Here is a 72,089-nt window from a genome sequence, read left to right on the forward strand (position 1 = left end):
CATATGTCCCACAGGCTTTACAGTTGGTTGGTGTTAATGGTGGTTTTTAGTTCAGGGATAAATTTGTAAAACCTTGCATTTAAATGTGTCGTCACTCTACAAAGAAACGGAGCCATGTAAAAGTAATGAGTGTTCAACCTCTTCACTGGAGTATTTATCGAGAAACTCAATATTTTCTTATGAAATTTACTCAGAATGATGCATGTAGCAACAATCCCAGATATTCTATAAATTTTGGCACCTTACCTGTATTATTCAGTTAATATAAGTTTCTTTGAATACCTTTTGTGCTATGTTCCCCGGATGAACCCTTAATGATCATATGGCATGAAAATTTGTGTTCACTCGCAGCAGAGTAGCACGAATTTCCAAGTATCAAGGATAAGGTCTTTGCATAAAGTATTCAATCAGAAAGCATACTGCTCTCTGGCAATGAACTTAAGGAACTTTGTGTCAACACATAAAATTCAATCAATTTTGTGATAATTCACAAGATTCGGATATTACCCTGACTAATTTGCAAAAATTAGGGTTTTGCGCCTTGCGCAGTATATCATACCTTGCCTGTCGAAATTAAGCCTAGGAAAATTAGGTAATTGATCTTCCATGGATTAATAGGTGCAAAATCTTGCCCAGAATCGGAAAACAAGAAATAAAGGAGTCGGGGAATAGGAACATCAACAAAGGGAGGCGTGGCCATGCCTTAGGCCAGCCGGCGCCATTTTCCGTTGGCCACGCCCCATGTTGCCTAACCGGCCCTATTTCCCTCGACCAATCAGGTTGCCTTAAACCCGACACACGCACATAAGTTGTGGCTGGGCCCATACTTTTTTTTCGAATAAGAAAGGTTATATTAAGAGAAAAATCCAAAGGCAGTACAAACCCAGACTGAACCAAAACATCTACAAGCAAACTAACTAAACAAAACAAAACAAAAATTACATATGAATTGAGAGCTCCCAGTTATGGATAACTTGGCTGCTGTCAATGAACTTGAAAGTTTCTGTATCGCAGATCCAAAGGCCCAAAATTTGCTTAATAAGAGTTATAATTTCATAAGAATCTTTCGGCCTGCCACCAAAGACTCTACAGTTCCTTTCCTTCCAAACATTCCAAACGATTGAGTAATGCAAAATATTCTAAATATGTTTGCATCTTCCATGCGAAACATTCAAAGTCCAAGCTTCAAACAATTGCTCTATACCACCGGGTAAAGGCCACGAAACTCGCATAGATTTTATGAAGTAGTCCCAAAGTTTGAAAGTGAAACTACAATGAATCAGTAGGTGGTCCGCAGTCTCCAAAGTTTCACTGCAAAGAGGGAAAGAGAGGTTCGGCAGTTGAACTCCTCTGTGATGCAGCATAGATCGAGTGGGAAGAGATTTATGAAAAATAGCCCACAGTAGGAAACTGACCTTAGGAGGAATGTAGTTTTTCCATAAGAATTTAGTGAAAGAACAGTCCAGTACATTACCCGTCAACAGGTCATAGAAAGTCTTGCTGCTAAAATTGGCAGGGAATTCCACCTCGTCCACACCATCAATCAGAGATGGGACATTGCCTAAGTATTGTCGTAGTAGATCCCACTCCATTTGTTCATTGGAGGGGCACAAACTTGCCGGCCATATTTCCCATCGACCAATCAGGTCGCTTTAAACTTGACACACACACACCATAAGTGTAGCCACTCCCGCGTTTGGCGGCAATCTCTTTTTCGACAAATCAGGTTGCTCTAAACCTGCCGCAGTATTAAAAAAGAGAGGCAAAATTACGCCAATACCGATATTGGCTTTCCAAAGTTGCGTCAATGCGCTAACTGACATACCAAACTTGCATGCCCAACGTGTCGGACATGCCATTTTGCCACAGAAGCATGCCGAACGTGACAACATACCATAAATAGTGCACTTACGTGCCAACCCATCTTCTGTTCGTGGCCAACGTCATAACAGACTTCAATGTGGTTATCCTAACCAGAAACACGAACCTTGCATGGTCTAAACCCTAATTTCCAGTTGTGGGACAAATTATGCCACTTCAGGCCCCACAACATGCCACGAGCCGTGCGGGACCCAGGAAAACCTAATAAAGACGCCATATCATAGCCACCCGTGGAAATCCTTACTCATGTGGTCGTTTCCACATGATGGCCTGGCTATGGTTCCTTTGGCGTGGCTATGACACCATTTGCACAAAACGTCGATGCGTCACGGCCACATGCCGCATGTTGTATGCACTAATTAGGGTTTTGGCACGCCAAACCCTAATTTAGGCAAAGTTTCTACGCCAATCAAGCCAAGTAACGTTTCTCAGAGTGTTGGGATTGATGTGGAAACATGACCAATGTTGCCACGCCACATCTGGGTCTAACACCAATGTGCCAAGATCTAGCGGCCATGGCTATGCCAGGCGCTACTTGCACCATCGTGCCACTGGCATGCGCTAACTATGTCAGCCACGCCACCGTGTCGCACGTGCTAATAAGGGTTTCGATACGACAAACCCCAATTTAGCTAAAGTCACCATGCCAACTAGGTCAAGTGATTCTCCTAAGGCCTTTAGTTTAATTTAACAACAGGGCCAATGTTGCCGGAGCCATATGGGTCTAACACCAATATGCCAAAACAGCTTCCACTGCTATACCACTGGAATGCCGCTATAACATGGCTACGCCAGGCGCCACTATGCCAATGGCGCCACTTTGCTATACAACAGGATGTGGACATAATCAATGTCCATCCTTTCTCATAAGCTACAATCTCAGTCGTCCAAATTCGCCATGGAATTGACAGGCCTGTGGCAAGTTTTATGCGGCCATCCAAGGCAATCCTAATAGCATCACATGTTATTTTCCTATGGCAAGTCTCCTGACTTTGACTTGACACACGTAGCAATATGCTACACATTTTTTACGAAAACACTCGAGACATCAAACATGTCACAAACTGGGGGATGCTCATCAGGGTATTGGTCTGGCGGTTTACAGCATGCAGCGTGCAACACGTCCATCATAAGAAAGTGTCAAGAAAACATAGCAGTTAGTGGAGGAAAGAAGTAGTGGGTGTAAACAAACCCGCTTCCTTCATAGTGAAGGCGTGGTTTCTGGTAGTTACACATTACTCCACTCTTACATCACTCATTCAATTATGACTTGTGTAAATAGGTTTTACCTATTTTCCATCAAAAAACAAGTTTTGGTGAGAACAACAACACAGTATCCAGAAAATACCAAAGAACTAATAACTTTCATTCCGCAAGCCAGTTCCAAATTCTGATACAAGTCATAAAATAGACACATCTTCAGAATTAACCATTCTGGTCTCAACACCTTCTTCGCTTCCCTCCCTAAGACCAACCCTTCTCCTTCACTTTGTGACCGAAGAAAGAGCGGAACGACCATTTCTTGGTTTAGGCCAAGATTGTACAGATTGATCTCTCGAATCTAAAGTACTCCCGTGCAGTGCATTTTTTTTAGGTTTAGACTTGTTTCTCATCCACACACCAAAATTTACCAAAACCAGCAGAAACAGTTTTCACCCATAAACAACTGGCGACCACAGTGGGAGATTAATCTCTCGGTTGCAATTCCCAATTTTAATTTGATTTTCCAATCCCAATTTGAAGATGGTAAAGCTCAGGTCCGGATCAGCAACAAACCATGAGGCCACCGGCGCTGAAAACTTCCTTGGTATCAACATTCCTTCCAGTGACATCAATGTACCACCTGTCAGCATGATCAACACCAGTGTAGTAGGAAATGTTCCTTCAGGCGTTACACCTCCGATCACAAGAACCATAGCCGCTGCCGCTCCCCTTGATAAAGGGCCAAAAGTAGTGCAGAGTCATGTATGATCCCATTTTTTAGCCTTTAGCTATCCATGATGCATATTTCTTCAAGCGTGACGCCCCCAGTTGTCACCAGAGCCGCCGCCACTCCACCATCGGGACGAGAGACTGGAGGAACCAGAGGAATCCAACCCCCTATCACCATTGCTGATTTGATGGAAAGACAGGAAGTTCTTGCTAAGGCTCAAACGTACATGGCTTCAACTTAGAAGGAGGTACTTACTTTCCTCAAGACACTAACGGAGCGGTTACCACAGGAACCACACCGACCGGAGCCAATGAGGAGCACTTTTAATACCCCTGGCGCCGGTACCTCAGTAGGGCGCACCATTTTAGGTGAAGAGGCCCGCCCATTGGAGAGGAATCGGCCATCCAATTTCATCACATGCGAAGATTTGGAACGACTTCTACGGAATCGAGACAGAGAAAACTCGGTGGACATGCACCAGTGTCAACCTTCGTATCCTCATGATGTGCAAAGAGTTCCTCTTCCGAGGGGATATTCTTCTCCCCAATTATCCCTTTATGACGGCACTGGTAATGCACGTGAACATATCTCTCGATTTTTAGAATCCTTGGGTGAGCACGAATACAATCATGTCATCCGCTTGAAAGAATTTTCAAAGTCATTTACTAGAAGAGCGTACACCTGGTACAACAACATTGCGCCAAACAACATATCCAACTGGTGTGAGATGGTTGCAGCTTTCTACAAGAAGTATTTCTTTGTGTCTAGGCAAATCACCTTTTCAGACTTAGGAAGGATGTTCCAACGAAACAATGAACATCAAAATGATTACATCAAAAGATTCAGAATTCAGGCACTAGATTGTCACGATCCAAACGTGACTGAGCAACAATTGGTGGGGTCATGCATTAATGACATGGTTCCCATTTACCACAGCTTATTGGAGAATCTACGCTTCCAGATATTCTTTGAACTTCATGAAGCCGCTAAGCGGTCGGCCACAACAACACCAGCATTGCTAGAAAGAACCAGGTTGACCAAGAGTGAAGACGCACGCGAAACTCTAGTAAACAGACGCCTCATCAAGAAGCAATATAACACCGGCCCCTCTGTAAGCGTGGTGGGTGAAGGAGGAAAAAGGAAAGCTCCAGCAGCAGAACAACCACCCAAGCGTGCAGCACTAGCATATCAGGCGGCTCCACCTCGAAAAGCCGCGATTAAAGCTTATGTGCAACAACAAGAAGCCGGAGAAGCTGCCCTAGATTTCCCTTTCCCAATAGAGGAGGTAATTGAACTCTTGGAAGCATGGATTCAAGATGATGCCATCAAGCTGCCTCCTATCAGGCGTCTTCCAACTGAAGAGGAAATGGAAAATCCCAAGTATTGTCGCTGCCACAGATTCGTCCATCACCCGACCAATGAATGCAATAGGTTGAAACGCATCTTCAAGGAGAAGGTGGAGGCGGGAAAACTTCAACTAGGAAATGAGGGAGTTCACAGAGATCCCCTTCCAGTCAGGAGTTGTATGCTTTCTGGGGACTCTGTCCACAAGACGGTGCAGTCCATGATGCAACATGTGTGTGAAATCCTCTATTTCTACAAAGCGCAGTGTCAAGATATATTTACAGCCCTGGACCGCGTCGTGTCGGGCAGGCGACTCTTTTCTGACGAAGAAACTACTCCCGAATCCCAACCTCTCTCGGGAAACACCGTTGGAAAGTGCAACTGGGGACTGCTCACCTGAAAGATGTCGAGTTCGATAGCGCACTAATCGACGCGGCCTCTGACTTCAACATTGTTATTGTCAATACTTTGATAGCTACGGGGGTTTCAAAGCAAGAGGCTACTCACTCCCCAATTGTCGTCAAGAACCCGGAAGGAGAAGCAATGAACGCTTACGGCTACATAAATCTCGAAATCAAGGTGGGGGATGCTTTAACACACGGTAAATTCCACATTGTCAAAGAATGCCAAAATTATGACATGATTCTGAGGCGCTCGTGGGTACATGGAAATAAAGCAAAATTATGAGTATCCCCTCTGCCGGTGTCAATACCCGAAAGAATTTCCAACAAGCCATCCAACCCTGAAGATTACATGTTTTCGTACCAACAACTTACTAATGTAACTCAATTACCTGGAAAGAGCCCGTCGACGTTCATCCGTAGATTCTGAACATAAGTAAGTCTTATTGAACAACCCTTTCTGCACCCAGTCAATTCTCCTCTCAGACAGGCATGGAGACTCGGTCCAGTTATCAACCCGGGCATCACTAAGGGATGTGAATGGGATGCTGGGCCTTTTAAGTGTTTTGACAAAAATTTGGAGGTTGTCTTAGTCGAGAATGATAAACCAAGAATCAAGTAGCCGCGCAACATCAAAACCCATTCCAAGTCGAAGATATGGTAGTAAAAGTTGCCGCTAAACCTCCTTCGTCCAACTCCACAGACGAACCATACCTAGTAGCAGAAGTTATTTTGGGAGGCTACTGCAAGCTCACCAACACGGACAAGTTAGAAGGCGTAGTAATACATGCCCGGTGGCTCAAACCCTTCAAAGTCTAAAAATTTACACCACCTTTTGCCTCAAAATTATTCTTAGTATTTCCTTCAGCAATTTTCCTTCTCATGCAATATTTGTAATTCCTATAAAATGATTGCACTGCTTGCATTCATAATTAGGGTTTCGATTTTAATTAAAAGTATTTTTCTTTCAAAAAAATAAGTTTTCCTGAATCTCAAAGGGAAAAGCACCAAGTAAATCTGAACCCTCACAAAGCCATTACCCATCAATTCGAAACCAGAAAAAATCAAACCCTACAAGAAATATCTTATTCAAAGGTATTAAAGAAGGGAATATGCGAGGAAGAAGATCAACAAGCGGCGGCATAAGAACATCTGGCTTCAACTTTCGCTTGACGAGATTTCTCCACTTCTCGCGACGGGTTTCCTAGCTTGTGGCAGCTCACACTTCTACATGCCCAGGCGGCATGTCACAGACATCCTGTGAAAATCCGATAAAAGGTTGGTCAAACCCTTAACTATTGCTTCTGTTTCTCCTATTTTGAGTTACGGTTGCCAACGGCATGCATAGGCGTTATTGTAGAAGTGACCAGACGGGATGTGACACACCAGCTAGCATTATTTTTGCGCTATTTATGTGTTTTGACTTTCCATCCGATGGATCACTCTGGAAAAGTGGAAGAACTTGTTTTTCGCAAAAGGGGATTTTGGAATTCTTTCAGAGATTTTATTCATTCATCCAATTAAAGATATGAAATTATCAAAGCGGCATGAATGAAAGAATATTACTCGGTGAAGCACGGCTCCAGTCACATGAACAAAAAAAATACTTTAGTATCAAAAACATCTACAGGCTACCAAACTACCAAAAAGATTGTTCTTCTATTAAAGGAAATGATGAATTGGGAAATATAGTTGTCAATGCCAATGTTAATATCAGCAGCGCCTCCACTAGAATTCTATCAAGCACTTGCTCCAGCACCCTCTCCAACAACAGGCATCCCCTCCAGAAGCCGCTTCAGCAGAAACTTTAACATCCTCTCTAGAAGCAATTTCAGCAGTAGCCTTAGCGCCATCTCCAAAGCCTGTTCCAGCGCCATGTCCAAAGCTTGTTCCAGCGCCATCTCCAAAACTTGCTTCAGTGGTCTCTCCAACGCTCCAAACACCAACGCCTAGTAGCCGAATCAGAAGTATGCCTACGCTCTGAGTCGCCAGCGCGGGGATCATACTCGTGCCTCTTGCCAAGGTCAGTCAGATTTTTCCCGGCCAACTCTTTATTTCATTCCTTTTCGATTTTATCCTTGTCTGTCACCATCTCATGCTTACCCCGAAACAATAACATTGTTACGTGATAAGCAGGGGACTTAATGTTGATGGTGGTTTTTAGTTCAGGGCTAAATTTGTAAAACCCTGCATTTAAATGTGTCGTCACTCTACAAAGAAACGGAGCCATGTAAAAGTGATGAGTGTTCAACCTCTTCACTAGGGAATTTATTTAACAACTCAATATTTCCTTATGAAATTTACCCAGAATGGTGCATGTAGCAACAATCCCAGATATTCTGTAAATTTTGGCATTCAATTAATATAAGTTTCTTTGAATACCTTCTGTGCTATGTTCCCCGGCTGAACCCTTAATGTTGATATGGCATGACAATTTGTGTTCACTCGCAACAGAGTAGCACGAATTTCCAAGTATCAAGGATAAGGTCTTTGCATATAGTATTCAATCAGAAAACATACTACTGTATGGCAATGAACTTAAAGAACTCAGTGTCAACACATAGAATTCAATCAATTTTGTGATAATTCACAAGATTCAGCTATTACCCTGACTAATTTTCAAAAGTTAAGGTTTTGCGCCTTGCGCAATATATCAGACCTTGCTTGTCGAAATTAAGCCTAGGAAAATTAGGTAATTAATCCGCCATGGATTAGTAGGTGCAAAATCTTGCCCAGAATCAGAAAACAAAAAATAAAGGAGCCGCATAATAGGAACAACTGCAAAGGGAGGCGTGGTCATGCCTTAGGCCAGCCGGTGCCATTTTTCATTGGTCACACCCCATGTTGCCTAACCGGCCCTATTTCCCTCGATAAATCAGGTCGCCTTAAACCCGCCACACGCACATAAGTTGTGGTTGGGACCATATTTGTCGGCCCTATTTTCCAACGACCAATCAGGTCGCTTTAAACTTTCCACACCCACACCAGAAGTGTGGCCACTCCCGCGTTTGGCCGACCATCTCTTTTTCGACCAATCAGGTTGCTCTAAACCTGTCGCAGTATTAAAAAATAGAGACAAAATTGCACCAATACCCATATTGGCTTTCCAAAGTTGCGTCAATGTGCTAACTGACATACCAAACGTGCATGCCCAACGTTCCGGACATGCCACTCTGCCACAGAAGCATGCCGAACGTGGCAACATACCATAAATAGTGCACTTACGTGCCAACCCATCTTCTGTTCGTGGCCAATGTCATAACAGACTTCAATGTGGTTATCCTAACCAGAAACACGAACCTTGCATGGTCGAAACCCTAATTTCCAGTCGTGGTACAAATTATGCCACTTCGGTCCCCACAACATGTCACGAGCCGTGCGGGACCCAGGAATCCCTAATAAAGACGCCATATCATAGCCACCCGCGTAAATCCTTACTCCATTGGTCGTTTCCACATGATGTCCTGACTATGGTTCCTTTGGCGTGGCTATGGCACCATTTGCACAAAACATCGATGCGCCACGGACACATGCCACATGCACCTTGCACTAATTAGGGTTTTGGCACGCCAAACCCTAATTTAGGCAAAGTTGCTACGCCAACCAAGCAAAGTAACGTTTCCTAGAGTATTGGGATTGATCTGGCAATAGGACCAATGTTGCCACGCCACATTTGGGTCTAACACCAATGTGCCAAAATCTAGCGGCCTTGGATACGCCAGGCACTACTTGCACCATCGTGCCACTGGCATGCGCTAACTATGTCAGCCACGCCACCGTGCCGCAGTGGACGTGCTAATAAGGTTCAGGTGGAAATGTTACAGTTGCAGTGAGGCCATTAGAGATTGCAATTGAAGCTAAAATGGAGTGTTCATGGTCATGTAGTTACCTGTAGCAGCATCAGATGCAGCTGAAGAATTGGTGGAATCTGTGAAGCAATAGAAGATGGCAGAGCTGATACTTAGGCTCATAGAAGTTGTAGCGGGTGTTGGTATTGAATGGCGCAGGGAAAGCTGGTCTGTAACTCTGTCATCTCTAAGTTTAATCACTCTTATGAGAATCTCGATGTAATCTTAGAGACATGTATACTATGTGACTCTAAATAACCACAAGTCGGAGTTTCTTATTCACTAATTTACACAAAAGTTGAAACTTTTTCAAAATTTACAATGCAAATGCTTAACCACTCCCCCACACTTAAACTTTACATTGTCCTCAATGTAAATTGAGTCATCCAAAGTAAGTCAAGGTGGGAAATCCTACATGATAATGTGACAAGAAATCAGAAAAAGTAAATGCAAGACAAGAAAAAATAAGAGATAAGAGATACAAAACCAATGGGTGGCCTCCCCTTCAGCGCTTGGTTTAAAGATGAATTCACAATACACCAATAATCTGAAAAGTTGAGGATCCTTCCATGTAACCTGTTTTGCAAACACTCGCTTCACACGAATATTAGTACGAGAAAATAGAAGCGAAGCTATCAACCGATAAAAGTTTCTCCCACACTTATTCTTGTCCACACTTGGAAGTGTATAAAGAATATAGGATTCAAGAACTTCCACGGTTTCTTGTTCCAAAACCTGCATAATTTGAGAATCAAAGGTTTATAATGGCGGATATCGAGAAACAAAGTCATCTAACAATATTCTCGAAACACACACATCCAAGCCAATAAGAGGTAAAGGATAAGGATTAATAGGAAGAGAGTTAGAAAAACCTTGCATCTCTTGTATTATAGTATCCTCTTCATCCTTATAAAATTCAAGTGAATTAGTTACCTCTTGCACATCGTGGTTCTCTATCGAAATTTCCAACAATTCTTCATTCGTTTCTCCCTTAACTAAAGTATCGACATCAACATCTTCATTACAATATTTTGCATGCTCAATTGGGTCTTCCACAATATTGGTCAAATCGGTTTCGTTCTCAACATAATCTACCTTGTTGTTCGGCACATACTCTTTTGCGGATGCAATTCTGTCCATAATGAACTTTTTTAGAACACTCATTGCATCATTCTCAAGCTCTACCTTTTGAATAGGTTCTTGATCATTATAAAGATCAAGGCTTGAGTAAGCTACATATGTGTCATCATATTCCTCTTCATCTTGATCCCAAAAAGATTCTGTAGTACACCTTTGGGTTATGTTATCATGAGTTGCTTCAAGCAATGTATCTTCACAATCATTATCACTTTCATAGTTAACATAAGATAGGTTGTCGCTGAATTTAATGTTGGTAGTCCCAAACTCATCCTTTTGAATAGGCGAATGATTATTATTAAGATCAAGAGTTGAGTTAGCTACACAATTATCAACAAAAGTCCCCAGAGGTTGGCCTTTTTCAACATTAGCATCAATCAAATATTCATTACAAACCACAGGCACATTAGAATAGTTAATGCTTTGAAAACAAAATTCTTCTTCATACCTTTCTTCCTTGTATTCATCAATGCTTCTTCGTAAGATAGACATACCTTCACGAAGTTCGTGGAGTTGCTCGTTTGTAGTCTCTTTATATTTTTGAAACTCTTGTCATACAAAGTCGGAAAATTTGTCTAACAAGTTAGAGACTTGTTGTTCACGAGCATAAGAATCCTCCAATCCTTGTGGTTGTACGCACACATACTCGTCATAAGGTTGTTGATATGTATAAGGACCACAATATTCCGTAGGATATTGATCATAACCAATGAATTGGTTTTGATTATATCCCTGGAATGATTGGTAATTTCCATATTGTTGAGGTTGGAAGCCGTATCGATCGTTCCAATATGCTCCATCCATGAGAAAATTGGTACCTGAAACAAGATTCTCAAAACAAGGTTAAAAACCCAAAATTAAAAACAAAAACAAAAATAAGAAACCAAAAACAAGTGACAATCGCTGCCTCCACGGTAGCGGCGCCAAATTTGATCGCTGTCGTATGCGTCAAAAATAAATTACACTTTATTACTACTCAAAATATATTATATAGCAAGGGCAAGAAAGGATCGTTCCCACAGAGAGGTCTTAGGTTTTCAAGATGTTTCGGTTTCCTATATAAAACAATGGGGGGATTTTCTGATTTTTATAAACTAAGTTATTCTAAAATAAAATAATCAAAGCAAACACTCAAATCAAGATATAAAGATATTGGTTAAGGATTTCGTTTTCATTCAATAACATGTTCTTGTCTTAATAACTAGAATTGATATTTAATCTCTCATTATCAAAAGCCCTAGAATACCTTGTCGAAAGGATATCCCGCTAATTTCCTCTTGTCATCAACAAACACATTAAAAGATGCGAATATGAATTCTACCAAAATAATAACCTAACGCCTTGCGCTAATCAAGTTCAATTCCCATGGAGAATTAAGATTCATGAAATAAGGCTAATCAATGCAACTGAAATACATTGCGCAAACAATTTAACAAAGGTCGCGATTCACATATGATTACTAGGATGCATCACTACAAGCAATAACCATATTTGTGCTACTTGTATTCAAGGATTTTCGCTTGATGAATAACCCTAAATTAGCTCTAGATATGAATATGAGTTCTACGAGTTTGCAACTTGACAAAACAAATACTCAATCATGTTATAATACATCAATCATATAACTATATTTCCAGAGAATCATGAATGATAAATATGAGACAAAACTAAAATATTGGATCAAAGAACCATGTTATGTGAAATCAACTTAATCATTAACCAATAATAAAACTCTAGCTCATGTTCATGGAGTTCATAACAAAAAGAAAAAGAAAATCTTTCATGTTTCTAAACCCTAAAACCAAAAAGTAGAGAAGAAGAGAAGATCTAGAATAACTGTGGGTTTCTCTCTTTTATTCCCCTAACTTGCCAAACTCGTGTAGGTATAATATGTACATCCAACACCTTCATGGGATAACATGTGAACACTAGAGCCCAGCCCAAGTCCACCCGAGTCAGCTACTGGATCAGCTGAGTCAGCTCGCTGAAACAGAATACCAGCCGAGTTACATCTGTTTCTGCTCCATTTCCGACCGATCCTAGCCATTCTCACTTTGGTCTTTCCCTGCAAAATTTCTTAATCATTCATCTAACACAAATTCAGCATTTCAGCTCCACACCAACATCTGCTCTTGTTTTGAGTTTCTAGATGCAACTTATCTCAAAACCAAGATCACCAATTTCAGTCCATCGCACTGTCTGTTCCCATCAAGGCTTCAAATGCTCATCACTAACTTACCAGCTGCAATTCATCTACATAGTTACGCTACTGCCTCGACAACCCCATTACGCTACTGCCTCGACAACTCTGTACACCAAACCATGAAAATCATCTGCAACAGCCTTAATATATCTTCCTCGACTCGAGCTCAGATTCAAACTCTCACCAAAACAACATTACCAGCTCTCAGTCGCATCTGCATTTCCATCTCCATACTCTTGACTAACTTTCCAGCAGCAGCCAAACCAACTTTCCTGTAATTCCGGTATACACAACATCACCTTTTCTTCTCAAAGTCAGCTCTGCACTTGCAATTTCATATCTCAGCATCCAAGTGCCAGCAATAACAGCAGCTTCATGTCATCAGTAACAGCTCATTTCCGTATCTGCGACAGCGTCAGCACCTGTAGCTTATGACTGCAGACAACCTAACCACCGGAAACCCATTTGCATTCTAGACTCAAACACCACCACAAAACTGTCACATTCACTCATTCCTTAACCAGTTCATGAGTTATTGCTTCTGTAACAGCGAGTCGACAAGCAATCCACATAAAGCTTCATTAGTAACCCACTGCTCTCCTCTGCGACTGCAGCTGCAACTTCATTTTGTTGCTTCAGTTTAACACCAATGTATTCAGCCAAACTCCACCTGCAACGCCGAGCTCAGACCATTCATACAACACTAATTCAACAAGGATTTCCTTTCTTGGGCCGGGCTCGTATGCTAAACCGACCCAGATTGGACGTTCCACCACCCAAATCAGCGGTGCCGCACCAATTTATGCTCGTCAGACAATGCTCTATCATCCTACTGGGATCATCATTCAAGCAATAACTCGCTCGTACGCGACATCATTTGAGAAAATCGAAAATCCGGTAACATTCTTTCTTACAACTAAGTTCAATTACTTATTTCTTCTGTAACTAGAAAAAATCACCATCCAGTGCTTACTGCGGAACATGACTGTCCCTCACTAAGCAGGGGACTTAATGTTGATGGTGAATTTTTAACGAAGGCCAAAATCGTCAAATCATAACTTCGCATATTTCTGAACAGCTTCAGACACGTGTGTGAAGTTTATATTTCAGAATTCGAGCATGAAATCTCATGCCACAATAATCTATGATTGAGTGTACTGCCTCTCATAGCATATATGAATACGCGATTATTTAAGTCTCTCAACTGAACTTTCGTGTACTTCATCAGTGCTAAGCAATTTCAGTAATCACTTATGTATATAATCGAAATTATTGGACGGCTCCTAGATGTATTAACCACTAGTATAGAGCAATAACTTATTCAGGATGTCGCAATGTTCCCTGACTTTACAGAACAAACATTCAGAACGCGTATGACGCTTCAACTAGCTCATACCTCGGGTTTCGATTAATTATAATGCTCCTAGAAAACTTTCCTGCTAGTATAGAGCCATCAATTAATTATTTCCAGTCGCAAGATTCATCAATTGAATTCGTTACTCCAATTCATGGCTTTTCCCAGCTGAATTCCATGGATTAGTAATAAATATTCAACGTACGGGCATCTGGGCCACCATCGAGTAAGCTCCGAGAAAATGGTGTGAGTGTACTTAGAAATAATGCACGAACGAGCATTCAAAAATATGGACGAACGAGCAAACCTATGCAAAATAGGGGAGAAAAATAATAAAGAGACACCTAGAGAACCGGGCCCACTGGCCGGACGGTCATGCCATCGTGTCCGTTCCAACGCCTCTCCCTTTTATTTTATCTTATTTTATTGTTTTTCTCAATCTCATGAAAACTCCTTCATTCGAGCAAACTCCCTCGTTCGAGCAAAACTCTTAGTTTCTCCATATTTCCTCACACGATGAAAAATAATATTAAATAGGGGAAAGTGTCACGGGACTGGGCCTACTAGACGTCCGGCCATGCCTAGCCGTGACCGGTCCCACACTTATCTAATTTCTTAGTTTATTATTATTTCTTCCCTCATCTCATGAAATTCTCTCGTTTGAGCAAAAAACCTAATTTTTCCTATATTTCTCTAGTTTTGCTCAAACGTCCAAAATGCCAAAAATTCAAATGGTCACACAACCGTCCGGACTCCTCACGGTAAATATTAAAATATCATTATTTTAATATTCCCAAAATATTGATCGCACGGACAAAGTACTACTTGCTCATTCAAGAAAATTGAGAGTTTCAGTCAAGATCAATCTCTTCTGAAAATCCAAAATATTGCTCGAACGTGCATTAGAAATATCAAAACTCTCAGAATTGAGCCACGAGCAACATGGTGACACGGGCATGCTACCTTGACCGACCAAGGCCGACCCTTTGGCTTGCAAGGAGCCGGTCCCACACATCATCATAATTTTTACCTAATTAATCTTCTACAATTTATATTAGGTTCAAACTCATTCCAAATAACTTGGAATTTGATCTAACGATCATCAGTTGGTCCCACGACCATCAAGAGACAGTTTCATACCCCTTGGTCGGTCTCTCATCTTTCCATAATTAGGTTTTATTACCTAATGCCCAGACGAACACTATTTTAATAAATGATTAAACCATCATTTAATCATCCTTTCACCAACCGGTTTGCAAAGGACTTTGATTTTGCTCATTCGAGCATCTGAGCGCTACATGGTCGGCCATCATCCCATGTAGCCGGTCCCCCTCACTCATTGATTGATTTTTAGTAAATCAGCAATCAAAATAGGGTTTCGAACCAAATGCTCTGCAAAGCATAATTCTGAACAGGTTTAATCACCAATATTTTATATTGATCCAGCAATCAACATTTTAATTAATTATATTCGGCCCAGCTAACAATATTTTAAATTAATATTCTATTTGGTCGTGCTACCAATAATCATTAAACGAGCAATATTTGCTCAAACTAGCAATATTGATTCAACTATCAATATTTCATCGGTCGAGCAATATTTGCTCAAACTAACAATATTAATTTAACGTGGGAAATTATTTGTAGCCCAACTTTGGTTTTTCTTATATCTAAACCACCATTAAAATTCTTTGTATTAACAACCCATAATTAGTTGAAAACTGATTCAATTTACAAGAATAACTTTCACCTAAATTTTTGGTTCTTTCTATTTTAAAAAACGGTTGGCAAAGTGATAAAGTCTCTCCCATAAATATCTGCCTAGATTATCTCATTCAAAGTCTTCCTAAAATAACTCCCTACATTAATCCTAAAAAACCTCACTAAAATAATTCATCTTTATCCAATGGAATGTATGTGAAGATAAATGTCTAAGTCCATATAGGATAGACATTTTTTTTCCCTAAAAATATTCTCCAACCCAACTTTTTAAATCAATGTGAAGATGACATGGCTTAATTTTTGTTAGACACTGTCAAGGTGAATGTCAAGTTTTAGACATTCAACTTACAATGTCAAGCTATCCAAGTAAGCTTTTGCTTCCTAAAATTAATTCCAATATATTAAATAGCTCTCTTTAGGTGTAATAAAATCTAAAATTTACTAAAAATAAAAAATGCATTTAATTCATAAGAAATCACCAACAACATCGTTGGAGATGAAATGTTTTCTCCCCCTAAATTTAAGGAAAAATTGGAATGAGGATGTCTTGTTTGGGTTGCCACCTAGGAAACACACACAACCACCATTGGAGAAGCTCTTATCTCCATGTCATTTACCGTGAAAAATAACAATTCTAATAAGTCTCCCTAAAATAATTCTATTCCATGCCGTTGACTTTGGAAATTTTAATTTTCTTATTTTAGTGAAAATTGCAATATTCACGTGTTGCAATTTTGTGAAAATCGTAATTATCACATCTCATTGAAAACTCTGTTTTTCACAATAGTGATACTCTCGATTTTTTACTAGTTATATCAGTTATATTTTGAGAAATGAAAACGTTGTTTCTCACAATAGTAATATTCTCGACTTTTTACTAGTTATATCAGTTATATTTTGAGAAAATTGTATCTTTCACAGTTTCATTTAATTACAATTTTTATGCCATGCCTGCCTTATTATTAGGGTTGTTCATGGTCGGTTTCGGCTCGGTTTTTAGCAAAACCAAACCAATACCATTACTCTCGGTTTCTAATTTTTTTTTTACCAAAACCAAACCATTAACCATCGGCTCAGTTTCTACTGGTTTCAATCGGTGTCGGTTTTTTCCAGTGGGTTATGGAAAACCGATTACTCAGTTCCTTTTTTTTTTTAAATAATTTTATTCAATTCCAACAATCAATAGATTGGGAGCTTTTTACACATAGTTCATTCATCTAAAAAGTTATCCCAACAATAGTAATAACTCATTGAGAACATGGAAAAAAATTTGATTTGAATTCTAAAACCCTAACTTCATCTCCTCCCAGATCTATCATTACGAATTCTTTGTGAAGCTTTTTCTTTCCCTTAAACCAAAAATCAGTTTTAATCAATAGAAGAACTGAGACATTAATCAATAGAATGAAACCGGAGAATACCTCAATAAAATAAACACACATGCATTAACATCTCAGTAAAAAAAATCAAATTCAGAAATCAATCAAGTTTTCATTACCTTTTCTAGTAAGTTCTGATGAAGAAAACCCGGTAGAAGTAACCAATAAAAATACAAATTGATCTAACGGTAAACTAGTTAGTCGTATTTGTGAAAGATTTCTCAACATCCACCATCTTCTTCTTTGTCACAGTACTAACAATCAAAAACCAGGCTCAGATTCAACCAAAACCAAAAAAAAAAAAAAAATCAAAACCCAAATTCGTATCTTACACTCATGAATGACATCCTCTTATGAGATGAATACAGATCAAGAAAAAAGAAAAAAGAGAAGGTGGTGGAGCATAGCAGCAGTTAGCAGCCGCTGGAGGAGAAGCGAGAGGAAGAAATGAAGTTTTAGGGTTACTCATAAGTGATAAGGATTTTTATACTTCTAATCAATGGTTAGGATCTATTCTTAATGGATCTAGGGTTAAAACTTAAGGTTAGAATGGAGGGTGTAGATTATATTAGGGATATTACATCAGCGGCCTATAATAAACGGTTTTCCATTGGTTATTGGTTTGGTTTTATATCAAACCAAAACCGAACCATTAATATCGGTTTACATCTTTTCTAAACCAAAACCAACTATTAACAAATGGTTCGGTTCAGTTTTTTCCTAATTGACTCGGTTCGGTCTGGTTCTTGCGGATAAACGGAACCATGTTCACCCTTACTTATTATCGAAAAAATTGAAGGTGAAAGCACAATTTTTCATCGAAAATAGAAGTGAAAAATGGGTTGTTCACGAGAAAAATAAGGTGAAATCACAAATTTTCTCTCAAAAGAAAAATGAAATTTTCACATGTTTATAATTTCAAAATATGTGATGCATGAAAATTATTATTTTCACTTGTAATAAATATCAGCCGTGATTGGTGATAATCATGATTTTCCCATCTAAGAAAATCTCGATTTTCACTCAAATATTAATATTTCTTCTCGCTTAATCGCGTTTTCTATCAATATGTACTTCCAAATTTAATATTTCAGCTGTCGAACTTTCCCATCCACCGTGTGTTAATATTATGTTGTTGTATGACATTCAACATCATAAATAATATATATATATATATAAAAGTATGCATCCACATTTGGGGAGGATAGTGAAAATTGGGCAACGCAATAATGAACTAATAGTCCAGCTGACTCACCACTGTTACACTACAACCATTTTCGTTTGCAATTATCAGACAGAATAATCAAAAATTCTGAAATACCAAAAACACAAGATCAGTATGAACCGAATGCAAGAACGACCTTTTCTCGGTGATGAGTGTTTTCATCAACATATATATTTTTCCGTAGAACGTTTGTGATAGCTAACCAGATGCAGCAGTGACCTCTATGTATCTAAATCCAAACAATAGATCAAAAACAAGAAATCTTATTATCTGTTAGTTGTGGAAAAAAAAAGTACTCCCTCTGTTTTTTTTAATAGGCTGGTTTTGTTTTTAGAGAAATTTAAGGAAATTAAGAGAATTAATCATTGAAAGTGGTCCTCATGACACTTGTCAATAAAAAAAGTGAAGTGAAATGGTCTCCATGACACTTGTCAGCAAAAGAAGTAAAGTAAAATGGTCCACATGGTACTTGTCATCAAAAGAAGTTAAGAGAAAAGTGGTCCCAGAAAATTAAAGTAACATTTGACTTTTCCAATTAGAAAACCGGTATATTTTTTTGAAACATTTATTTATAGAAACCAGCCTATTAAAAAAGAAAGGAAAGAGTACATATTTTCACTACTTTATATCACGATTGAAGTTTGCTGAAAGTGGCCATGGGATTAATTAAGCGCGTGATTATGATTCAAAAAACATAAAAAAAATCACGGAAGTGGAGAAATTGATAGCCATTCGGTGGTGCAAGTCCTAGTAATCAACGAGAAACCTTAAAGTGCCTGTGATATGTTGCTGTCAATAAAAATCAAGATGTATTATTTTTTGGAGATGGAAATTTTCATTAATGCAGTTTAAAAAAAAAAATCTGTATGAAAGAAGAAGAGAAGAGAAACGACCGTGTTTTTCTTCTTAGATCTAAAATAAAATAAGCTTTTTACTAGGAAGTTTTTTTCTTCCCAGTAATCAGCCCCCTCCCGCTTCGGTTTCTTTGGCTAAGTTATCCATGAGGCTCGCTGGTAGGTTAGCACGACAACCTGTTCAATTAATGTAGTAGTATGTCGTTGGAGCTTAGCTTGTTAGACTTCCAACTAGTTTCATGTAATAACCCCTATCCGCAATGAATGTCGGAAAATATTTTTTATGAGAAGATATTTCCGGAGATATTTCTGGCCATCAACAAATTAACAGTAAAAGTTGGATTAGTTTCTTAACTAAATTAGTTTAGTCAAATTGAATCAAAAGGTTAATTCAGTCCTACAAGAAAAGTGGAAATTTGAATTCAACCAAAACCTACTAATCTTAACCGTAGATCTTGTATTTTAGGCTACAAATATATACCATCTTAATGATGGATTTCTGGAAGAGAGAGGAACCAAACTTGGGCTCCTCAGAAATTTCCACCTATCAATATTTCATCAGACGAGCAATATTTGCTCAAACTAGCAATATTGATTCAACTATCAATATTTAATTCTTTTAACGAGTAATATTTACTCAAATGAGCAATATTTGCTCAGACCATCAATATTGATTCAACTATCAATATTCAGTAATCCATCAAATGAGCAATATTTTCTCATACGAGACTATATTGATTCAACTATCAATATTTAATAATTCATCAAATGAACAATATTTGCTCAGACTATCAATATTCATCATGTTGATTCAACCATCAACATTATACATATGTCTCAACAGACATGCCCAATCCATAAATCATAGAGCATTCGTCAATCATGCTCGACTCAGCAATACTAAGACTCATCGCCTAATCAAGTCAACAACTGACTAATTAAATACACGTCTTCCTTGCAGACTCCACAATCATGAGACATCAATCATGTGGCATGGGGGATATTTACTAAGGTTTTGGTCTGGCGGCCTACGACACGTGTGTTCATCCATAATGAGAAATGTGAGCAAGTCGTGCAAGCGGTTGAGGAAGTTAGAAAAGTAGTGGGTGGACGATCAACCAAGTCTCCGCACGACATGAAACTAGTTTAACCACGATTTCCCACTTTTCCACTCTTTCACTTGAGAAACCGTCACGCTTACTGGAGATTATGTTTCAACATTCTTGCAATATAAATAAGTCTCTCAATTCATGATTGAACGGACAATCTCAAATAAATGGGAATTATCACAAGAATTCTCATATGAAAAATCACTCTCAACAGAGCATAATTCAAACTTATTTGAACTCAACAGTTCATCAATTTGCATAAACCCACAACACATTCAATCCTTTGATCATCATTGATCCCGCACATCACTTCTCAGCTTCCCTCCTACAGATCAACATTCATCCCTTCTTTGTGACCGAATTGACTCTGCAACGGCCATTTTCTTGGTTTAGACCTAAAAAAGCGGGGGTCTAACAACCTCACCCAATATTTCGCTTAGCAATCTGTATGGACTAACTCCAATATACTTTCAAGAGAATCAACTAGAAAGTGATACTCAATCTTAAGAAAAAGTATATCAAAGAGTTCTATCTCAATTTCTCAATTCAATCCGCAATCAAGCAAATAGGAATTTACAATCCTGATTGAATATAAGAGAAATAACTTGAACTGTACCAAAGACAAGTGTTCAGGGATCAATCAATTTCAATCAACAACCAAAGGTTGGATTTACCAATTGAGATTCAACGCACATCCTGTGATATTTCAATTATATAACAAAATATAATGCGGAAAATAAATAACACAGACACCAGAAGTTTTGTTAACGAGGATACTGCAAATGCAGAAAAACCCCGAGACCTAGTTCAGATTTGAACCACATTGTATTAAGCCGCTACAAACACTAGCCTACTACCAATGAACTTCAGATTGGAATGTAGTTGAACCCTAATCAATCTCACACTAATTCAAGGTACAGTCGTGCTCCTTACGTCTCTGATCCCAGCAGGATACTATGCACTTGTTTCCCTTAGATGATCTCACCCACAACTAAGAGTTCTTATGACCCACAGTCGAAGACTTGATAAACAAATCTGTATCACACAGAAAAGTCTATTGAATAGATAATCTGTCTCCCACAGATAAACCTACGAGTTTTGTTCCGTCTTTTGATAAATCAAGGTGAACATGAACCAATTGATAAACCAGACTTATATTCCCAAAGAACAGCCTAGTATTATCAGTCACCTTACAATAATCTTAATCGATTAATGAAACAAGATATTGTGGAATCACAAATGATGAGACAAAGGTGTTTGTGACTACTTTTCAATCTTGCCTATCGGAGATAAAATCTCAAGCAAATCTTAAAGAAGATACTACTCAATCACGATAGAAAACAACAAGATCAGAACACGCAACTACAGAGAAAATAGTTGGGTCTGGCTTCACAATCCCAATGAAGTCTTCAAGTCGTTAACCTATAGGGTTTAGTGAAAAACCTAAGGTTAAAGGAGAATCAAATCTAGCATATGCAACTAGTATCACACAGGAGGTGTGGGGATTAGGTTTCCCAGTTGCTAGAGTTATCCTTTATAGTTACCTTGGTAACAAAGCATTCAACATTGACCGTTAGATTAAAACCTGATTAGATTCAAGCTAATATCTTTCAACCGTTAGATCGAACTTAGCTTGTTATACACAAATGAAACGTAACTTCATTTATGTTTGGGTAACCGTACCTAAACGTGTACACTTAGTCGGTTCAACAATAGTTAACCAATAGTTAGCCATATGAGCACTTTCATATCAACCTTATTCATCTTCACCATAGCTAGTTCAAATGACTCAAATGAACTAGTTAGAGAGTTGTTCAATTGCTTAGATCTTATATAAGTATACAAGACACAATTGAAGCAAAATCGATTTTGATTCACTGGAATCAATTCATGAGCATCATAGCCAGGGTTTGCAAAAGATTGCATTCCTTATTATATAAATGTTTTAGTTCATGACAAACCGATTTTAGAAAGTAACCTACTTAAGTATGCTAATGGGTACGCATACCTACGTAGCCGGACCGAGTTTGGTTATGCCAGTATGCGTACGTGTACGCATACCAATTCACATTCCAAACTCCGGCAGAAATTCACGGAACCCAAACTTCCGCCAGTACGCGTACAGGTACGCATACCTAGATTCCAAACTTCCAACAACCAATCAGTACACGTACGGGTACGCATACTTAGGTTCCCGGTTTTGGATTTTTACACAAATGCGAATACACACTATACTTATATCCAAACATGGTTACTTGTTTTATCTCTCATTTCAATCATTTTTCTTAGAGGATGGCAATAGTTGTTATCCACAAACTATTAGCATCAAAGCGATTTTCAAGTTATTCAAATAATCAATATGACTTTCGTCAAGGGTAAAGATGAACTTGGTTAAAGCGAAAGCTTACCAACACATATTTAGAGAAATAGATAAGTGAACTAAACTCAGCTCTAAATAGCAAATGTGTATAATTGAAGTCTATATAGCAATACGACTTTTGTCTCAAAATATGAGATAAAATGGATAGACTTTTGAGTGATAGATAAGTTCAAGTCTCCACATATATTTTGTTGATGAAGTTCTACAAATTCCCTTGAGTAGTTCTTCGTCTTCATTCGATGAACACCGTGGAATCTAAATCTCAACTATACTTACTATCCTAATCCGAGACATAGCTATAAATAGACTAGAAATCAAGACTTATAGTTTTGGAAACTAAACTTGACAAACAAGCTTGAGATAGCAACGCTTGCGAGTTCGACCGAGCAATGCTCTAACAATGCCGGAGTCCTACAGATTTATCTCTCGAACTCAAAGCACTCCCGTGCAGTGCATTTGTTTGCAAAAAGTTAAGGCAATTTGCTCGTTTGAGGAACCGACCCTCGTCTCACCACTTTTCCTCAAAAACCAGTAAATCGTTTTCTCCCATCAACACAAGGGAACCCTTTAGGGACTTTACTTTTCTCACTGACCTTGCATCCTCTCATTCTAAAGATATCTCAACAGTGTCAACTTGATTGGCGGGCATGGTATTTAGATGATGGTACCATTACATGTGATACCATGTAGGTTTCTAAGGATTTTCATATTATTAAGAATAAAGGTGTAGCTGTACGCTTCATCTCAATATTCGAAAAACAAAATTGTTTTGGCCCTCAATGGACGTAAGAGTCTACAAGATGGTATTTTTTTTTCCTGTTAGTATAGGTAGATCTTCTATAGGAGTTAAATTACTTGTTGGTCCTGTGAGTTTGAATGCTAATCTTTGCAGCCAATCGGTTCTTGACAGGGTAGATAAGACCATTCAGTTGATGACGCCAGTACGCAGACTTGAAGATCCCCAAAGTGAGTTGCTACTTCTTTAAAACTGTACATGTGTTTCTAAACTCTACTTTAAAGTGCGTACTACTGCTCCTAATCATGTGAAATAAGCACAAGTAATATTCAATAGTTATCTTAATAAATATATGAGGGAACTAGTGACTGGTGATGGACCAGGTTTTGGCTTAATACAACAGAGGCTAGTGTCTTTACCCATCAGAGATAGTGGTCTTGATATCTATTCTATGTTTGATACCGTGCAGTATTGTTTTTTGGTTTCTTATTCTCAAACCCTACATGTATAGGGATTCTCTTACACAATATATCATATGACTCTACATGTTTAGGCAATCCAGTTGAGGGTCCAACATATCATCATGCTTCGGGTGTGATGAAAGCTATGCCTTCACTTTTCAATATGTCACGGCGTGACTCAGTACTTTGGCAATATGTAATAGAATCAAGCATGCTCAATTATTTACTTGCTATTCCTACTGACGGGCTTGGAAAAAAATTGGATCAAGTCAGTTTTTGTAGTTCTTTGTTATAGATTGGGCATTCCCCTCTATGCAGAAAATAGTAAATATTTGTATTGTAACACGCCTTCTATTTTGCAAATGAAGTTGGGCTCAATTTTCAACATGATCTTGTTCGTGACACCTTTGCGGATATTCGTTATAGGACAGGTGTACACACTAAAGTTGAAGCGACTTTGGGTTTCTTATCTCGCAATGGTAGTGATTCCAGACCAGCAGACATCCTTGTCTACAAATGGGAGGAAGGTCGTGATACTTGTTTGGATGTGACTGGGATTTCTCCGTTTGTCGGGGGGTGGTGTAGAAGATGTAGAGCGTAAAAGGGGTAAATACCTTGATATATATAGAGCCAATGGTTATAGTTTTGGTTCTTTGGCTTTTACTACCTTGGGTGAGCTTGGTAATGAAACTATTGAATTTGTGTTAAGATTGAAAAATACATCGCTAGGCATGATGCTTATATTAAGGTTCGAGGTGACTAGAAGGGCGCGGGAACCTACATTTATAGTTCTATCGCGAGCTGAGGCACTCTTCATCCACAACTTATTTGCGGACTATTACATACTGCCAATATTAGATGACTTCTCATTGAGTACAGACGGAGATATGCATCTTTCATGTTTACTAAATTTTTACCTTTGTTTAGACTGAAACTTGTTTGAGTACCATTTTATTTTCGTACTTTCGCGTTGTACTCTTTCTTTCATCAAGATTTTGTCCCTATGGGTTTTCCTCATCAAGACTTTAACGAGGCAACACATGAGTGTCCAACACTGAATCACTTTAGGAATCTCGGTGGTTTCTATCTTTTGTTTTTGTTTTTGTTTTTGTTTTTGTTTTTGTTTTTGTTTTTGTTTTTGTTTTTGTTTGTTTTCTTCATTTTCTTGTAATAACTCTTAAATGTTAATCAAAATTTTCGTATCAAAAAATAAAAAATTCATTTTTCATTAGATTAGGTTTAGTTATTCAAAAAGGTGTTGGACCACAGCATGTTACTAGTTTTCCAACTAGGAATGGTTATATTAAAAGAAAAAATTATTTACAAGCCAGGAATTACAATATTTACATGTGAAATATTTCCTCCCAATGAAATAAAAATTGATTTACAGAATAACCCCTAAACACATCCTATCAAAAAAACCAAAGATGTGCAAGTAAATCCAACTATAGTTTCTTGTAAGCTTTTTTCTTTCTTCTAAAAATAAATAAAGTTTTTCTTTAAAAAAAAAAAAGAAAAGAAAAAAAAAAACTTATCAAAACTAATTATGGCGTGGACAGACCTTTGATAAATAATCCTATTAGCAGATGGGTTTTGTTTTGGATAGTCTCCCTTAGTGACGAAAAATAAAGAAGAAACGTAACATTTGACTGAAAAATCAAGAAAAGAAAGAAGTGAAAGAGAAGATCAATCGAAAACCCGGAATATCCATCTGGATTAAGATGATGGAGGAGGTGATAATGATGTCAATGATATCTCCTTCAGCATCAAATTCGACTTCACCACCTGGTGGTGGTGGTGGTGGTGGAGCAAAGGAACAACAAGCAGCTGGAGTAGGAATACTATTGCAGATAATGATGCTTGTTTTATCATTCGTATTAGGTCATCTTCTTCGTCGTCATAAATTTTATTTTGTTCCCGAAGCTAGTGCTTCGCTTTTGATCGGTTCGTTCCTACTTTACTCTCTTTTATCTTAAATTTTCACAATTCATCAACCTAGGGTTTCACTTAATATTATTATCAGTAATTATGCTTGTTGTTTTTAGGTTTGATTGTTGGTGGACTTGCTAACGTTTCAAATACAGAAGCAAGCATCAGGTACGTTTTCTCTTCTTTTTTTTTCATTTTCATTTTCGCTTTTGTTTTGTTTTCCAGGGTTATTGAGTCATTGACTCATTGATTTATTGATTTCATTATTGTTCATTTGGCAGGCCTTGGTTCAATTTTCACGAGGAATTCTTCTTTTTGTTCTTGTTGCCGCCAATTATATTATATCCTCCCAACCCAATTATTTTTGTTAATATTACTTTTAGTTGTTGATTTTCAAAGAATATATTGTGAATAATTGTTTCTCTTGACCTATAATTTCCGATTACTCAGTCAGGATTCAGTTTAGCACCAGTAAGTGGATTCTCAAAATTCCAATATTATTTTGTTGACTTTGCTCATTTTAGCATTTATGCCAACAATTGCTTGTCTAACGTAATTCAATGTTATTCAATAAAATTTGGTCATATGCGGTTGCTCATCCGAGTAATTCTAATTCTCACGCTGTGTCTTTTTGCAGAAACCATTCTTTTCTAACTTTGGAGCCATTGTTACATTTGCAATTCTGGGAACATTTATTTCATCTATCGTTACTGGAGTTCTAGTGTAAGTAACTTGTTTCTCTCTTTATTATGCACAATCATCTTCTGCTACATCTTTCTGCCTCGGATTTTTGACTAAGGATGAATTGTATATTCTTTTGCTTCACTGAATTTCAATGTGGATTTCTTGTTTGTTTGAGTCACAGATATCTTGGTGGTGTGTTGCTGCTCATGTATAAACTTCCTTTTGTTGAATGCTTAATGTTTGGTGCACTTATCTCCGCAACAGATCCTGTCACCGTGTTATCCATCTTCCAGGTTTCATATCTTCATCATTATTTATACCCATCTTATTATGCTCTTCTCTAAAATATATTTGATGATTGACTTGGATTGGAGTATCAGTAATACATTAGGGAGCTAGTAACAAAATCACCAGATATGGGGTGAGGTTGAGGGTTCTTAGGCGAACTAGTTCAAGAAAGGAACCATGTCTGCAAATTTTTTACACCACATTGATATGCATCAGAAAAAACTTAAGACTTTGTTAAATGGGGTAGGGAGCTGGTAACAAATTCATCAGATGTGTGATGAGGTTGAGGGTTCTTAGGCGAACTAGTTCAAGAAATGAATCATGTCCATGATGCATCAGTCAAAACTTAAGACTCCGTTTAATAGGTTATGAAGTAGGGAAGGGTGTTATGGCTTTTGCAGTTTTCCACAGTGTTACTATGGCTATCAAACCTAAGATGAGGGTATCTTAATTCCTACACAAAATGACAGACTAATGCAGCATGTCGACAGAACCTGAAGAGGCATTAGAAGAAAAAATTAGGAAAAAAAGAAAAGGAAAGGAAAGGATAAGAAAATTCGAAATGAGTGTAGAAGTTGATAGAAACAGAGGACAAACCGGAGTAAATTCTGGGTAGAAAAAAGAAGAACATGAGAGGGGAGGAAAATAAGGTGAGATATAGTGAACCCAAAATTGCTGTACACTCAACTTATGACCCTTGAAAATATTAGTTTATTTCCTAATTCCTCTACAGTTGCTCTTACTAACTTTAAAAGGATCTTAATTTTTCTTGTTAAAATCAAATAATAGACTCAAGATTCTTGTTATTATCAAGCTGCATTAACATGCTCAAAATCATTGATTAATTCTTTTTGCACTTTCTTTATATTGAGAATTCTACTGCATACTTCGATAAATGTGTATTATGTAACCTTCTTTTGATGTGGCCTCTAACTGCAGGAACTTGGGACTGACATGAACCTATACGCCCTGGTGTTTGGCGAATCTGTTCTGAACGATGCAGTATGAGATTTTAACTTCTTGCTATTTATTGTGGTTACTGTTTTCTAGTAGGTTTGTTCTGGTACCAACTGATTCTGTGCATATATTTATGTCTTTTGCCTGTTTGTTGCATGTTGGACATTTTCAAGATGGCCATTTCCTTGTACAGGTCAGTTTGAGGAGCTACTCACTAATACGGGAGCAAATTAGTCTTAAACTCTGTACCGTGTTCAAACCTTTCTAAGCCAAATGCTGCCATTTTTGCAGGACTATGTCATCAGTTAGAAGCCAAGCATCATCTGGGCTGAACTTCTTTCTTGTCATCCTAAGATTTCTCGAGACCTTTGTTGGCTCAATGTCTGCAGGTAACTTCCTGTATCCATGTTACCTTTGTGTATTGAGATCTATTTTGTATACGAGCTCTCCCTTCGGCTAGCCTTTACTTACTTATTTTATAATTATCTATCATGATTTTATTTGCCGAACGCCTTTGCTGGATGACCTCTTTCACTTTAATCAAGTGTCTTTCTTATTTCTTACTCTAAATGGCAAATTTAATTTTTATGGAAATTATGCTATTGCAGTCTTCTCTTTGTCTAGGTAATCAATTAAGTTCACGATTTAAAAGTAGTTGCACAGCTTTACCTTTTAGTGTGTCTTATGTGTAATGCACCATTTAGTCAAGTGACTTGATATCGAGTTTAACTATTTGTTGATGGCTCTTTAGTAATCGACTGACTTCTCTTTGCCTAGGAAATTCACGAATAGTTACACAAGTCTACCTTGCATATAGTGTGGTTAACGTGGAATGCTTCTCCTGTAGTCAAGTGACTTGATATCGATATTACTATTTGTTGATGCGTCTTTAGCAATCGGGTGACTTAATATTGAATTTGGTATTGTTCGAGCTGCCAAGTGGTCAACTTGTTTCAGGTTTTGTCTGTTAACTCCTGTTATAACCTTCAATTCTCCTGACATATATCTCCTCTGCAGGGGTTGGAGTTGGATTTACGTCTGCCTTGATATCCTTCATTTATTAGGTTTTGTTTTGTTTTTTTTTTTTTTTTTGACATGCTTCAACGATTCGTCCTTAGTATCTGCTTCATAAATTACAACATGATTACATGAGACCTTAACCACTGAGCACCTTTTTAAGTATGCAGGCTTGGATGTTGACAAGTGAGTACTGCTGCATTTCTTTCTACCTCCTACTCAACTTCTATGGTTCACTGCTAATAAGGAACTGTATTGACAATGTTTTTGTGTTCTGCTCTCTTCAGTCTTCAGAACTTAGAGTGCTGTCTGTTTGTGCTTTTCCCTTATTTCTCGTAAGCAACATCCTCTAATTCATTATTTTTTTAACTGTAAAGACCTTTTCACTTCCGATGGATCCATCGTTCTGCTTACTGCAATACAATATTATGATCCACTTTCTAGATACATGCTGGCCGAAGGTCTTGGCCTTTCTGGAATTGTCTCAATATTGTTCACGGGAATTGTGAGTATACATCTTGCAGACTATAACTATATAAATCTCACTGAGGAAGTACTAACACACTATTAACGGTGTTGGTATTTGTTTCCAGGTTATGAAGCATTATACATTCTCAAATTTGTCAGAGAACTCTCAGAGATTTGTTGCTGCTTTTTTCCATCTGATATCATCATTGGCAGAAACATTTGTGTGAGCGACACACTGACCTTCAACAGTTTCTCCAGTTCTACGATTTGCTTGTAACTTGTCAATCTATCTTGATTAATTTGTTCTCTTGCAGCTTCATATACATGGGCTTTGATATAGCTATGGAAAAGCATAGCTGGTCGCATGTTGGATTCATTTTTTTCTCAATTGTATCCTTTTTGGCTGGCATTCAGAGAGTTTTTTAATCTTAGAAATTGCTCTGAATTGGCTTCTGTTGTTCCTTAACTTTCTTCTTTCATGATCATCCAGCTGTTTATTGTTATTGCAAGGTGCGTATAAAAACATCATAATCCCTCGATTTCAGCTATGACTAGGGTTATTTTGTTTTTGGTACTCAAGTTTTGACCAACTTTGCTGTTTGGTCTAACATTTGTCCAGCTTGGTGTTTGGTACTTGGAAATGACGTTGACCCGCGTGGACTCGGTTTGACCAGCACCGTCGAGTAAAAAAAATACTAAACAGACTTTAAGGTCAAACCAAGTCCACGCGGGTCAACGTCATTTCCAAGTACCAAACACCAAGCTGGACAAATGTTAGACCAAACAGCAAAGCTGGACAAAACTTGAGTACCAAAACAAAATAACCCCTATGACTATCCATCTTTACTATTCTAATTTTGATCAATATCTTATTGTAAGTGTGACCTTGCTGTTTCATGTCTTTCCTTTTCTGTCCCCATTTGGTTAAAATTGTGTGCGCTCTTTTTAAAAAGTTGGTCATTGCTTGACATATGCATTTTGTCACGTCATTCAGTTTGAAAAGGTAGAAATAAGAAATTGTATAAAGCTAAGCTTTACCTAATAATAAAATTACTGTTTTCTTTTAAAAAGAGTCTTAATGCTGGAGACTGCACTTATTGCTAAGCCTCTGCTGCTACTCCGGCACGGGTGATGAAAGAAAATTTACTGCGGTTTGTCACCTGGCTTTTAGTCTATATTATTTGAATATATGATCAGCCCTTTAATGATTAAACCAGGCCTATACATTTCTGGTGATCTTAATCATCTGCGTCTAGTTAACATGTGTGGTATTGCTATTTCAATGGAGTTGCAGTCCTGTGTCCCCTGTCAATGGAAACTTTATGCAATGTGGACTATTGTGCTGTTCTATTAGATCTTCATTTAAGTAGAAGTCTGTGTCGGCAGCATAATCCAGTTCCAAAGCTTGGTTCAATTAAAGTAATAAAATAATACATATCTAGCTTATTAGTCTAGTTGCTGAATTTGAATTAGTGAAATATGTGCTGCTACATGCATAGGCTCTATGAGTGAATATACCGCTCATGAACCCTATGTAAGAAGGTGGAATCCTACATTGCTTCTCAGGTACTCATCTTTTTTATGTCCATCTTGTACACCACAGATACGTCTTTGGTAGGCAATATGGTTACCCGCTCTTCCATCCTTAACTACTATTTGTTTCGTTACTCATGGTTCTAATATGCTATGTGATGTATCACTTACCTCATTGAGTTGGTCTGCAAGGTGATCTCAGGTTTTCACAGTTTGGGTGAAAACCTAGATACCCAGACTGAAACGTTTGGGTACATTCCACAGTTTGGTTCCAACTATAGTAACTGTTGGAATATATTAAACATTTGAACTTCTCCAATGTGTTGCTAGTAATTCGTCGTTCTATCCTTTTTATCCATGCCCTGTTTGAGGGTTTTTTGCCCCTTGATTCTTTAATTTTTAGTGTAAGAACTTAATTACTTTCTAAACGTGTTCTAATTTTTATCTGAAGGGCGGTGAATGTATTTTCTTGTGGATACTTAGTCAACATGGTTCGACCTGCAAACAGACAAATACCTTCCAATCACCAGAAGGCACTTTGGTATAGTGGTAAGAAGCTGTTGCTTTGGAATTATCTCGGCCTCTTCTTTTATATTATCAGCTTCATGCATTATTTACCTTTTCAACCCCATGGTTTTATATACCATCGTTTATATGGATGATCAGGACTTCGAGGGGCGATGGCCTTCGCCCTTGCTCTACAATCAGTTCACGATCTCCCCGAGGGACATGGCCAGACAATATTTACAGCAACCACTGCGATTGTTGTTTTGACGGTAATTTTGTGTGGTTTTCATTTTTATTTCAATATTTGACGTCCATAGTCTGTTGAACACCAAACTCTTTCGGTGAATAGACTGCGGCGTTAGAGTGTATATTCATAGACCAACCTGATTTACAAAATTAGCGATCAAACTTCTCAAAGGTGAAAAGAGTTCTCCACCTGCTTCGTGTAGACAATATGTCTACTTGGTTCAGTTTATACATGGGTGAAGAATTTTGTATTACAGCAAGTGAACTAGAGTGTCATCTCTGCATATGAAACTGCAATTGGGCTCCATATTGTTGCCATCAATTTTCTGGAAAAGATTCCCTATACAATAATGAGAACTTTCGTACGGCACGAAAGTTTTGCTTCACCTGCAGATATGAGCGCTTTAGAGAAAAATATGGTCAAAATAAATGCGCATGCGGTACCAGGACATTTCAGCACCGTGTTAATATCATATTAAAACAACTGATTTCCTAGTCCTTTTATCATCAGGAAACACATAAATGATGTACCATTTATATATGCATAATATCACATAAACTGCATGCATGTGATGATGGGGAGACTTAATACCCACTATTTGTCGATAATACAAAAATAATATAGAGATTAAAAGCTTGAGCACTAGATTTGCGTTTCCTGTACTGTACTACAGATTTACTGGTACATTGTTTCCTATCCTTGGCCTCTATTCTTATCCATATTAGGGATTATGATTGTCATGGGTGTTACATGCTTGTGGAGCTAAGCATGTTTCTGCACAAAGCCTCTCTTGCCCAGAAGTTAGTTCCTTCAAAATCGATATGTTTTAAGCTAATCATAGGATACTCTATATGATATTGATCAAGCTTCGACACAAGTGCAGTATGTATACATACCTAGACCTTTCGTCTTTCTTACATATTTTTGTAGTGCATTGAGACTCGCAGATGTTCTATTCCACAATTTCCTTTTTTTCTCTATCCTCTTTGTGCTTACTTGTCATTGTTACCATGTCTTATGATTATGTGTATACGAAATGTTTCCAGATTTTTGCTTGTTCTTATCTTAGCATATTTTGGGAATTCTTTAGGTGTTATTGATTGGAGGATCAACTGGAACTATGTTGGGAGCCTTACATGTTGTAGGTGATGGTCATGATGATGGACCCTTGGGTGAAGTAAGTTATTACGTACAAAATTTGTAAGTTGCATATTGTTTATACCTAAATAGGTGGTTACCAGGGTCTCTAGTGGGCATTGGAGGAACTGGGGAAAGAAGTTAGTAAGACAGTTATCAATTGCATATTCTTTATATCTTATCTGATACTGAATCCACATAACCTATGCCGGAAAAGGAACAGTCAGATATGTGTAGGACAAATATTCTCGTGCAGAGTTATGCGTTTGGTTCCGTTTAGAGTTACATGTAGCATAGGCAACTAAGCTCAAGTATGCACTAATTTGGAAAGGCTTTCACGCTTTTAGGTATGAATTTCATAGAACCTGTATTTGGTTGTAGAACAATGTTTGAAAATGAGCATTGTGTTCTGGTCCATAATTTAATGTAGTTTGTGAAATTGCTAAGCATTGATCGATATTCAAATATACATTAGAATCCAACTAACTTAACCCTCTGGGGATTAATATAACTTTTTTTAGACTGAATAATAGCGGTAAAGAGTAACTCATGATGAAGGTATTTCATCCAGAAGAACTATTAGTGGGCTTCATACGCACCTTTTAAATTTGCACAGAATCCAGCATACTTCCATTGTATTTGTTGTTTGTTTAGGTAATTATTTAACAGAAACAATTGACATTTGTTTCCCTTCATTTTAATGGGTAAAATGTTAACAATTTCACCGCATAACCTGTTTCAGAGTTTTGAAAATAGTAGCTATATTGCTCCTTCTTATGATGAAGGTGCTTCATCAGGAAGTAAGTTGAAGATGAAGCTTAAGGAGTTCCACAAGAGGTATTATTTGATGTTGATTTTTGTTATCATCACTCAATCTGCTTATGTCCTCTTTCCATCTTGCCTTTTTTTTGTCCACTTCTATATTAGTTTTTGTCTTCTCTTCTTTTCTGTGGTAGCAGCGCCGCATCTTTCACGGCTTTAGACAAGAATTATCTCACCCCATTCTTTACTACACAAGGTGGAGATTCAGATTCCGATGATGGTAAGATCATGAAACCTTTATTCGTGCATATTCCGGCGTACATATTACTTTTTAGGGTCCGTGCTTTGAGTTGCTCGAACGAGGCAACAATAATATGTCCAACCTCGTATAGAAATCTGTGGTGCCTTTTCTACCCAGCATAGTGCTGGCAGCCTGGCAGACATAATATTAGAATTTGAAATAGCTAAGATAGAGACTCCGTCAAAATTTTAAAATCTAAGCCCCTTTGAATTGCCACATCGATTCACTTGCTTTCGTAAATGACCCAATGCATTTGCTACCCCTTGGAGAAAGAGCTTGTAACAATAGGATAGAGTGTGCAACTGGAAAATTTTGTTGGGTGGACTGATATAGCTACAAACTTAAATCAGTAATAGGAGAGTGTAAACAAGTTGGATTGTAATATGAGTCAGACCTCGTATAAGAAACTAATTTTGGTTTTATTAAGAGAAGTGAAATATCTACAAATGGATCCTTGATTTCGAACTTACAGCCATGTGACTCACTACATCGAGGTCACAGATCTTAAATACTATGTCTAGAAATACTACTTCGAGGTCTACAGATCTTAAATACTATGTCTACAGATCTTAAATACTACATCGAGGTCTACGAATGGATCCTTGATTTTTTACAGATTTTATGCATCCTTCTATGTCTAGTACATATACATGGAATAAGAACCAGTCTAAGCTGAATTATCTGCGCGTAATGTCTTGTCTGTAAAATGCGTCAAATACTTGAAGAGATCACTTGGCCTGAGATGTTGCACGGGGTTATGTTACATTTTGGATTTAACATTCTAGGTTGTGGTCAACAAATAAAAGTTAAAGTAATATTCGGGATAGGGCAGACATTTCTGATTAATTAAATGTTTTTTGGGGGTTACCTGATGAAAACAAAGTACACATATTGGTCGTAACTCATACCTTTTCTTCTCCTCTTCTAAACTTCTCTTTGTGGTTCTAGATAAGTTGGTCGTAACTTCTCTCCTTACCTTCTCTTTTCCTATATTTCTCACAAGTTTTCTTCTGCATTTGAACATCTGACACAAAATCTGCTCTCTACTTATGCATGTTGATTGATTAAATAACACAGGTGGCTTACCAGCAGCAGCTCCAAGTTCTAGAAGAAATGGCAGGGGATTTCGAGGCCTTCATGGGTGAAGATAAGCAATTGGATTTTTTTTCTCCAAGCAGTGGCTTCTTATATGGTTATAGCAAAGATATTTTTTGTGGTAAATGGATAGAATTGGAAGGTGGGGGTAACTGGATTTAACTAACAAAAGTGCCTAGCTAGCTTTTGCACCCCATTGATGAAGAAAAGAAAAAGAAAACGGTGGTGGTACAGAGACAGATGTAAGCAGTATATTAGCGCAGGTTTACACGTGTATATACAGATTAAATGTCATTATGCGAACCCTTCTACGAAAAGTTCAAGATTTTGAAAATCTCTCAATAAATATGCTCTACAATTTCATGTAACTGCATTTTTATTTTTATTTTAAAATTCCTCTCAGATGCCATAGTACTTCCAGGGATGAGTAAGAGGAACCCGCGGCAGCCATTGCCATTATCGATAAGGTTTCTTCATTGATATTAGGCACCATGAAAATAGAGTATCAAGTCTTGTGTGAACTAGAAATTTAACTGAGGGTTCTTCTAAAGAACTGAGCAGCCAAACAAAACACCAAACAAATTTAATTCCAAACAATTAGAATCAATTAACCCCAGAATCAATTCTCCAATCCAACTGTTAATCATAATCGGACTTGGATGTCATTGAAATAAACACACCACCCTTTTAGAAAGTAACTCATTTTTCCTCCACAGAACATAAGTAAGAAACCTATTATACATACACACAAGGGCTCAAAAAAAGATACAGGTGTAAATAGATGTACTGTATACTATTTATATCTCATAAGTCGGCAAATTTGTACAAAGATCACTGATGGGGAAGCAGAAATTTTGCTAATTAACGGGGCAAACCTTGGAGAGATAACCACAATCTTGGTAGAGTTCAAGTCCCGGCTGTGCTAATTCTTCTTCTTTAAAGCATGCACATCGTCTCCTCATTTTTCCGGTTAGGGCAATTTCTAGTGGTTTCTGGACTAATCTTGGATACCCTGTTTCACACCAAACCTGAAAGGAACACCATACAAAGATTTAAACACTGGAATAATTGATTGGAAACAAGTATTCTCTACTGACTAAATTACCTCTCCTCCCTCTTGCTGACTCCACCTGGAATTGCAATCAGGCAGTTTCGCCTCTTCTTTCTTCTGTTTTTCCAGAAGTTGAGCCCCTCTAGCTGCCTTCACTTCAACTCCTTTCAAATACTTTGTTGGCTCCCCATGACTATCGTAGTAGCGACCCACGACCTTACCGGCATATCTGAAAAATCATTAACTTAGGAACTAAGAAAAAAAGAAAGGGGCAGCTTCACAATTCCGAAAAAGTATCACATAGACAACTAGTATAGATCCTCTGAACAGTTCAAAACATTCGACTTCTTCCACGAAAATGAAATAAGTAATCACTCTAGTTGTTCCAATCATACCTCAAAAATCTATCTGGACGAACTCAATGGCAACTTCTAACTGAAAAAACACGCTATCCATATAATCTGATTGATGTATCATCCTAGGTGTATTTTACACTGGTTTAAATCACTCTTCACTTACGCTAGGTGTATTTTGCACTGGTTTAAATCACTCTCCACTTATGCGAAAGGAACATATGGCAATTGTGATGTCACTATGTCAGTTCTAAAATAGAGATCTTAATTGTGGAAGCACCACTTTATTATACACACTGAGTATCAAGTCCTTCAACAGAGCGAGAGGTTGCACTACTTTCTACAGCAGAAGTGGTTATCCAAGTCGTTGGCTATGATTAAGTTATTTGTTTCAGAAGGAAAATACCACCCAGAGAGGTAAGAGTTATTTTTAATGGCCCAGTATGAAACAAAACCATCCCAACTTATAAAGAGTGATATTTTCCAACAGCACAAACATGTGAGCCCTGCTCAAGCTGGTTCCTGAACCCAGAATCCATCAAACAACATTTCCTTCTATTGACAGAGAGGTGCACTTAAAGGTGGAGCCAGCTGTGATCCTGAATAATGACGTGGTTATGAAGACCATACAAGAAGTCTCACAGGTGCTAATTCAGTGGACCAATACTAGGAAGAAGGATGCTACCTGGGAAGATGAAACTTAAACTTTCATTAGTAATCAATTCCTGACTTGCTTTTTATGGACAAGAATCTGGTGGATAGAGGGTTATGTTATGAATTGGTGTGTTGGTTACGGACTATCCCAGTTCTTAAGAGCTACCAAAGTAATAAATTCTTAGTTACCAGGAACGTGAGAAGTGGTCATGAATCTCACTGAGAACCGTGATATTGCGCTCCTCACTGAGATTCGTGATGGGAGCGCGCTCCTAGGCTAGCATGAGAGAAACGCGCTCCCAATGAGTGAAAGACGTTTCACCTCTTTTTAGTTTGTAATAAGTAAGCATATCTGGTATCCAGTTTCATATCTGTTAGTATCTTCGTATCTTTATCTAGAATATCATGTATCTATCTCATGTGTTCTAGGTTACCTATTTTATAGGCATTTGATATCTGTATTACTTATCTAGTTTAGTGTTTATCTTATCAAGAGAATAGGTCAATGTATATCTTATGTGATCAAACTCCTATATTAGATGATAAACTAAATCCTCTGAAGTCGTTTAAACCATTCTCTTCCACTTAGTCTTGTACTTTTATTACATAGGCTCACAATTTTAAATTTACACTAACCTTATTTACTACTTCGGTCATAATGTATGAAAGTATGAAGAAAATCTAGGCTTCTCTTAAATGTATCCTACACTTTTATTAACCATAGCCCAAAAAATTTAAGTTAAAATGAAAAACCAAAAACTAAAGTGAAAAACCAAACAAGTCTTAATTTTTGGCTAACAATTAAACTTTCAAATCCTTTTTAATCGAAATCAAAATAATCCCTAAATTTTTTTTCTTAATCATACTTAAAATTAACTATGATTGTTCTTTTAGATATAAACCCTAATTCTTACTTTCCCCCAATACGAAATAAAATCTAATTCTTATTTTTTCCAAAATAAATTTTTCTTAATCATGATTACAACAAAATTAATGGTGTATATTCTAATTGTTCCCTTAAAATAATTCCACAATTTAACTAAGGTTTTAATTTTTTTCCTAAAACCATTCTCCTAGAACTCCATGAATATAATCTACCAAAAAAAATATCTACAAGATGGCATTTTTTTTCTTTTCTTCTCAATTATGATTGTACAAAAATTGATTGAGGGTGTTGATTATTCTTATAAAAAACGTTAATTAAGTCAAATATCTTAGATTAGATAATAACTTTGTTTTTGTTGATATCAATCTAGGGTTTTAACTAGGGCTGCACAAGAACCGGTTGAGAATACCTGTACCGGAGTGGAACCGGGACAGAAAATGAGTACCGGGATAAAACAGGTACAGGGAACGGTTTTTGGCTTGGGACCGGCTTGTACCGGTTCATATGAGCCGTTTAGATCTTGAGCTATGTTTAATTTAAGCCGTCCATCCTAGGGAAAGAGTAACTAAAGACTATCGTGACTCGTGAGAAGTTCACTCATTTTTCTTCATGTTTTTTTCTCCAGAGAACAGCGACAGCCCACTCTCTTATCTGTTTGATTCCACCCTAATCGATCACTTGATTCACTTCTTCTTCTTCACCATCTAGTCAGGTAATTCTTCTTCTCCTTCTTGTGTCGATTTAGGGTTTTCATGGTTAGGGTTTTAATAATTTTAACAAGAAGTTAAGATTATCTAATGGGTTCTATACTTAGATTGATTGTAGATTAATTTAGGGTTTTCATTGATTTCTTTGATTTATGTGTTTATTTCAAAATGGGTTTTGTTTTTGATAAATTTTGATATTTTGATAATCTTAGTTTCGTGTATGTTTGACAACAATATCTTCATAGAAATCAACCACTGGGTGGGTTTTGGAAGCAGAAGCTCATTCTGGTCTTCTAACTAGTACTCAATAAAGGTATACCTTATGTTATGAAATCGGTTTCTTATTATTTTTGAATCCTATTTAGGGCTTAATCAGTTTCTTACTATTTTAGATTTGCTAATTCAATTACTGACTTAGTGTATGTTCTTGCCAATGTTTGTTAGATGACCACATCAAATTCAACTCCAATTACAAATGCAACTCCAACTACAAGTACAACTCAACAACAAACATAAGTTGGATCATCCCCTCAAGCTGCATCTCACACAAATGAATCTGAAACTGCAACTCCAACAAGTACAGCTGAAGCAGTTGAAGTTGGTGATAGCAAAAAGAAGCACGGCAAAGTGAGTTCAACTGTTTGGTTGGAAATGACTAGGATAAATGATGATCTTGTTGAATGTCATCATTGCCACAAGACATATGCTTCTCACAATGACAATAATGGCACTTCTGGATTACGAAAGCATTTGAATAGATGTCTGAGAAATCCTAACAGGAAGAAAGAAAAGGGACAACCATCTTTGTTGATGCCACCCCCAAAACCAGGTCAGGATGGTAAACTTATTGCTCATACTTACAGTTATGAAAGGTTAAGAAGTCGTCTTGTTGAGTGGATAATTACGGATGAAATACCTTTTAGAAAAGTAGAAGGGTCAGGCTTTGTGGCAATGATGCAAGAGGCACAGCCTAGGTTCAAGGTTCCAGGACGTATGCCAATTTATAGGGATATGTTAAAGATGTATGTAGAAGAGAAGAATAACCTAAAAACTTACTTCTTAACATCTAAGCAGAGGATATCTTTGACAACTGACACATGGACATCACCAAATAATTTTAATTATATTTGTGTAACCGCTCACTACATTGATCAGAACTGGAAATTGCAGAAGAGAATACTCATGTTTTGTCAAGTTGAAGGCCACACAGGTAATGCAATCAGTGAGAAGCTGGTGGATTGTTTGAAGGATTGGGGTCTAAAAGATGTATTTGGTGTTACTCTAGACAATGTCAGCGCCAACACAGTAGCTATGGATCATCTGCAGAAAGTTGTTACTAGCTGGACATGATCACCAATTAGAGCTAAATATTTGCATGTAAGATTCTCATTTCACATCATTCTGGTCTCTTCTATCAACTTTAACTAGCATCTTATGACTAATTTTTCTTGATTATTTGTTATCAGGTGAGGTGTGCAGCCCATGTTCTTGCTCTTGTCATAAAAGATGCAGTACGGCTCTTTAATGAATCAGTTAAAAGGATAAGGTCAGTTGTAAAATATGTTCTTAGTTCTCCTTCTAGGTATGAAAAGTTTAAACAATGTGCTTCCCTAGCAAAGGTAGATTACAAGAAAGCACTGACTTTAGATGTGTACACCCGATGAAATAGCACTTACTTGCTGTTAGATGCTGCTCAGAGATATGAAAAAGTTCTTGCAATGTTAGCACAGATTGATAAGGACTTTCAAGAGAGGTTTATTTTTGAGCAGGACAAGGAATCTGTTTTACCAAGTGATGCTGATATTGAGGAAGCTATAGCTAGTGATGATATCATGGAAGAAGTGGTTGAAGATATGGAAGAAGATGAAGAGGTTGAGCATATGGAAGAAGAGGTTGAAGAGGTAGATCCAGCAGGCAAGAACAAGGCAAAGAAGAAGAATAAGAAGAAAGTACGGACACATGCCCCTTATAAAGAAGATTGGAAATATGCTAGAGGTCTTGTGAAGTGTTTAAAGGTATTCTTCGATGCAACTGTGAATTTTTCTGCTTCTACACAAGTCACTACTCATACTTTCTTATGGGAATTGGTATTCATCCATGAACAATTAATTGAATTTAGAGAAAACGTAGCATCAAAATCCATTTATTGCACGTGTGTCTCGTCTTATGTTTGCCAAATACAATAAGTATTGGGGTGTGTATGAGAGAATGAATTATGTTATGTTTTTTGTTCAACTGTTGGATCCAAGAGAGAGACAAAGGGGGCTAGAATTTACTCTTAACTGTTTGTTTGAAAACAATTCGTGGGAGGTTCAAAGAATTATGAGAAAGGTGAAATTAAAATTTCAGGAACTCTTTGATGATTATAGGTCAGTGTATTCAACTCATGAGGAAGGGTCATCTAGTACTGCTCCGGTAGTTGTCAGTTCAGTTAGCACGCAATCTCAAGGCTTTAAATCTAGAATTCAATCAAGGAAGAGACAACATTGGTACAATCCAAGTTGTGTTGAAGAAGCAAGAACAACGGAGTTAGATAGGTACTTGACAGATGTGATGGATGGCAAAATGCGTGAAGTAGATCAAGATGACGACTTTGACATATTGTCTTGGTGGCAGGCTAATGCAAACAAGTATAAGGTACTGTCATACATGGCAAGAGATATATTAGCCATGCCTGTGTCTTCAGTTGACTCTGAATCAGCTTTTAGCACCGGGAAGCGCGTGCTTACTCCATGGAGAGCTTCTATGCCTACAACGACAGTTGAGGCATTGCTCTGTACACGAAGCTATTTACAAAAACCCATTGCTCTTGATCTTCTATATGATTATGTACCTGATGATGATGGTGAAGATGCGGCAGGTACTTAGTTAGGTTTTTCTTCTTTTTTGTTTTCTATAATAGTATTACTTTTCTTGTATTGGTACTTACTTCTTGTTTATCTCCTAAAAGCTTGAATTTTATTTCTTGGCTCCTTGCTAAGAAATGGAAGGTTAGTAACTTTCTTTATCTTGCTGTCCTTGTTGAAACATAATTTGGATTCATTTCTAGATGAAATTCTCATTGCTACTATGTAATGTTACTAATGTATGGAAATGAATGGACTGAAAATATTCAATCTACACAAATTCAACTGAAGTTAACTAGTTATGAACTTCTTATGTATTTGCTTGCTATTTGTTCTGAACTGGTTATAAACTTGTAATACACACAGGTTGAGGTTGTGCTATCCTATCTATCAAAGTATCAATGGCCTTATTGGAGAGGAAGGTGCAGATTTGTGGCCTAGGATTGCAACTTGTAAGTGCAAGCTGTGCAGTCATCCATTTTGTTTGCAATGATTGCATTTCATTTCTTGTCGACTTGTCGTAGACAGACTTAGGGTTATGGAAATGTTGTTTGTTTTGGATTGTTGTTTTGAAGTTACGGAAATGTTGAACTTAAGTATGTATGCAACCTGAACCTATTTTGGATTGTTGAACATTGAACTTATGGAAATGTTGTTTTATATTTTGTAATGTTTTTCGGGTAAAAACCCAGTACCGGTCTTGTACCGGACCGGTACCGGAGGTACAGGTACCGGTCCTCAAAAGGAGGTACCGGCCAACACCAAGTACAGGGATCGGTTCCATAAGAGAATCGGGCCGTACCGGACCATGTGCAGCCCTAGTTTTAACGATGATCTTATTATTATGGGCTATATATAATAATTATACATGATTTCATGGGCTATGCCGAATGATTATAAAGGTCTGTTTGTTAATAAATCTGTGGGTTATATTTAAAAGAAATCAAAATCTAAGTGTCAGTATATGTTTTTGTGTTCTTTATTGTTTATGAAATTGGAAAGTGGTAGTATAACTAATCACTAATGTATTTATGAAATCTAACCTACGCTCCCAAAGCGCTCCTCGAATTTCATTTTTGACAATTTTATGATTTTCGAATCCGTTCTCGAATCCGTTGCCGACCGCGCTTCTTCTCCTGGTAATTAAGAATAAATTAATTAAAAGATAGTTAAGTGGTTCAGTTAGCCGTTAGTCTAAGGTGATAAGGGCATGTGTTTGCACCATTGCAGGATTCACCTACTTAATCAGTCTTGTAATCTCTTTCTTTTTGTCAATTATCAACAGTTGTTCTCGAAGTCCTTTTACATATTAGTTAGTCGGCCAGTTAGCCTCATCACCCACTTTGTAGTGTAGATCACTACAAGAACAGTTCAAAACCTTCAACTTCTTCCAAAAAAACCTAATGAAATAAGTAATTGCTTTAGTTATTCAAATCATACCTTAAAATCCATACCCGGAGAACTTAATGGTGACTTCTAAGAGAAATACACTATCCGTCTAATTTGATTGATGATGCATCACCCCAGGCGTATTTTGCTCTGGTAACACCTAAGATATCACAAGAAAATTTAAAGATCAAATGATCTTTACAGAGAACCCACTCTAAGAATAATGCTGCAACTAACCTCTCCATCCAGGAAAAATTGAAACTGAAGTTGAAGTCAATACCTTCATCATCATACAGTAACAAAGACGAGCACAAGAAGTAGAAATACAAAGCAACAAGGCTTTCCATAGCCTAAAAGCTCACATCGATCACTGAAAACAATTGACTTTATAATATTAGCCAAGTCCAATAAGTCAGTGTAGACTTGCTAATTTCAAAATTTGTCAACAGGTGTATCTAGCCCTCTCTAGAACACAGAACACAGATATGTAATGTATAAGAACGAAGTAGGAAATCTGGATTTGAATCTTGTGATTACAAACTAAAGGTATATCTAAAGACTAAATCAAGCATTGTAAGCAAAATCTGTCTGCCAAACCTGCGCAGAGGACGAATCAACAGATTATAAGGCTTTATCAAAAAAGATTATAAGGCTTTATCTAGGTGTTTCATAAGAACAATTCTGAGTAGATTTTTTGAAATGTGACTGAGGAAACAACTAAAGTATTGTCAGTATTGGGATATCACAGTGGTAAACCAACTTCTCCGATTTGATCGAAAACCTATCTCGAGGATTCACTGAACCTATTGTGCAGTGGTGGTGGAAATTTTCTTCTAGTTCAGGGAGATACCAGAATACAGTGAATAAAGCTAGTTACCTAAGGTGGCAGCGAAAACTACAGAATAGAACCCAAGAGTAGTAAAAACGGTCCAAGGCATATTAAAACTATGAGAACGTGTACCAGCTTAAGCAGTTAGCACTTAGCTATCTCCAACGAGAAGCATATTAAAACTAATCCCAATAAAATATTAATGCAAGCTTGCACAAATGACTCTTAGGCTTAGGGTAACAATCTGTCGATCGCCCCAACGCACTAGTTATCAATTATATATAGACACTTTTCAATCTGAATACACATATATTTTATACGCCAAACAGCGATCACATGATTCTTTGGAAGATTAATACCATAACAACCATTTTCAAAATATATTAAACAAGGAAACATAGTAGTCAAACAATTTTCATGGATTCCTGTAACATATTTTATTTTTTTCTGTCAAAAAACTTCTACGGCTCTACTTACCATAATATGTAGTAGTATACTACTCATCACTTTTAACCTTATCAACAACCAAACGCAGTTATGGGTGAACTATCTTGTTAAATACCTTCTAGATTATCACAAAGAGGGTATGTCTCACATAGCCTGGATTCGGTTTAATCTGCAACGAACGCTGTCCTAAAATATTTGCGACCTTAGCAAAACATCCTTTTCTTGCTAAGGTAGCTAGTCTCTCAAGACAAGAAAATGCCAAATATTTTCTAGACGAATCTGCACGACAAATGGATACTACTTCTAGATAGGGAGAAAACAACCCACAAATAAGACCTCAACAAAACCTTACATGTAGCTTCTGTTGTAGAAATCCCTCCAGTCAACGACACTCTTTACCTGAGAAAGAAGCACAACCACAAACACCACGAATGAATACCGACGACTAAGCACGAGTGTAATGCTCAAACAAAATACATGCTCAAAGAACTAGCAACAGTTTCGGCAGTTTCATATAATAAAGGACAATCTCAAAGAACTTGCATATAAGCCCCCATCATTAGGGATTTGGCTCGACCAAGCCAATAGGATTAGCCCCACATGGAATAAGCGAAGTTCTAGGTGGAGACTATTAAGTTGTTGAATCTCCTTACATAGTCCCGAGGGCTTTTATAAGATAAAACCTCACACCTGTGACAAAAGGTGGTTAAGGTGGGGACAGTATCAGTACTATTACTAGTACAGATTAGACCCTTGACTCTTCTGAAAGGTGTGAGAGAAGTACTATTATTATCACAGATTAAATTTTTGCAAACCAGTACAGATGAAATTCTTCTGAAAGGTGTGAGAGAAGTACCATTACTATTACAGATTAAATTTCTGAAAGGTGTGAGAGAAACTCTAAAGTTGTCTACCCCTAACCTTTCATTTTAAATAAGAAGTGGCGTAGGCACATCGGCGGACCACGGTAATTCTTTGTGTTCTTGTCAAATTTCCGCATAGTTTTATTGATTCTGGTATAAAGTCTTGGGGTGTTTAAGTAAGTAGATATGTTGTGCTGAAGACCATTCTAAGAATCAATATTTTAACAAATGCAGGTGCAAGCATTTGAATACTTTGTGTTCATGTTTAATTTCCGCATAGTTTTATTGATTCTGGTAATAAAGTCTTGGGGTGTTTAAGTAAGTAGCTATGTGGTGCTTAAGACCCAACCTAAGAATCAATAGGTGCAAGCATTTGAATACAACAGACATCATTAATGCATCACGGTTGCATGCCCTTGAGATATTGTGTGCGAGGTTATAAGAGAATCAATAGCGCCAATAGAATATTTGGTTGCTGTAGTTAATAGTCAACTACAAGTACGAAGAACAAGTAAAGAACTTGATTACCTCAACACTTGATAAACCATGCAATGAGTCTGTTAATCCATCTCCTGGTTCACAAAAGGCGATAGATTATAAACTGTTTCAGGATGCAGAATGAACACAGTGTTTGTTTATCATGAGTTGTCCTTGTCCCAATCCTAATTCTATTTTGCAGCATGTAACACGTTGCTGTCAACAAATTCTCATGTAAATACAGATTATCAAAAGAGTTCATTGTGAGCCTACTACCCACTGTGTATAATGAAAGTTACAAAAATAGGGCATTTCCAATGAAACCACAATAAATGATTTAGCAGAAACAAATACCAGTGTGTTACCTGTAAAGTTTCCTGAAACAAATGCACGTGATGCATCTCTGAAAAATATCCCAGCAACTATTAGCTTACATGCCAAGGTATAACCAGAACAGAAGTACAAAAGAAAGAGAACAGCTTGAAGGGAACATAAAGCTGAGCAACCCCTCATTAGATTTGTCCTAGTGTCTGGTTATCTTTGGTACGACAGTTTTGCAGTTTTTCTTGTTCTATTTGCAAACTAGCGCGTAAACAAGTGTTGACCTTAGGTGGAGTGTATAACAGCAGATAATTAACCCAACAAAAACCCCATATTCCACATAAATCCCAGAGAAACTGAATAAAAATTAGACAAACAAGATGATAATAAGATAAGGACGAACCTGCCGGCAAAGTGATGATAACCACCTCCTGGACCATAATGAGATCTTCCTTTTGTTACGTCAAACACGGAGCTGACACATAAAAGTTGACAATCTCAAATGATCATCCACATATATCTATTTAAACAAAAAAGTTCTATTTACACAGAATTGATGGTTTTGAAATCGCGAAAAGGAAAAAAAATAATCACCCCAGTATTCCTAAGAGTATAGGTGATCCATCAGCATCTGTCCCATTGTACATTGCCAAATCTTCGATTTTCCAAAGCTTCTATTTTTTTTTGAATTTAAAACGAGAAAGAGTTAGGTTTTTTTCCTACAAAATTAATCAAAAAAAGAAAAAAACAGTTTAAGGGAATCTGAGCAATCTGTAAAATAACCAGTATTTGTTGTTGTCGTAGTGAATATTGGCGAAGGAAGAAAGCAAGGAAAGCTACAGAAACGGCCAGAATTGGAAACAACGGATGAGACCTAGGCATTTTTATTTTCAATTTCGTTCAGAAATTAAATCCGAACCAATCGTCCACAGATCGAATAACGAAAATGATATATATCACCCACTCCCTTCTCTCGATTACGTGTCATGCATGTATTGGTTCATCCAATAATAATGGGACCCTGCTAATGCCAATCCAGAGGATCAAGGACAATGTCACCTAACGGAGGAAGTGTAGAGTTTCGATCAAATAAGGGCTCGGCTCAGCTCATTTCTCCTCAGTCCTCTTATTCATGTTTATTTTTCTTTTCGAATTAATTACTCATCCTTTTTTATTTCACATAATTTTATTGGCTTGGACAAAAATCATTCATGTTCGTGGAATGAAATTTGGTGAAATATTGTGCATTGATGGGGTAACGCGTGGTATATATCGGGTACGTGGTCGATACATACCCGAAAAACGACTCTCATTATTTGTTACTAGTATTTAACCGTGCTACGCAGTGGGTAAGTTCGGAGAAGGGATCCTAATTAACAACTGATATAGCAGACACCTGCTATGGAGATGTACTAAATTGAAAAAAGAAAATTATTATTATAAAATAGATTATCTACTCTAAATAGTGCAAGTGCAAGGGATCCTAATTAACAACTGATATAACAGACACCGGCTATGGAGATGTACTAAATTGAAAAAAGAAAAATATTATTATAAAATAGATTATCTACTCTAAATAGTGCAAGTGCTTTCCGTCGAAGATGACGTAAATAATGAAATCTGAAATCATTTTGTTGTGTTAAGAATGTAGTAGCTAACTCAACTACTCCGCATCGGGTACGTTTGGAATTGGCCCCCATTTGGTGAGGCGTACGGAGTCCCGATTAACAACTGAGATAGCAAGCACCAACTGTAGAGATACTAAACAATAACAAAAAAAAAACGATTTTAATTCTAAAATAGTTTGCCAACTTAAAATAGTGCAAAGCTTATGAAATGTTTCCCGTCGAAGTTGATGTAAATAAGAAAGTTCACTGATATATCTTTCTTCAGAAATAGTTTGCCAACTGTAGAGATACTAAACAATCAAATCATATACTTGCATTAACAATATGATCTTAATTTAAGCTTATCAAATGTAGGATTTGATTATTCAAGTCTAGTCGATTCCTTGATGAGAAAAAACTAGTTAACTAACCCAATTCTTGTATTGTCTAAAAGAATGTACAGTTATTTTATGAATAATTGGAACCTGATAAGAGAAATTGGGTGATTTTTGATCTCTTTCGAGTCTTATCGAATAAAGTGATTATACATACGTAATCGTTTTGGTTTTGTAACTAAGTTTTCTTAGTTAACTAATCAGACTAAGGGAAAATTGATTCAGGCAATTGTTTTCTTGATAATATGCTAAAAAAAATTACTTAGGTAGTTTCGCTTTTAGTATTGGTTATCTAAAATGGTATGTGAAACCTTTGTGCTTAACTCTTATAGACTGTACAAGTTCTTATGAATTTGTAAGATCCTTTCGGTTTGCTCTTATGTTTATTCGTTTCTTTATCATTTTTGTGACAAAAAGGGGGAGAAATATATGGAGTAAACAAGTGATTTATGATCACCAGGAAATGACATATGTATTTAAAATATTATATCTAACGAAGGAGTAAAGCATATGTTAGAACATTGCTCGGTCGAACTTACAAGTGTTGCTATCTCAAGCTTGTTGTCAAATTTAGTTGATCAAAACTATATTTTGGTTTCTAGTCTACATTTAGTCAAATCTCGGATTAGGATAGACGTGTGTAGTTGAGTACCAGACATTAATGCTTCTACCATTTGAAGGCGAAGATCAACTGAAGCTTTTGGAAAACTTAATCAACAAAAGGTAAGTGAAGACTGGACCACCTATTTATCAAGTTTTTACTTTTCTATATACGAGACATTGTCGCATGACTAAATTAGACATTACATGCGTAATAGAAATTTCGATTCAAGTTTATCTTGATTAATCATTCTCGAAATATGCTAAAGAAAATCATGACTGGTCTTGTTATTCATTGAATATCTTTTGGTTGACCAATGGAAGATGACTATGGTAGAACCTATCTTAATTTTGTTGAGACTTGAGGTATAATCGGTCATAGCCTATATAATATAGCTAGTTGTAATCGGTCATGAGCTACATTGGAGATCAAGGTGTAACTGATCACAATCTATATTGGAATACAAGTTGTAATCGGTCACAAGTTACTTTGGGAACCAAGGTATAACCGATCACAAGATGAATTGGGAAGTTAGTTGTAATCCATCACAAGCTACCTTCGGGAAGCAAGATGTAACCGGACACAAAATACTTCGGGAAGCAAGGTGTAACCGGTCACAAGCTATTTCATGGAGCAAGGTGTAACCGATTACAACCTATATTGGGAATCATGTTATAACCGGTCACAACATATTTTTGAGTGATGGTTTAATCAGTTCCATGTACAAAACCAATATCCATGGTTCACATATTTCTTCATGGTGTATAAGTGAATTAGGGTTTTGGGTTTATTTTTCAAAGATATTCCTTGATGCTCAAGGTGATCCCTGGTCCGAAATATTAAAAAGCATTGAATTATGATTTTCATCATATATATGTTTTAATTACCAGTAATTAAAGCATATCCTCTGGAAAATATTATTGGTTAATGTGCTAGACTAATAATATAGGTTTTCCATGAGAGTTTTTGAAAATATTGGTTAACATTAATTGTAAATAGGAAAACCGAATATAGGCACTTTAATGCATATCTTGAGAATATTTTCGGTTTTGGAATTTCCTTGTTGTCCAAAGAATCTTGGTATATAAATACTTGAGTTTGCATTTCTTGTAAACTATCCTAAGATCCAGGCAAACTTCATTTCTTTTTACATTTTACACATTTGAAACTTCGAGCCGAGTTTATCTCGTCTATATATTTCTTGAAATATGCGTTGAAAGATTTTTAGCTTTAGCTGAACTTCATCATCTACTTGACAAGTTTAGTTGGAGACAATTTATTTGTTGGAAACTAAATATTAAGTCAAGATGATCATGTGAAAATTACCTTGAACATCTTACATGATTTATGTGAGACAATCATTTGATGTTAGCTTGGGAAGTTTCGTATTGATCGATTAATCACTTGAAAATTACTTGAAGCTAGTGGCATGTGTAAGATTACAATTGTTGTCTTCTAAGGATGTTTCGATAATTAAATGAGTTTTAGAACTACTACCAATGTCTGGATATAACATAGTATGCGTACCTTGTATGCGAACTGTTATACTAGTTCAGGTCTGGAACTCTTGTTTGCGAACAGGTTTAACTGTCAAAGGTCCGGAACTGTGGTTTGCGAACGACTAAGACTAGGTGAGTCCGGAACTGTGGTTCGCGTACTCTGTTTAGAATCATTTAAGAACTCTCCCTCATTTGATGTCATTCCCAAGAAAACAACATGAGCGACCTTACTATTACGAGAAAAAAAGGATTTCTCTGGATGCGATTTGTTAATGTCCAAAGTATCATCGAGTAAACTAATCAAAAGAGAAACTTTATGATTAGTTTAACCGGAAACACTCAACATAAGAAAACTTACGGAGTAAATATAGTACTTTCACATAATAGTGGATCGGGGAAAGATCAATACTGCGGAATTTTCTCAAAAAGTTCATTCTATCTTTTATCAATATTTGCATAAAGACATAACAGACTTAACTTTTGAGCATATATGAGATAACAACACAGTTCACGAACGTAAACGCATATATATCCTATAAGACATTTGTAATATATCTATCTTACAAAAATAAATGTGTTTTTGCTAATCTGACGGTTCTGAACGAGTGTTTTATTGTGATCTACGGCCATCATTTGCTTTCACAAATAAAAGATAAATTGTGGCTTTAAATCAATCCATGTTTTACGCCCGCATCCAACCTCTCAGATTGCTTCCTCTTATCCTCCTTTTCTGTTACACGTTATCAAACTGAAATTATGGTAGAAATCTGCATCTCTCTTCCACTTCAGATCAGAATAATTATCCTTTTCTGTTACCGTGCAAATTATCCCCTGCAAAATAAGGAAACAAAAAAACATTGAATACCCTACATACGTTACAAAGGTTAAACAAGTTCCGCATACGTTACAAATGTTCCCCTACATAAACCCCAACAGACGTCCTCATGTTACCAGACGCATGCTCTCTCAACACTGCAAGGTAATGGCCATTTTTATTCTTTGATTCTTTTCAATTAGTTTGATTTTTCGATTCAAGTTTCTAAGTTCATGGCTCTATTGCAGGTTTGGCTGTTTTTTTCGGAAAAAAGCTTAGGTATTTGTGTTCCAGACGTTAATCAATAATTGTTCTTTGATGTTTATGATTTTCTTTTTCTTAGAAAACAAGGTATTAACTCACTGTAGAATGATTTCTAATTGTGCCTGTTTAAGTTCTACTAACCCATTCTGATAGAACACTACTTAAATAAGCACACTAACCAAATTGTGGATGTTATGCTTGATTCACAAAACCAATATAAACGGTGAATAAGATTAGTGGAATTTGGTTATTTATCTGGCAATGATAAGTGTATTTTTCCTTCCTAGATTTCCAATTGTTTGTAATTTTTATTGATCATATTCAACTAACATCTTTGTTTAGGTTTTTTCTATTCCAGTTTTTTGACTCCCAATATTGCATCGATGAGGGGAAGGGATATCAAGCTGATTTTGATAAAAGCAAATCACTTGGGCATCCATGTTCAAATTAGTATAGGACATTCATATACTCAGTTGCGGTATCAATAAATTATCACACCATGAAATGCTACTGGTCCTTTTGGTATGTGTCTGCATCATATATTTTTTATTTTGTAAATATTCTTACCATATCCAGTACCTAGGACTCCTCCACCTTGCCAAATATTCTGAAAATGCAAGTATATACACAGTTGGCCGAAACAATCAGAAGATACTATGGATCTAGCCAAAGCTATGCATGATGTGGACAGCATTGCTGATATGATAGCGGCTTTGACATCTCTACACAAAAGTAAAATTGTAAGTTAAAATGTTTATTAATATTGTACATTTTGATTTTGACTCGCTTTCATGTTTGCCAAATGGTGTTCAATATTAGGACTTTTTGTATTTTGATTTTGACTTGATGTAGTGTTTGCCAAATCTCTCAGATTGCTCAGCTGCGATATCGATGAATTATTACACCATGAAATGCTACCGGTCCTTTTGGTATGTGTCTGCATCAAACAATTTTTATTTTGTGCTACTTGCACTTCAAGAGCTGGTAGCTCGATATATCCATGCAAAGAAAACAATGTTGAGTAGTACACTACTTCCAATTAGGCACCGTTAATTTCACCCTGTGATACCATAGACTGAATCAGGTTTGCTAAATCCATCTCCTGTCTATGTGTAAAGGCTGCTATATGTGTAACGTACGCCCGACCTATAAATTAAAGTACTCATTGAGAACCGCTAAGTAGCAAAAAAGTTGTTGGTGAGGACGAAATTGAGATCAAAATTGATATTCTCATTCCCAGATTTTGATCACTGCATAGCACCTTGATATTAAACAATCTAATTTTTTTGCTCGGTGTCTACCTGTTCATTTATTAACCACACCATCATGTCCCATTTCCAACTCAGATACCTGATTCGCTATGTAGTTGAAGATGCATCCGACTCATGAGAGATGTGTATTAACTAAATCAATTATCCCATCTCACCTTAGGGCATCTAAGTTATTGATGATAAAAGTGTACGAAATATAACATATTTATCACTTAAATTTTGTATGAATCGGCGAGGGCCCGCCGTTCTGGGTTCTCACCACTCTTCACCAGGCTTTGGATTTTCAAATTACTTTGAACTCCTTTAAAATGAAGCAGAAACTACCAGTAACCTACACATTGAGCCATATCGACTACCACGGTCCTTCCACCTTGACAAAATTGAAGCAGCTTTTTTATCGCACTGTCAAAGACGAACATAAGTATGAATCTGGACGAAAGATATCTGATTTTGATTTCACCTGGAGGCTCTAACCTCTTGAAGAAACTTTTGTACTTTCAGATTGAGCATAAAGTTTCTATAGGTATCCCTACATCCATGATTGATTGGGTTGTATCCTTCGTAGTTTTTCACATTTTCTTTAATTTGGTACTATTTATGACTTGACCATGATTACTTTGATGTTGTCGGTTCAGATGTAAATTTATTTTCGTGGGAAGAGAATAACACAAGCCTTAGGTTTTTTATGCATTTAACAACGATATTATTTTTTTGTTTTGTTTTGAATTAGCAGTTTCCTATAAAGGTGTAGTTGCTGATATCCTATGTAAGATAGATTTTGTGGGGATCCAACTCATAGTCATTTGGCTATGCCTTAGAAGAGGGAACAAATATAGCTACTCTTCGAGGATGTCAAGGATATCTGATGGTTCAAGAAGTTAGAGTTGGAAACAGACTTTTCAGCTTGAATCTGTGTCAATTACTATAGGCAATCAGGCATTGTGTTTCTAACATCTCTATTCATCTTGGATTGATATTAGTTGAGATGGTCATTTATCTTGCTTTAGCTAGCTACATGGTTCTTAGTGCTAAATTATATTTAAGTATTATTATGTTTGCAGAATTTTCATAGAAGCTCTATTTTTGACAGGTGAGAAAGCTAGAGATCTGTCTGATGATGTGGTGTCAGTTGCCCATTGGAGTTGCTTATGTAATGACACTTACTAGATCTGAAAGAAAATCAGTCAGGACTCAGGTTTGTCGGTGTTCTTGGTGAAATAAAATATTTCCCAAAAAAATATGGGATGACTCTACTTAGAGAAAGTTGTATGCGTGATACATTAGCAGGCTACACCACCCTTTATTGTAGGTCTCAGTTTCCTTTATCCTATCTACATGAAGCTGCTAATCTTTCTGGATTCATCCGGAATCTAATATAATTGTATGATGATTACCATCTGCATTCATGGAGGTACAAATAATGTCTTTAATCTGTTTAATGTTTATGCAAATGTGCATACTTCAGCTTAAATGCCAGGATAAAATGTAAAACCTCGATAAGTCGCTCCTTCTGAACAAAGCAGTGGTGCGAGGTGGTTAGGACCGACCACATTTTTTCAAGAATATAAATTGCAGACACCCCGTCAGTTTTTCTAACTGTTTCCTAATTAAGTTGGCTGCCACAGGACACACTAAAGGTCTTTGTGCATTAAGTTGGAGTGTTGATGGCGGTGAGTATAGATAATATGAATAAAAATGGAACACATCCACAATGGTTAACTGCAATTCACGAAGGAAAAGGAAACGTAGGATAATATGTAGTTCAAATCCTTATTGGTTAGATTCTGATTCTTATTTTGAAAAACTGAAATGGATATTTCAGAATGTTCCATTGTCAATTAGAATTTGGTACTTGGGTTGATCATCTTATCTACAAGCAGTGGAAATCCGTATTTTGGAATGTTCTTATAGTTCATGGACATCACATATGTTAAAGGTTTCCATATTGCATTATGTGGTACGCAGTTCTACTGATTTCCATTTTCCCTTCAATTGAGGTAGGTTTGTGGTAACATTTCGAAAAATAAGAACCAGGTGAGGATTGAACATGTTCAATAAGTCGAGGTGCATAGAGTAGTTCAAGCTTAAAAATGACAAGAAAGTGTTTTTTTTTTTGTTTTTTTTTTTGACTCGCAAGTGAAAGTGAGTTGTGCGCTACTGAATTGGGTCCAACCAATTCTACCGCTCATTTTTAATTTTGTTGGATTTTTAACAGTATTCATAAAATGGACTACTGAATGGAGATTGGAGACATATTAGAAAACTGTTCATCTTCCGTTCCAACAGTATTTCAAGGAACATATAAAAGACAACAAATATGTTTGTAGGCCAGCTTAAATACCAGAAGGAGTTTTCGTAAATGCATTTGATTTGGTTATATTTTCCTAATTTAATTTGTAATCAGATTAAAGAGTGTTGTGGTTTTCCTACTGTCAATGCACTTTTCCCGTTCTTCAGAATTAGAAAGGCCAAAAACGTCGATGGATGCTTCCTGGCGGTTGTTTTTCTCCTGTTCTTTTATGAACTTAGAGCAACTGCAGTGGACGACTAAACCCAAATTTTTAGTCGAGTGGGCTGGCGTAGTGAGACGGACCATCGATCAAAATTTGATCAAAGAGTAAAACTCAGACCAAATTTGGTCGGCGATCAAGACCAAACCCAAATATAGTCGAGCGTTTATATAATGTCCGCCTACACTACGGGCGTTGATATAATCTCCGCCTTTCATCGCGCGTTGGTATACATAACGCCTCTCTTTAGGCGTTCATATAATGTACGCATGTTTAAAAGTTTTTCAAATCTTTCTTTGGGGCGTTATCTTTATCAACGCCCCACTTTTTTTTTTTTCTTTCTTTAATCTCCCCGCCCAAACTCAGTCGGGATCTTTAGAAACGCCCCATTTTAGGCGTTATCTGTATCAACGCCTGATTCCAAGCGTAAGCTTTATCAACGCGCGACCAAATTTACTCTTTTTCCACTGCGTCACACGACGGACTAAACCCAAATTTGGTCTTTTTTTTTAGTCTTTGATCTTTGGTTATACTCTCACCACTGTGGACGCTCTTAGACAATCTAAAAAATAAGAAATACAAGGTGAAATATGTCGACCAATATTACCAAAATAAAAATGAAAAATGTTAACTACCCAAACAACCAAATAAATTTATAATTTTGCACTCTGTAGTGATAACAGTCATCCAAAGACACCCATGGTGTCATGGAAACCATTACATATATCCGTACCATGGTAAAACTATTCCTCATGTATGAGGATCATGGATTGTCTTTGGCCTTTCTTCTTTAACTCCTTGCAACTCAACAAGGAATTTATAGTTGAAGGGTTAGTTGTATGGGTAGAACATATCCCAGTATAATCATCCTTTTGAAAGAGAAAAAAATCTAATGACTGTTAGAGTCTTACTAATAGTAAAAGCATCGAATCAAGGCCCGGGCCGTTACGTCACGGGTCATATCCTAGTAAAACCAATAAGATTAAATACTGCAAGATCATCTTCCAAATAACTTAGAATTTAAATAAATAAATCTAAAAACATTGCCAGATGAAAAACGTTGGAAATGGCTATGTGTAATCACAATAATTGCTATACCAAATCCTAGTTATCCTTCTTAAACATAAGAAAAAAATTCTTATAAGAAGTTTCCTCAACATTATTTAAACAAAAACTACTAAATGACTCAAACAACACTTTCGAAATCTTCACGAGTTGTAAAACCTTTGAGTTTGTGATTGACAACATCTACTGCTTCTTCGGAGAAGATATCCTCATTGAGAAGATCTTTAACATGCGTCTTCATGAGAACAAAGTTAGAAGTAACTTTTTTCAACTCAGTTCATAACACATCAAGACCTTCCATAGTATTAACGAGCTGCAGTTTTGCTTCCTCAAAGTATTTAAGAAAATCATGAACAACTTCAGCAGAAACCATCTCTTCACGCTCTACATCTTGATGAGTATATGCATAATAGCATGAGACATCAGGATAGTCTTCAGAGTTTTGAGAATTGAGAATGTCATCTTCTACTAGTGTTCTTTTCTTCTTCCCTTTGGATCCGTAACCGACAACCTTATCAAGAAATCCTTTCATAAAATCGCAAGTGCGAGAAGGAGAAGACATTCTTGATATAAAAATAACCTATAGTGAGAAAACTCAACTTAATAGGATAGGTATATAAAACAGTTTCACAGGGAATATACGTTTTAGGGTTTTAGAGTTGGTTCGTGACATGCAACAAACGGGTACTCGTACGAATATCAAACTTAACCCACAAGATTTTAAATGGTTATAGATGGCTTTTAGACAACACAAAAAATATATTATAAATACCAATTTTCATGGCACAAGAAATTTGCGAAGTGAAACAATTGTCATAGATCCTAGCTCAATAAATCTATATTCTCCGGAGAAGAGGAAAAATTTAGAGCACAAGAGTAACACGAGAATATTTGTACCAATCTAATTATGCATAACCTTTAATTGCCTTATCAACATTCTAAAGTTGACTATAACAATAGTAAAGTCAAACGAATTTGAAAAGAGACAAGATTAGCACATCTAGACAGAAACTGATTGCCATCGGAACATACCTGATTATTGACGTATCTTACTCAACAGGATTTTATGAATAATATTCCAAACCTTGTGATTGATTAATATAAGAATGAGCATTCTGCTCAAATGGATAAAGTTTCTGTTTGAACCATATTTTAACTCTTATTTTTGGAAGATTCCCTTTTTGGTGTGAAAAATTATCATAGAACTTACTATCATCAAACCATGAGACTAAGTTAGAACCCTTACCTGAAAAAGTTTGTCTGGTGGAATATGACAGCTTGTCAATGAGATCTTTATATCCTGCAATTATTAGATTCCGATTGTCTTCCGCAGCTCCACTGTGATTGGGTTTTTCTGGTATTCTTTTCACACCTTGAAAGTCATCCTGAACTCCAGTTTGGAAAGGATATGTTAGAGAATTGCTCGGTCGAACTCACATGCGTTGCTATCTCAAGCATGTTTGTCAATCTTAGTGATCAAAACTATAAGTCTTGATTTCTAGTCTACTATAGCTAAGTCTCGGACTAGGATAGAAAGTGTAGTTGAGCTCAAGGACTTCATGGCGATTCATCATACAAGAAGAAGAACTACTCAAGGAACCGGTGGAACTTCTCGACAAAAAGGTATGTGAAGACTTGAACTTATCTGTCACTCAAAAGTCTATCTACTATATCTCTTACTTCTTGAGACAAAAAGTCATATGCTATATATAGACTTAGATTATACACATTTGGTATATCGATCCGAGTATACCTCGGATGCGTCCGCGAACTGCCCGAACTTCTCATCCCGAAAAATTCTGCTGGAGTTGACAAACTAGATGCGTCCGCGAACCCAGTCCGCAAACCGGCGTAAAGTCTTTGCCGAGATTTTCTGCTGGAGTTTGTAAACTCTGCCCGGTTGCTTAAGTCCGCGAACCTAGTGTGCGAACTTAAGAAGGTTATATATCTGAAGATGATTTCTGAACTTAAACTTATAAAGACTAAGGAATGCAATTTACAAACCGTGTCTATAAAGTTCATGAACCGATTTGAGTGAATCAAATCATCTTTGCTTCAAGTGTGTCTTGTGTAGTACATAATATTTCCTTGCAATTGAACAACTCTCTAACTAGTTCATTTGAGTCATTTGAACTAGTTATGGTGAAGAAGGATATGGTTGGTATGAAATGCTCATATGGATAACCTTTTGGTTAACTATTGTTGAACCAAAAATGTACACGTTTGGGTACGGTTAACAAACCTAGAAACGTGCATTTCATTTGTGTATAACAAGCTAAGTTTTCGATCTAACGGTTGAGAAATATTAGCTTGAATCTAAATCAGGTTTTTATCTAACGGTGGATATTGTTTGCTTTGTGACTAAGGCGAAACCCTGATTTGAAACACTATATAAGGGGACATCTAGCAACTCTTCAAAACTAATCCCCACACTTCACGTGTGATACTAGTTTGCGTTCTAGAGTCGTTTCTCCTTTAACCTTTGGTTTTCTTCTTCTAAAACCAGGTTACGACTTAAAGACTTCATTGGGATTGTGAAGCCAGACCGATACTACTTTTAGATTGAATCCTCCTTGTGACCAAAACTCTCTTAGAATTAGGTTTGTGGATGATTATTGTGCTAGAATGTTTGATAAGATTGCTTCAAAAGGTTTCATTCTATAAAAGAGGTTGGATTTCTCTAGTGGGCATGAAGAGGATTTGGTATGCTTTACAAAATTCAAGCTTGGAAATATCTTTGATGGTCTTGGTCAAGGATTTGATTCTCTTACAAGGATTTTCTATGCCAATATTCATGATGTTGATTACAACAAGATGGAATTCAAATCCATGATTGTTAGAGAAAGGTTCCTTGTTGATAGAGAATTAATTTCAAGGATTACCAAAATCCCGTTGGGGAATGTACGGCTACCTAGACCATGTGATGAACGTCCATCTTGTGATGATATCTAGGTTGAGATTTGTGGCAAGAAGGTCTTCAAAAGTCAAGGAAAGTTCCCTACTAATGATCTTAGTATTGCTTTGATGGCTTTTGGAAAACTTGGTATCCCCAATCTTTGTCCCTCCACAATTGAAAATTCTTGGTGGAGTCACGAGTTTGCGAATTGGTCAATTTCCTTGATTCGGGTATTTCAAGTCTCGATATTTGTGGTTTCATTATCTTTCAAATGATTTCGATGACTTCACCCGTCAAAATGTTGGGTTACCCTTGCTTTATTAGTCAAATTTGTCGTGATCGTGGGTGTGATTTGGCAACTCTCTTGGGGTCCCCAAACCGGTTCGTCCGTGTACCTTTAGGCGCATAAGGGAAAATGCTTGCAAGCGACAAAGAATTGCTTCTCTTGATTTGAGTGACCCTACTACCATAAGCCTTCTTCAAAAAATTCATAAAGGTGTGTGTAAGGTTGATTTAAGAGTAAAGTCTGTTCAAGAACAATTGTCCTTGGTTGCAACAAAGTTTACCGAGCTCAAGGAAGATTTGAACGCAATTCAAGCATCTTAGAGTATTTATGATGAGGAAGAAGATGAGTAATTCGTGTTTTAATTGTTGCCTAGTATGTCTTCTTTTTGGTTTAGTTGGAAGAATAACTAGTGCCTTGAATAGCAATGATTGTGACTACACATAGCTATTATTTTTCATCTTCTTGTTTCTTTAGGTTTATTGGTTTAAATTCTAATTTTTTTTGGAGGATGATGGTTTGTAGTATTTAATCTTTATGATTTGTTATATTGCAATTTGTTATGGGGTATTGGTGTTTACGTCCGTGAACTATGTTGTCCCATATTTTGTCAAAAGTAAAGTCGTTCATGATCAATATTCATGTATTGATTTAAGGATGAATAGACTTTTGACATATAAAAAAGTTAAGCCTATATTGTCAATTCTTTGATGGAAGATAGGTTAAAATCTTTTGTGTTCAAGGATTATGTCTATTAAATATCGTTATGCAAATAGTGATGGAAGATATAATGAATCCTTGTGTATTCCACAGTATTAATCTTCACTGATCCATATTTTATGTAATACTGTGAGGCTCCGTAATGTGTCTTATGTTGAGCACGATACAACCAAGTTGATTAATTTTTGATTAGCTTTGTTGGTTGTTCCGTAAGGTACTTTATGTTGAGCATTCTAGAACTAAATTAATCATCTTGTTTGGATATTTAGTTATTGCTCCATAAGTCTTTTTATGTTGAGCAAAACAAATGACAATTAATTTGATTACTTTTGTAATTAGTTTGGCTGTGTATTCCAATTAGATTAATTATGGTTCTCTTGTAATTAATCTAGTTGAGTATTTTCATACTCCGTAAGATTCCTCTTATGTTGAGTATATGAACGACTATCCTATTCATTTTCCAATGGTTATGTTAGTCGTATGCTCCGTTAGTTCTCTTATGTAGAGCATAATCAATTAAGTTGATCACTTTTGTGTTTAATTTGATTGCGTATTCAGATTAAATTAATCATGGGTTTACTTGTGATTAATTTTATTGAGTTTTTGTATATAGAAAATCATTCTCATGGTTTTTGGTGTCCAATAAAAATCCTTCTTTTCTTTTGAAATTAAGGTCGCTCTAGTTGTTCCCTTGGGAATGACATCAAATGGGGAAAAGTTCTTTTGAACTTGTGCTTAATGGTCATATCTTGAGGGGTGTGCGTATGTGGAATTTTAAAGGGTTATCTTGTATCTTTAAACTCCTTGATGAATGCTATTAGCTTCGGCTATATGATTGCATCTAAAATAGATGGTATGTATTTTTTTTCTTTTAATCATGAAATGTCTCTTACGGAAATTTCATTATGATCCCGTTCTTGTACCTTTGCCAATTTTATTGACAAAAAGGGAGAGAATTAATATGTAGTTAACATTATAAATACATATGGTTTTCGGATCATTGTGTAAGGGGGAGTGGTTTCCATGTGATATGGAGTATTGACTAAGGGGGAGTGATACATATCACTGTAGTATTATTGTTGAAGTTGTGATACAATTGAACTTTGACACTGTGTAATAATACTATGACACTGTATAACAATGGTCGAGACCGATGCTTTCTCATTGTTATAGCTACGGATCTTTAACAACGGTGATGCTAAACTTACAACCTTTGGGATCATTGGTACTTGGAAGTGACCAAGATTTCGAGGAATGTTGAAGTTTAGACATGTGGAATAAGAGCTACTAAAGTTTCTTTATCTTTTTTATATTCCATATGTATTGATAGTTTTGTCACTAAAATTGACAAAGGGGGAGATTGTTAGAGCATTGCTCGGTCGAAATCGCATGAGTTGCTATCTTAAGCATGTTTGTCAATGTTAGTGATCAAAACTATAATTCTTGATTTCTAGTCTACTATAGCTAAGTCTCGAACTAGGATAGAAAGTGTAGTTGAGCTCAAGGACTTCATGGCGATTCATCATACAATAAGAAGAACTACTTAAGGAATCGGTGGAACTTCTCGACAAAAAGGTATGTGAAGACTTGAACTTATCTGTCACTCAAAAGTCTATCTACTATATCTCCTACTTCTTGAGACAAAAAGTCGTATGCTATATATAGACTTGGATTATACACATTGGTATTTCGATCCGAGTATACCTCGCCTATCTATATCTCGAAATATGTGTTGGTAAGTGTTTCGCTTCGACCATGTTTATCTTTACCAATTGACGTAAGTCATGATATGTTTCAATCACTTTGAAAATTGCTTTGACGAGAAATGGTGTAGCAACTGTATAACGTCCTCTAAGAATGTTTCAATGGTTGGGATGAGAGTTTAGATTACATAACCAATGATGGACATAAGTATTGTTGTGGAAACAAATATGTGCATAAGTCCTATCCCTTGAACCAAAGTTTGCGAACTTTGTTGATCAAGAGAAACCGAAAGAATGGCTTGTTGCCAAGTCCGCGAACTGCCGAACTTCTCATCCCGAGAAATTCTGCTGGAGTTGACAAACTAGCTGCGTCCGCGAACCGGTGGAAAGTCTTTGCCGAGATTTTCTGTTGGAGTTTGTAAACTCTGCCCGGTTGCTTAAGTCCGCGAACCTAGTGTGAAAACTTAAGAAGGTTATATATATGAATATGATTTCTGAACTTAAACTTATAAAGACTAAGGAATGCAATTTGCAAACCGTGGCTATAAAGTTCATGAACCGATTCGAGTGAATCAAATCATCTTTGCTTCAATTGTGTCTTGTGTAGTACATAAGATTTCCTTGCAATTGAACAACCCTTTTACTAGTTCATTTGAGTCATTTAAACTAGTTATGGTGAAGAAGAATATGGTTGGTAAGAAATGCTCATATGGCTAACCTTTTGGTTAACTATTGTTGAACCAACAATGTACACGTTTGGGTACGGTTAACAAACCTACAAGCGTGTATTTCATTTGTGTATAACAATCTAAGTTTTCGATCTAACGGTTGAGAAATATTAGCTTGAACCTAAATAAGGTTTTCATCTAACGGTGGATATTGTTTGCTTTGTGACCAACGCGAAACCCTGATTTGAAAGACTATATAAGGGGACATCTAGCAACTCTGCAAAACTAATCCCCACACTTCACATGTGATATTAGTTTGCGTGCTAGAGTCGTTTCTCCTTAACCTTTGGTTTTCTTCTTCTAAAACCAGGTTAACGACTTAAAGACTTCATTGGGATTGTGAAGCCAGACCGATATTACTTTTATCGTAGTTGTGTGATCTGATCTTGCATCTTCTATCGTATGAGTACAATTAGTTTGATTGGCTTGAGATTAATATCTCCGATATGCAAGATATAAAAAGTAGTCACAAACATCTTCGTCTCATTGTTTGTGATTCCACAACATCTTGTTTCGCTACCATACGATTAAGATTGTTGTGAGGTGATTGATAACTCTAGGCTGTTCTTCGGGAATATAAGACCGGACACCTTGATTATTATCAAAAGACGGAACAAAAACTTTAGGTTTTTTTGTGGAAGACCGATTGATCCTTTGATGGACTTGTCTGTGTGAGACATATTTGTTTATTGTTAAAGCATGCGATTTTGGGTCGTAGCAACTCTTAGTTGTGGGTGAGATCAGCTAAGGGAATCAAGTGCGCAATATCCTGCTGGGATCAGAGGCCTAGGGAGTACAATTGTACTGGATCAGTGGGAGGCTGATTGGGGTTCAAATACAGTCCAGCCCGAAGTTAGCTTGGAGTAGGCTAGTGTCTGTAGCGGCTTAATACAGTGTGTGTTCAATCTGGATTAGGTCCCGGGATTTTTCTGCATTGGCGGTTTCCTCGTTAACAAAATTTCTGGTGTCTGTGTTATTTCAGTTTCCGCATTATATTATTTTATCTTTATAATTGAAATAATACAGGTTGTGCGTTAGATCATCAATTAGAGTAATCCAACCTTTGGTTGTTGATTGTCATTGATTGATCCTTGGATATTGGTCTTTGGTACCATCCAAGTTATTCCTTGTGTTTGATTAAAGACTCGTTGATTTATATTAGCTTGAGTACATCAAAACAAGAGAGAGATATTAACTCCTTGAGATAGTTTGACCTAGATTGAGTCTGACTGTCTAATTGATTCTCTAGAAAGTATTTCGGAGTTACTCCATACAGATTGCTAAGCGAAATATTGGGTGGTGTTGTTAGACCCCCGCTTTTTCAGGATCCTTTTGAAATTTCCTTGACCAAATCATGTTAAAGCTACTATTACAGGTTCGAAAATTAGAAGAGAAAATTGAACTGATTTTCCTAGAAGATTTCACAGGGTGAGTCCTAAAACCGATTAGTTTAGACATATGAATATCAGTTACACCTTTGAGAATCAAGTTTAAGGTGTGTTGGAGTCGACCAATATGATTATCATCCAACCTTAATTTGCATTTCTGTCGAATATGACCTTTCATGTCACAATAGAGACATACTTTCTGATCACCAGAGTGATTAGATTGAGAAGGTTTAACACAATCGTTAGAAGTTTTCTTCCTTCGTGAGATGCAGTAGTTCCTTGATTAGAGGAAGTTATAAGCACTTCTTTGGCAATAGGAAGGGTTTGCATTTTACCTACTGAAACTGGTTTCATTAGAGAAACATAATTACAGGTAGTCACATTTTCTAACATCTCAGTTTTGTCAGAGGCAGTTGGTATAGTGGACTCATCAGAACAAACCTTGCATTGAATAGAGGATTTACTCAATAGAGGTTTGATTTCTAAGGCATTTTCCTTGAGTTTAGCCTTGAGTAAAGTTCTTGATAAACATACTTAGGCATTCTCTTCACGAAGAGTCCTTAATTGAGAGTCACGATCAATAACCATACCAATAAGCATATTGACTTTGTGTTTCAGCATATTTAATTCAGTGGCCTAAATTATAACATGTCTTAGAATTACTGCACTTTCTTTAGATGCTTCCCTTTCTACTTCAGAGTCCAACTCGTCTGTAAGATAATAAGGATAACACTTATCAGTATTTGCTGATTCATGGGAACATGACATTCATCTATAATTGAGACAAATGAATCATTCTCTCTGATAGGTTCCATATGAACAACACTTTTATTTATGGTAATGCGTTTGTCAGAGATATCACTTCTGTCCATATAGTCATATTGCTACAAACACATACTTATGAGGTCTTAGCGTGTTTGCCCGCTCTCATACCAATTGAAAACGCGGGGGTATAACAACCACACCCAATATTTCGTTCGAAAATCGGTATGAACTAAACTCCAATATAATTCTGAGAGCACCAACTTAAAAGTGAGACTCAATCAAGAAAGATATCAAAGAGCTTTATCTCTTTCTCAATACAATCAGTAAATCAACTAGATAGAAATCCGTGAAACTGATTGTTATGAGAATAACTCGGATGGTACCAAAGACCAATGCCCGAGTGCCAATCAAGTCATATCCAACAAAAAAGGTCGGATTAATCAACTATGATTGAACTACCCACAACCTGTGATATTTCAACTATATAAACAAATATAATGCGGAAAAGAAATAACACAGACACCATAAATTTTGTTAACGAGGAAACCGCAAATGCAGAAAAACCTCAGGACCTAGTCCAGATTTGAACACCACACTGCATTAAGCCTCTACAGACTCTAGCCTACTACAAGTTACTTCGGAATGGAATGTAGTTGAGCCCTAACCAAGTCTCACACCGATTAAGATACAGTTGCGTTCCTTACGCCTCTTGAATACCAACAAGACTCTGCGCACTTGATTCCCTTAGCTGATCTCACCTACAACTAAGAGTTGCTACGACCCAAAGTCGAATCTTATAAACAAATATGTCTCCCACAGATAAGTATATTCTGGTTTTTGTTTTCTTCTTAAGATAAAGATCAAGGTGTACAGGAAAATCAACTAATAATACGGTCTTATACTCGCGAAGAGCAGCTTAGAAATATTAGTCACCTCACAATAACCTAACTGATGAACAAAAGAAGTTATTGCGGAATCACAAGAGTCTAAGACGAAGAACTGTTGTGATTGCTTTTTATATCTTACCTATCGGAGATAAATCTCGAGAAAATCTTAAAGAATATTAAACTCAACATGATAGAAAAAGTAAGATAGGAATATGCAACTACAAAGAAACTAGTTGGATCTGGATTCACAAATCCTAAATAAAGTCTTCAAGTCGTTAACCTAATAATGGTTTTGGAAAACTTAGGTTAATGGAGAATCGACTCTAGTTTGCAACTAAGACACACGATAGTGTCGGGATTAGGTTTTCCAGATGCTAGAGTTCTCCCTTATATAGTCTTTCAAATCAGGGTTGCTTACAATCAAAGCTAAGTTGGCTTAGTAGCAAAGCAAATGATATTCACCGTTAGATGAACTCCTGATTTAAGATTCAAGCTAGGTATGCTTAGAAAATAAGCAATCAATATTCATCGTTATATGGTATTAGCTTGATACACACAAATGAAATATACTTATATTTATATGTGGATGAACCGTACCTAAACGTGTATAACTGTTGGCTCAATAATAGTTAACCGAAGTTAGCCACATGAACACTTATAGTTTATCCATATTCATATAACACTTCTAGATTAAACATGATGATCAATCAATCATGATAGAATCAATTGAAACTAACTGTGTTTCAAGAGAGTTGTTCAAATGTTCATCATCTCATATAAATATATATGAACTGTTTGAAACATATTCGATTTGGTTTATAGTTGTACACAATACTTATACAAGAACCAAGTCATGAACATAATGCCACGGTTTGCAAAACAAGTTCGCATACCTTATTTATTAAAGTCCAGGGAAAACTGAGTTCACAAACGAACTTAAGTTCATGAATATGAATTGTCATACTTACCAATTTTAGAACCTAACCACATGGACTTTATGGGGAGAGCGGTTGTGGAAATTGAAGGGGTTAACTTGTATCTTAATAAACACCTTGATCAATGTGAAATCATCGAAAGAAAGTTGATATGTTTCTTTTTAGTCATGAATTATCTTTTGTGAATTCATTATGATACCATAGTTTTCGTACCTTTGCCAATTTATATTGACAAAAAGGGGGAGAATTATTTAGTAGTTCACACTACATACATATGGTTTACGGAACATTATGTAAGGGGGAGTGGATTCCATTATAAGATGGAAGTATTGACTAAGGGCGAGTGATACGTATCACCGTAGTATTATTTCAAAGTTGTGACGCAATTGGACTTTGATTCCATATAATAATATTATGACATTGGATAACAATTATTGAGAACTTTCATTTTCATATTGTTATTGCTACGAATATTCAACAACAAGAAATGGACGTTCCAGATTCAATTCGGTCACAAGGTGAAGGAGAAGAGTTGATCTTAGGGAGGGAAGCGGAGAAGGTGTTTGAGATCAGAGTGTTGAATTATGAAGGTGTGGCTGTTTATGACTTGTGTATCATAAAATGGTTTCTGGCTACTTGTGTTGATAACACTCGTGTCCTGTTTTGAAATAGGTTGAAAACCTATTTATACAAGTCATGTTCGAACACCCTCTGATCTCGTAGTAAGTGGAGATGATTTAGCAGTGGAAGAGTGGAGTTGTGTAAAAGTGGTGATCACCACGTTTCCATTATGGGGGGAAACTGATTACGCTTTCACCCACTATCTCATTGTTGTTAACCATACGTTCTTCCTGACACGTTCTCGTAATGGGCGCGTTGCACGCCGCACGCTGTAAACCGCCAGACCAATACCCCAGTGAGTATCCCCCAGTTTGTGACATGTTTGATGTCTCGAGTGAATGGTTCAAGTCACGTGACTTGACGCTAAAATCAGCATATAGTGCTTTTAGGTTAAACAATAAATTATTTGTGACACCTATATTTATAAAGCATTGCTTATAATCGATGTATATAAAGCATCGCTTTCGAATAAGTAGCTGAAAGTAATCGATGTGTTAGAAGCATCGCTGTTTTTGAGCTCGATCGAATTAGTCATGGATTGAGCGTCTTAGAAGCAGCACGACCGGCCATCTTAGGGTAATCGTTCGAGGACCATAGGGTCTAATTATCACTTGGTCGATCACTCCCTGTGGAGGAGGGATGGCCGGTGTTCACAATGCTACTTTGCTAGTTTTCTAAAAATAAATCTACACCATCCGACTAGGCTGGCGAAGTTGGATGGACCAGATGATTTGCGGCAATTGATGGACGCCGTTGTATTATATGCAAGTAGCGTTACTAGTTTCCTTTGGACGATCATTTGGGATCCTCATGGTCTAGTCATTTCTTGGTCGATCACTCTTCATGAAAGAGGAGTGGATATTGATCATGACAATATCTCGTGGGTCATCTGAAATCAAATCTTAGCCGGTCGACTTGGCTGGTAAAGTTGGACGGCGAACACAATTTGCGGCAATTGTGAACTGTTGTTGATTTAATTTTAGGGTTTAGGGGGCCACGCGGCCAACTCCCTTTTGAGCGAGCGATTCGAGGCGCTACGTGCGGGTTTGAGTAGGTCGATCAACCATTTATAAAGGTGGATTGCCAGCGAGCATGCCGACATCCCCTGGGTCACCTAAAATTAAATCTAAGCCACTCAATTCGTCTAGCGAAGTTGTATGGTCGTGATCGATTTGCGGCAGTTGTTCAATGCCGTAAAGTAATTTTTAGGGTTTTCAATGCAGCGCGTTCACCCTATTTTAGGCGAACGATTTGATGCATTCTGGTTTTGCTATGAGCAAGTTGATCGACCACGAGTGGAGTTGGTTCGCTGGTGAACGCGTTGGCATCTCCTTAATCATTTGAAATGCAATTTAATCTTTCCAACTAGGCTGGAGAAGTTGGACGGACACAACTTATTTGTGGCAGTTGTATAACGCCGCTTATTGAATTTAGGGTTTTAAAGGTTGCGCGATTACCCTTCTTTGGGCGTGTGATTCAACGCGTTTATGGTTTGCAGTAGGCAGGTCGATCGACCAAGAATGTAGTTTGGTCGTTGGTGATCACGCTAGTACCCTTTCGATCATTCGAGGGAAGATCTAAACCGTCCAACTAGGTTGGCGAAGTTGGACGGGTGTGATGCATTTGAGACCGCCTTGGTCAATCTCAGCTCGTTTGACCTCTTCTTAGACATCGCGATCACCCATGTTAGGGTTGATCGTTCGAAGTGCTATGGATGTATTAGATGAAAACTGTTCGGCTAGGGAGTTAGTGGACCCGCCGGTGGTCATCGCCTAATTCCGTTAGGAGCAGGCTAGGTTGATTGAATTGCGCAACCAAATCGTGCGGCCGTGATTATTTTTGAGACTGATATTAATAGTCTAGATTTTCCTTAAGGAATTTAAGCATGTTCGATCGATCTCTCTTAAAAGCGCGTCGATACAAAATTCTCTTTGTTTAGAGAGTGATGCAGCCTGTGTGAGTATTTCCATGCAGATCTGAATACTGGCACTTCGGGAGATTCATGCTACTCTGCTGAAAGTGAACACTTAATCGTCATGTCATGTAAATAATGAGAGTTCCGCTGGGAACATAGCATATACAAATACTAGGAAAGTCATGCATTAGTTGGTAATGCTGGTAAAAATAGAATTCACAGAATATTTGGGATTGCTAATACGCGCACCATTGTGAGTGAATTTCATATATATATATATATATATATATATATTGAATTGCTCAATGAGCGAGGAGGGTTTTTTGCACTCGTCACTCTTCAAATGTATTTACCCCTTGCAGGGTGACAGAGCATTAAATACTGGTTTTACAATTATAGCCTTGAACTAAAAACCACCATCAACATTAAGTCCTATGCTTAGCACGGAATAATTACACTATTGCGGGGTAAGCACTAGATGGTGACAAATAAAGGTAAAACTTATGAGACAAAGTTAGATGTTACCAGGAGAGATGGGTCGGCCTGTCCTTGGAACATGTCACGTTCAAGAGGCGTCCAGGTAAGCGTTCCCCTAGCATGATGTTGGTTGGCCTCAGGTAGATTAGGCATACTGTTGGTTGGGATCTCAAACTGCATTCCAAGTCCCTTGTACATCTGAGTATCGTTCGAGAGCATGTCCAAGCTTTCCTGGCTTCGGTTAGCATGGAGGAAAAGTGGAGGCGCGATGAAGCATCTCAGTTAACAAGTGCTAGGGCTGAAAGGTTTGCTGACCGGCGAAAGGGAAGGAGGGTGGAGCATAACATGAATTCCTGGATAAACATGAATAACCTTTTCATGACTACGTCATAATCCTCGACTCTGATGTGGACAATCCCTATCATGAGGAATATTGTTAAAAGGCTGCTGAAGCAATTTCCGAAAAGATGTTGAAGCAACTGAAGAGGATGTTGAAGCGGCTCGAGAGGATGTTGAAACGGCTTCTGGAGAGGATGTTGAAGCAGCTCCGGAGAGGACTCCAGTGAAGCTGCCATTGGCCCTTGCGTTGATGACACTTCTTTGATGTTTAGTAGTCTTTGTTTCATGTGGATGGAGCTAGGGCTTGATCGAATAATAATTCCTCATTCATGCTTGAAACTTTAGACGTAGCGCTCCTCGGTAAGGTCAAAGTAGAGCATGTGCACATTATTTTGCAATCTGAGCTCTCCTATGCCTTTGTTTGACATTCCCCTTGCAAACTACACGCTTCTTGAAGATTTTTGGCGTGCCGGCTAGGTAGGTAGACGGATGGACGTTGTGCCGCGAATCTTTAAAGACTTCGTTCCAAGCGACATCTTTTGAACCATCTTCTGAATCTTGGATGGTTGTATGGAATGAGATGCGATGACAGTCCCCAGTTACACTTCAGAATCGATGGCGTGGACATGTGAAAACATCTACGATTTGTATTTTGGAGTCTTTGATGCACATGTACGTCTTCATGTTGAGAATTTTCTGCGGGTCATAAAGCTTCAACAGTGATGGTTGCTGATATTAGAAATAAACCGGTTGAGGGACGTGAAGGCATCCTATGTTAGCAGTCCCCAGGTGTAATTATCCCGAGCTTATTTTCTCTTGAAAGACGTACTTCCATTGCATTTGTTGTAAGGTGTTGAAGCGGCTTCAGCCTCTGAAGAGAGCGTTGAAGTGGCTTCGGGAAAGAGTATTGATGCGGCTTCGAGAGAGAGAGAGAGAGAGAGCGTTGAAGCGGCTTATTCTGGAGAGAGCGTTGAAGCGGTTTCAGGAGAGAGCGTGCGTTGAAGCGGCTTCTGAAGCGTGCATTGAAGCGGCTTCTTATGGAGAGAGCGTTGAAGCGGTTTCAGGAGAGAGCGTGCGTTGAAACGACTTCTGGAGTGTGCTATTGAAGCGGCTTCTTCTGGAGAGAGCGTGCGTTGAAGCGGCTTCTGGAGTGTGTGTTGAAACGGCTTCTTCTGGAGAGAGCGTTGAAGCGGCTTCAGGAGAGAGCGTGCATTGCAGCGGCTTCTGGAGTGTGCGTTGAAGCGGCTTCTTCTGGAGAGAGCATTGAAGCGTCTTCTGGAGAGAACTCCATTGAGGGAGTCCTTAACCCTTGATTTCTAAAATGAGTGCTTCCCATTCTTATGAGGCGATACGATATGGCAGATGGGAAGACGACACACAAATAGTACTGGCCGGCAAGTCGTGTTTTCTCCTCATGGGAAAGAATATCGTTTCTATTATAACATCTCAACGCATGCAACGATATCTTCCGGTAATTCGAAATAAGGGAGATAACAATGATGGTTAAGGATTCGACCAACCTTCAGTTCGATTTTCCTTTGTAAATTACATGCTTCTTGATTCACCGCCTCTCTTGTGTTGAAGAAGTCCTTGATAGTGAAGGGATTCTGTGTCGAGCCTCAGTCCCCAAGCGTGAGTTACATGGCTCTATCTATGTCCGTAGTGGTTATTGATATGGTGAAGCTCTTGCGAGCAACAACGATTCTTGGCAGCAGCTGTGATCAGAAGAGACCGGCAGGGAGAGGCGTGGTAGCTACTTGCACGAACTTGGCAGTCCTCATATAATGGTATAGATCGTCTCGTTATTAGAGGGAGAAGCTGATGATGGAATCAGTAGCTTCCTTGATCTTTCCTCATGGAATGGAGAAGAGGGAGACAGTCCCCTGCCCACGAGTATCTATTGAGCTTTCAACTTTATAGATGCGCTGGGTTTCTGAAGAAATAATTTGGAAGAGAGTTGGAGTTGAACCCAATGTTGATGAAGATGGTACGAGTTTATGATCATGATATCGTCTTTGCATCTACGTTTCGTTTCATAGACGTCCAGGCATATCGCTGGTATTTGACAATACGTCTACTCTCTTGAGTATGTCCTCGTTTTTGGACATCTTAGAATCATAATGATAGCTTTCTTGCATCTTTCATATGGGTAGTGTTGAGCAATCCCTAGCCACACTCCTTTGCCTTTATCATCTTTGGTTCGTGTCTTTGAGGAGTAGGGAAGTTTCCTCATGCGGATGACTTAACTAACAGGTTGTCCAAATATGAAGAAGTTCTTGACATGGAGAGTTTGTATGTATCTCTTAAGTCCCGGGTGCGACCTCTTTCGATAATGCAACTACTTCTTCTACGGGAGACGAAATTCTGAAAGCGTCTCTCACCGATTTTGTTGCCGTCAAGCCAGATATGGTATATCCCGGACGTTGTTTTATCATTGTGATAGTCGTGCATGTGGTACTGAGGTTGGAGTTGGAGGTTTTGGACGCGCATGATGTTTTATCTCGGTGGTTTTCATCTTGCTGGTTCAGTGAAGCTTCTTATAGAAGGCTGAAGGTTGTATTGCCTATTGGTGAGATGTATGCTTCCACGAATATCATTAGGCTCTTTATTCCTGGAAGGCCTGGTTCTTTTTAGTAGGGCAGGTGTTGTTGTAACCGAGCGCTTAACAGCTTCACGAAGTTCAGAGGATGT

The 72,089-nt window shown here is 37.4% G+C and overlaps 2 protein-coding genes and 1 long non-coding RNA gene across 4 annotated transcripts; 2 read left to right on the forward strand and 1 right to left on the reverse strand.

Annotated features, from left to right (window-relative positions):
- Positions 1 to 25,531: 25,531 nt before the first annotated feature.
- Positions 25,532 to 35,294, forward strand: LOC113289909 (sodium/hydrogen exchanger 6-like). The gene is made up of 22 exons (XM_026539343.1): positions 25,532 to 25,911; positions 26,013 to 26,064; positions 26,178 to 26,237; positions 26,343 to 26,367; positions 26,534 to 26,619; positions 26,762 to 26,873; positions 27,808 to 27,870; positions 27,999 to 28,018; positions 28,117 to 28,214; positions 28,843 to 28,871; positions 28,997 to 29,028; positions 29,130 to 29,177; positions 29,287 to 29,347; positions 29,436 to 29,533; positions 29,625 to 29,700; positions 29,801 to 29,820; positions 31,295 to 31,392; positions 31,510 to 31,619; positions 32,688 to 32,774; positions 33,477 to 33,571; positions 33,694 to 33,776; positions 34,875 to 35,294. The coding sequence occupies exons 1-22, from the start codon at positions 25,689 to 25,691 to the stop codon at positions 34,940 to 34,942; spliced, it is 1,644 nt and encodes a 547-aa protein (XP_026395128.1). The 5' UTR covers positions 25,532 to 25,688; the 3' UTR covers positions 34,943 to 35,294.
- Positions 35,295 to 35,454: 160 nt separating this feature from the next.
- Positions 35,455 to 46,644, reverse strand: LOC113289910 (membrane-associated progesterone-binding protein 4-like). The gene is made up of 8 exons (XM_026539344.1): positions 46,499 to 46,644; positions 46,310 to 46,389; positions 46,119 to 46,190; positions 45,760 to 45,797; positions 45,446 to 45,489; positions 44,407 to 44,453; positions 35,998 to 36,172; positions 35,455 to 35,920 (listed from the first exon to the last, which is right to left on the reverse strand). The coding sequence occupies exons 1-8, from the start codon at positions 46,595 to 46,597 to the stop codon at positions 35,750 to 35,752; spliced, it is 726 nt and encodes a 241-aa protein (XP_026395129.1). The 5' UTR covers positions 46,598 to 46,644; the 3' UTR covers positions 35,455 to 35,749.
- Positions 46,645 to 50,535: 3,891 nt separating this feature from the next.
- Positions 50,536 to 53,870, forward strand: LOC113289911. Of its 2 annotated transcripts, none has more exons than XR_003331243.1 (6): positions 50,536 to 50,796; positions 50,880 to 50,910; positions 51,238 to 51,417; positions 51,527 to 51,635; positions 51,767 to 51,824; positions 52,900 to 53,870. It is a non-coding gene; the product is annotated as an uncharacterized LOC113289911 (long non-coding RNA). The 2 variants fall into 2 exon arrangements; XR_003331244.1 differs by having other exon boundaries at positions 53,257 to 53,870.
- The last annotated feature ends 18,219 nt before the right edge of the window (positions 53,871 to 72,089 follow it).

The sequence above is a fragment of the Papaver somniferum genome, chromosome 6 (assembly GCF_003573695.1).
Source record: "Papaver somniferum cultivar HN1 chromosome 6, ASM357369v1, whole genome shotgun sequence".
Taxonomy (NCBI): domain Eukaryota; kingdom Viridiplantae; phylum Streptophyta; class Magnoliopsida; order Ranunculales; family Papaveraceae; genus Papaver; species Papaver somniferum.

What these genes read in the sequence shown, in the direction of transcription:
- LOC113289909 (XM_026539343.1), top strand. Translation starts at nt 25,689, where the DNA reads ATGATGGAGGAGGTGATAATGATGTCAATGATATCTCCTTCAGCATCA. An exon ending in ATCGTTACTGGAGTTCTAGT is followed by an intron (nt 26,620 to 26,761) that starts GTAAGTAACTTG and finishes TTTGAGTCACAG; the next exon opens with ATATCTTGGTGGTGTGTTGC. An exon ending in TTGGATTTACGTCTGCCTTG is followed by an intron (nt 28,872 to 28,996) that starts ATATCCTTCATT and finishes ACCACTGAGCAC; the next exon opens with CTTTTTAAGTATGCAGGCTT.
- LOC113289910 (XM_026539344.1), bottom strand. Translation starts at nt 46,597, where the DNA reads ATGCCTAGGTCTCATCCGTTGTTTCCAATTCTGGCCGTTTCTGTAGCT. An exon ending in TACGACAACAACAAATACTG is followed by an intron (nt 46,390 to 46,498) that starts GTTATTTTACAG and finishes AAAAAAAAATAG; the next exon opens with AAGCTTTGGAAAATCGAAGA. An exon ending in TATCATCACTTTGCCGGCAG is followed by an intron (nt 45,798 to 46,118) that starts GTTCGTCCTTAT and finishes GATATTTTTCAG; the next exon opens with AGATGCATCACGTGCATTTG.